Genomic DNA, 72,089 nt, shown 5'->3' on the forward strand with positions numbered 1-72,089 from the left:
TGGAAGTGGCATTTGCAGCTCGCAATAGTGCAGAGTTATCTCAAAGAAAGGGGCCACGGTGTTTCTGTATCTCTATTATGTTGGTGCGACTTCGGAACTTTTAAATATCTCGATATATCTCGAGAACTACGCATCTGATCAAAAAATATCATAGAACATAAAAAGTAGCAAACTTAATTCTCTACAAATAAGGTCTCTTAACATTTTGCCATAGCTCGCTTCGTTTCCGAGATATTTGCAGATTTATCTCAGGGGAAGGGGCCTGACGGACATATTTCGAGATATTTCTTCTTCTTGTTGTTCTTCTTCTGCACAGCTAAGCTGGAAGTGGCATTTAGAGCGCGCAATAGTGCAGAGTTATCTCAAAGAAAGAGGCCACGGTGTTTCTGTATCTCTATTATGTTGGTGCGGCTTCGGAACTTTTAAATTTCTTGATATATCTCGAGAACTAAAGATCTGATCAAAAAATATCATAGAACATAAAAAGTAGAAAACTTAATTCTCTACAAAAAAGGTCTCTTAACATTTTCCCATAGCTGGCATCGTTTCCGAGATATTTGCAGATTTAGCTCAAGGGAAGGGGCCTGACGGACATATTTCGAGATATTTCTTCTTCTTGTTGTTCTTCTTCTTCACAGCTAAGCTGGAAGTGGCATTTGCAGCTCGCAATAGTGCAGAGTTATGTCAAAGAAAGGGGCCACGGTGTTTCTGTATCTCTATTATGTAGGTGCGGCTTCGGCACTTTTAAATATCTCGATATATCTCGAAAACTACGCTTCTGATCAAAAAATATCATAGAACATAAATTGTAGGAAACATAATTCTCTACAAAAAAGGTTTCTTAACGTTTTGCCATAGCTCGCTTCGTTTCCGAGATATTTGCAGATTTATCTCAAGGGAAGGGGCCTGACGGACATATTTCGAGTTATTTCTTCTTCTTGTTGTTCTTCTTCTGCACAGCTAAGCTGGAAGTGGCATTTGCAGCGCGCAATAGTGCAGAGTTATCTCAAAGAAAGAGGCCACGGTGTTTCTGTATCTCTATTATGTTGGTGCGGCTTCGGAACTTTTAAATTTCTTGATATATCTCGAGAACTACAGATCTGATCAAAAAATATCATAGAACATAAAAAGTAGCAAACTTAATTCTCTACAAAAAAGGTCTCTTAACATTTTGCCATAGCTCGCTTCGTTTCCGAGATATTTGCAGATTTATCTCAAGGGAAGGGGCCTGACGGACATATTTCGAGATATTTCTTCTTCTTGTTGTTCTTCTTCTGCACAGCTAAGCTGGAAGTGGCATTTGCAGGTCGCAATAGTGCAGAGTTATCTCAAAGAATGGGGCCACGGTGTTTCTGTATCTCTATTATGTTGCTGCGGCTTCGGAACTTTTAAATATCTTGATATATCTCGAGAACTACGCATCTGATCAAAAAATATCATACAACATAAAAAGTAGGAAACTTAATTCTCTACAAAAAAGGTCTCTTAACATTTTCCCATAGCTGGCATCGTTTCCGAGATATTTGCAGATTAGCTCAAGGGAAGGGGCCTGACGGACATATTCCGAGATATTTCTTCTTCTTGTTGTTCTTCTTCTTCACAGCTAACCTGGAAGTGGCATTTGCAGCTCGCAATAGTGCAGAGTTATCTCAAAGAAAGGGGCCACGGTGTTTCTGTATCTCTATTATGTTGGTGCGACTTCGGAACTTTTAAATATCTCGATATATCTCGAGAACTACGCATCTGATCAAAAAATATCATAGAACATAAAAAGTAGGAAACTTAATTCTCTACAAATAAGGTCTCTTAAAATTTTGCCATAGCTCGCTTCGTTTCCGAGATATTTGCAGATTTATCTCAAGGGAAGGGGCCTGACGGACATATTTCGAGTTATTTCTTCTTCTTGTTGTTCTTCTTCTGCACAGATAAGCTGGAAGTGGCATTTGCAGCTCGCAATAGTGCAGAGTTATGTCAAAGAAAGGGGCCACGGTGTTTCTGTATCTCTATTATGTAGGTGCGGCTTCGGCACTTTTAAATATCTCGATATATCTCGAAAACTACGCTTCTGATCATAAAATATCATAGAACATAAATTGTAGGAAACACAATTCTCTACAAAAAAGGTTTCTTAACGTTTTGCCATAGCTCGCTTCGTTTCCGAGATATTTGCAGATTTATCTCAAGGGAAGGGTCCTGACGGACATATTTCGGGATATTTCTTCTTCTTGTTGTTCTTCTTCTGCACAGCTAAACTGGAAGTGGCATTTCCAGCTCGCAATAGTGCAGAGTTATCCCAAAGAAAGGGGCCACGGTGTTTCTGTATCTCTATTATGTTGGTGCGGCTTCGGAACTTTTAAATATCTCGATATATCTCGAAAACTACGCTTCTGATCAAAAAATATCATAGAACATAAAAAGTAGGAAACCTAATTCTCTACAAAAAAGGTTTCTTAACGTTTTGCCATAGCTCGCTTCGTTTCCGAGATATTTGCAGATTTATCTCAAGGGAAGGGGCCTGACGGACATATTTCGAGATATTTCTTCTTCTTGTTGTTCTTCTTCTGCACAGCTAAGCTGGAAGTGGCATTTGCAGCGCGCAATAGTGCAGAGTTATCTCAAAGAAAGAGGCCACGGTGTTTCTGTATCTCTATTATGTTGGTGCGGCTTCGGAACTTTTAAATATCTTGATATATCTCGAGAACTACGCATCTGATCAAAAAATATCATTGAACATAAAAAGTAGGCAACTTAATTCTCTACAAATAAGGTCTCTTAACATTTTGCCATAGATCGCTTCGTTTCCGAGATATTTGCAGATTTATCTCAAGGGAAGGGGCCTGACGGACATATTTCGAGTTATTTCTTCTTCTTGTTGTTCTTCTTCTGCACAGATAAGCTGGAAGTGGCATTTGCAGCTCGCAATAGTGCAGAGTTATCTCAAAGAAAGAGGCCACGGTGTTTCTGTATCTCTATTATGTTGGTGCGGCTTCGGACCTTTTATATATCTCGATATATCTCGAAAACTACGCTTCTGATCAAAAAATATCAGAGAACCTAAATTGTAGGAAACATAATTCTCTACAAAAAAGGTCTCTTAACATTTTGCCATAGCTCGCTTCGTTTCCGAGATATTTGCAGATTTATCTCAAGGGAAGTGGCCTGACGGACATATTTCGAGATATTTCATCTTCTTGTTGTTCTTCTTCTGCACAGCTAAGCTGGAAGTGGCATTTGCAGCTCGCAATAGTGCCGAGTTATCTCAAAGGAAGAGGCCACGGTGATTCTGTACCTCTATTATGTTGGCGCAGCTTCGGAACTTTTAAATATCTTGATATATCTCGAAAACTACGCTTCTGATCAAAAAATATCATAAAACATAAAAAGTAGGAAACTTAATTCTCTACAAAAAAGGTCTCTTAACATTTTCCCATAGCTGGCATCGTTTCCGAGATATTTGCAGATTTATCTCAAGGGAAGGGGCCTGACGGACATATTCCGAGATATTTCTTCTTCTTGTTGTTCTTCTTCTTCACAGCTAAGCTGGAAGTGGCATTTGCAGCTCGCAATAGTGCAGAGTTATCTCAAAGAAAGGGGCCACGGTGTTTCTGTATCTCTATTATGTTGGTGCGACTTCGGAACTTTTAAATATCTCGATATATCTCGAGAACTACGCATCTGATCAAAAAATATCATAGAACATAAAAAGTAGGAAACTTAATTCTCTACAAATAAGGTCTCTTAACATTTTGCCATAGCTCGCTTCGTTTCCGAGATATTTGCAGATTTATCTCAAGGGAAGGGGCCTGACGGACATATTTCGAGTTATTTCTTCTTCTTGTTGTTCTTCTTCTGCACAGCTAAGCTGGAAGTGGCATTTGCAGCGCGCAATAGTGCAGAGTTATCTCAAAGAAAGAGGCCACGGTGTTTCTGTATCTCTATTATGTTGGTGCGGCTTCGGAACTTTTAAATTTCTTGATATATCTCGAGAACTACAGATCTGATCAAAAAATGTCATAGAACATAAAAAGTAGGAAACTTAATTCTCTACAAAAAAGGTCTCTCAACATTTTGCCATAGCTCGCTTCGTTTCCGAGATATTTGCAGATTTATCTCAAGGGAAGTGGCCTGACGGACATATTTCGAGATATTTCATCTTCTTGTTGTTCTTCTTCTGCACAGCTAAGCTGGAAGTGGCATTTGCAGCTCGCAATAGTGCAGAGTTATCTCAAAGGAAGAGGCCACGGTGTTTCTGTACCTCTATTATGTTGGTGCAGCTTCGGAACTTTTAAATATCTTGATATATCTCGGAAACTACGCTTCTGATCAAAACATATCATAGAACATAAAAAGTAGGAAACTTAATTCTCTACAAAAAAGGTCTCTTAACATTTTCCCATAGCTGGCATCGTTTCCGAGATATTTGCAGATTTATCTCAAGGGAAGGGGCCTGACGGACATATTTCGAGATATTTCTTCTCCTTGTTGTTCTTCTTCTTCACAGCTAAGCTGGAAGTGGCATTTGCAGCTCGCAATAGTGCAGAGTTATCTCAAAGAAAGAGGCCACGGTGTTTCTGTATCTCTAGTATGTTGGTGCGGCTTCGGAACTTTTAAATATCTTGATATATCTCGAGAACTACGCATCTGATCAAAAAATATCATAGAACATAAAAAGTAGAAAACTTAATTCTCTACAAAAAAGGTCTCTTAACATTTTCCCATAGCTGGCATCGTTTCCGAGATATTTGCAGATTAGCTCAAGGGAAGGGGCCTGACGGACATATTCCAAGATATTTCTTCTTCTTGTTGTTCTTCTTCTTCACAGCTAAGCTGGAAGTGGCATTTGCAGCTCGCAATAGTGCAGAGTTATCTCAAAGAAAGGGGCCACGGTGTTTCTGTATCTCTATTATGTTGGTGCGACTTCGGAACTTTTAAATATCTCGATATATCTCGAGAACTACGCATCTGATCAAAAAATATCATAGAACATAAAAAGTAGGAAACTTAATTCTCTACAAATAAGGTCTCTTAACATTTTGCCATAGCTCGCTTCGTTTCCGAGATATTTGCAGATTTATCTCAGGGGAAGGGGCCTGACGGACATATTTCGAGATATTTCTTCTTCTTGTTGTTCTTCTTCTGCACAGCTAAGCTGGAAGTGGCATTTAGAGCGCGCAATAGTGCAGAGTTATCTCAAAGAAAGAGGCCACGGTGTTTCTGTATCTCTATTATGTTGGTGCGGCTTCGGAACTTTTAAATTTCTTGATATATCTCGAGAACTAAAGATCTGATCAAAAAATATCATAGAACATAAAAAGTAGAAAACTTAATTCTCTACAAAAAAGGTCTCTTAACATTTTCCCATAGCTGGCATCGTTTCCGAGATATTTGCAGATTTAGCTCAAGGGAAGGGGCCTGACGGACATATTTCGAGATATTTCTTCTTCTTGTTGTTCTTCTTCTTCACAGCTAAGCTGGAAGTGGCATTTGCAGCTCGCAATAGTGCAGAGTTATGTCAAAGAAAGGGGCCACGGTGTTTCTGTATCTCTAATATGTAGGTGCGGCTTCGGCACTTTTAAATATCTCGATATATCTCGAAAACTACGCTTCTGATCAAAAAATATCATAGAACATAAATTGTAGGAAACATAATTCTCTACAAAAAAGGTTTCTTAACGTTTTGCCATAGCTCGCTTCGTTTCCGAGATATTTGCAGATTTATCTCAAGGGAAGGGGCCTGACGGACATATTTCGAGTTATTTCTTCTTCTTGTTGTTCTTCTTCTGCACAGCTAAGCTGGAAGTGGCATTTGCAGCGCGCAATAGTGCAGAGTTATCTCAAAGAAAGAGGCCACGGTGTTTCTGTATCTCTATTATGTTGGTGCGGCTTCGGAACTTTTAAATTTCTTGATATATCTCGAGAACTACAGATCTGATCAAAAAATATCATAGAACATAAAAAGTAGCAAACTTAATTCTCTACAAAAAAGGTCTCTTAACATTTTGCCATAGCTCGCTTCGTTTCCGAGATATTTGCAGATTTATCTCAAGGGAAGGGGCCTGACGGACATATTTCGAGATATTTCTTCTTCTTGTTGTTCTTCTTCTGCACAGCTAAGCTGGAAGTGGCATTTGCAGGTCGCAATAGTGCAGAGTTATCTCAAAGAATGGGGCCACGGTGTTTCTGTATCTCTATTATGTTGCTGCGGCTTCGGAACTTTTAAATATCTTGATATATCTCGAGAACTACGCATCTGATCAAAAAATATCATACAACATAAAAAGTAGGAAACTTAATTCTCTACAAAAAAGGTCTCTTAACATTTTCCCATAGCTGGCATCGTTTCCGAGATATTTGCAGATTAGCTCAAGGGAAGGGGCCTGACGGACATATTCCGAGATATTTCTTCTTCTTGTTGTTCTTCTTCTTCACAGCTAACCTGGAAGTGGCATTTGCAGCTCGCAATAGTGCAGAGTTATCTCAAAGAAAGGGGCCACGGTGTTTCTGTATCTCTATTATGTTGGTGCGACTTCGGAACTTTTAAATATCTCGATATATCTCGAGAACTACGCATCTGATCAAAAAATATCATAGAACATAAAAAGTAGGAAACTTAATTCTCTACAAATAAGGTCTCTTAAAATTTTGCCATAGCTCGCTTCGTTTCCGAGATATTTGCAGATTTATCTCAAGGGAAGGGGCCTGACGGACATATTTCGAGTTATTTCTTCTTCTTGTTGTTCTTCTTCTGCACAGATAAGCTGGAAGTGGCATTTGCAGCTCGCAATAGTGCAGAGTTATGTCAAAGAAAGGGGCCACGGTGTTTCTGTATCTCTATTATGTAGGTGCGGCTTCGGCACTTTTAAATATCTCGATATATCTCGAAAACTACGCTTCTGATCATAAAATATCATAGAACATAAATTGTAGGAAACACAATTCTCTACAAAGAAGGTTTCTTAACGTTTTGCCATAGCTCGCTTCGTTTCCGAGATATTTGCAGATTTATCTCAAGTGAAGGGTCCTGACGGACATATTTCGGGATATTTCTTCTTCTTGTTGTTCTTCTTCTGCACAGCTAAACTGGAAGTGGCATTTCCAGCTCGCAATAGTGCAGAGTTATCCCAAAGAAAGGGGCCACGGTGTTTCTGTATCTCTATTATGTTGGTGCGGCTTCGGAACTTTTAAATATCTCGATATATCTCGAAAACTACGCTTCTGATCAAAAAATATCATAGAACATAAAAAGTAGGAAACCTAATTCTCTACAAAAAAGGTTTCTTAACGTTTTGCCATAGCTCGCTTCGTTTCCGAGATATTTGCAGATTTATCTCAAGGGAAGGGGCCTGACGGACATATTTCGAGATATTTCTTCTTCTTGTTGTTCTTCTTCTGCACAGCTAAGCTGGAAGTGGCATTTGCAGCGCGCAATAGTGCAGAGTTATCTCAAAGAAAGAGGCCACGGTGTTTCTGTATCTCTATTATGTTGGTGCGGCTTCGGAACTTTTAAATATCTTGATATATCTCGAGAACTACGCATCTGATCAAAAAATATCATTGAACATAAAAAGTAGGCAACTTAATTCTCTACAAATAAGGTCTCTTAACATTTTGCCATAGCTCGCTTCGTTTCCGAGATATTTGCAGATTTATCTCAAGGGAAGGGGCCTGACGGACATATTTCGAGTTATTTCTTCTTCTTGTTGTTCTTCTTCTGCACAGATAAGCTGGAAGTGGCATTTGCAGCTCGCAATAGTGCAGAGTTATCTCAAAGAAAGAGGCCACGGTGTTTCTGTATCTCTATTATGTTGGTGCGGCTTCGGACCTTTTATATATCTCGATATATCTCGAAAACTACGCTTCTGATCAAAAAATATCAGAGAACCTAAATTGTAGGAAACATAATTCTCTACAAAAAAGGTCTCTTAACATTTTGCCATAGCTCGCTTCGTTTCCGAGATATTTGCAGATTTATCTCAAGGGAAGTGGCCTGACGGACATATTTCGAGATATTTCATCTTCTTGTTGTTCTTCTTCTGCACAGCTAAGCTGGAAGTGGCATTTGCAGCTCGCAATAGTGCCGAGTTATCTCAAAGGAAGAGGCCACGGTGATTCTGTACCTCTATTATGTTGGCGCAGCTTCGGAACTTTTAAATATCTTGATATATCTCGAAAACTACGCTTCTGATCAAAAAATATCATAAAACATAAAAAGTAGGAAACTTAATTCTCTACAAAAAAGGTCTCTTAACATTTTCCCATAGCTGGCATCGTTTCCGAGATATTTGCAGATTTATCTCAAGGGAAGGGGCCTGACGGACATATTCCGAGATATTTCTTCTTCTTGTTGTTCTTCTTCTTCACAGCTAAGCGGGAAGTGGCATTTGCAGCTCGCAATAGTGCAGAGTTATCTCAAAGAAAGGGGCCACGGTGTTTCTGTATCTCTATTATGTTGGTGCGACTTCGGAACTTTTAAATATCTCGATATATCTCGAGAACTACGCATCTGATCAAAAAATATCATAGAACATAAAAAGTAGGAAACTTAATTCTCTACAAATAAGGTCTCTTAACATTTTGCCATAGCTCGCTTCGTTTCCGAGATATTTGCAGATTTATCTCAAGGGAAGGGGCCTGACGGACATATTTCGAGTTATTTCTTCTTCTTGTTGTTCTTCTTCTGCACAGCTAAGCTGGAAGTGGCATTTGCAGCGCGCAATAGTGCAGAGTTATCTCAAAGAAAGAGGCCACGGTGTTTCTGTATCTCTATTATGTTGGTGCGGCTTCGGAACTTTTAAATTTCTTGATATATCTCGAGAACTACAGATCTGATCAAAAAATGTCATAGAACATAAAAAGTAGGAAACTTAATTCTCTACAAAAAAGGTCTCTTAACATTTTGCCATAGCTCGCTTCGTTTCCGAGATATTTGCAGATTTATCTCAAGGGAAGTGGCCTGACGGACATATTTCGAGATATTTCATCTTCTTGTTGTTCTTCTTCTGCACAGCTAAGCTGGAAGTGGCATTTGCAGCTCGCAATAGTGCAGAGTTATCTCAAAGGAAGAGGCCACGGTGTTTCTGTACCTCTATTATGTTGGTGCAGCTTCGGAACTTTTAAATATCTTGATATATCTCGGAAACTACGCTTCTGATCAAAACATATCATAGAACATAAAAAGTAGGAAACTTAATTCTCTACAAAAAAGGTCTCTTAACATTTTCCCATAGCTGGCATCGTTTCCGAGATATTTGCAGATTTATCTCAAGGGAAGGGGCCTGACGGACATATTTCGAGATATTTCTTCTTCTTGTTGTTCTTCTTCTTCACAGCTAAGCTGGAAGTGGCATTTGCAGCTCGCAATAGTGCAGAGTTATCTCAAAGAAAGAGGCCACGGTGTTTCTGTATCTCTATTATGTTGGTGCGGCTTCGGAACTTTTAAATATCTTGATATATCTCGAGAACTACGCATCTGATCAAAAAATATCATAGAACATAAAAAGTAGAAAACTTAATTCTCTACAAAAAAGGTCTCTTAACATTTTCCCATAGCTGGCATCGTTTCCGAGATATTTGCAGATTAGCTCAAGGGAAGGGGCCTGACGGACATATTCCAAGATATTTCTTCTTCTTGTTGTTCTTCTTCTTCACAGCTAAGCTGGAAGTGGCATTTGCAGCTCGCAATAGTGCAGAGTTATCTCAAAGAAAGGGGCCACGGTGTTTCTGTATCTCTATTATGTTGGTGCGACTTCGGAACTTTTAAATATCTCGATATATCTCGAGAACTACGCATCTGATCAAAAAATATCATAGAACATAAAAAGTAGGAAACTTAATTCTCTACAAATAAGGTCTCTTAACATTTTGCCATAGCTCGCTTCGTTTCCGAGATATTTGCAGATTTATCTCAGGGGAAGGGGCCTGACGGACATATTTCGAGATATTTCTTCTTCTTGTTGTTCTTCTTCTTCACAGCTAAGCTGGAAGTGGCATTTGCAGCTCGCAATAGTGCAGAGTTATCTCAAAGAAAGGGGCCACGGTGTTTCTGTATCTCTATTATGTTGGTGCGACTTCGGAACTTTTAAATATCTCGATATATCTCGAGAACTACGCATCTGATCAAAAAATATCATAGAACATAAAAAGTAGGAAACTTAATTCTCTACAAATAAGGTCTCTTAACATTTTGCCATAGCTCGCTTCGTTTCCGAGATATTTGCAGATTTATCTCAGGGGAAGGGGCCTGACGGACATATTTCGAGATATTTCTTCTTCTTGTTGTTCTTCTTCTGCACAGCTAAGCTGGAAGTGGCATTTAGAGCGCGCAATAGTGCAGAGTTATCTCAAAGAAAGAGGCCACGGTGTTTCTGTATCTCTATTATGTTGGTGCGGCTTCGGAACTTTTAAATTTCTTGATATATCTCGAGAACTAAAGATCTGATCAAAAAATATCATAGAACATAAAAAGTAGAAAACTTAATTCTCTACAAAAAAGGTCTCTTAACATTTTCCCATAGCTGGCATCGTTTCCGAGATATTTGCAGATTTAGCTCAAGGGAAGGGGCCTGACGGACATATTTCGAGATATTTCTTCTTCTTGTTGTTCTTCTTCTTCACAGCTAAGCTGGAAGTGGCATTTGCAGCTCGCAATAGTGCAGAGTTATGTCAAAGAAAGGGGCCACGGTGTTTCTGTATCTCTATTATGTAGGTGCGGCTTCGGCACTTTTAAATATCTCGATATATCTCGAAAACTACGCTTCTGATCAAAAAATATCATAGAACATAAAAAGTAGGAAACTTAATTCTCTACAAAAAAGGTCTCTTAACATTTTCCCATAGCTGGCATCGTTTCCGAGATATTTGCAGATTTATCTCAAGGGAAGGGGCCTGACGGACATATTCCAAGATGTTTCTTCTTCTTGTTGCTCTTCTTCTTCACAGCTAAGCTGGAAGTGGCATTTGCAGCTCGCAATAGTGCAGAGTTATCTCAAAGAAAGGGGCCACGGTGTTTCTGTATCTCTATTATGTTGGTGCGACTTCGGAACTTTTAAATATCTCGATATATCTCGAGAACTACGCATCTGATCAAAAAATATCATAGAACATAAAAAGTAGAAAACTTAATTCTCTACAAAAAAGGTCTCTTAACATTTTCCCATAGCTGGCATCGTTTCCGAGATATTTGCAGATTTAGCTCAAGGGAAGGGGCCTGACGGACATATTCCGAGATATTTCTTCTTCTTGTTGTTCTTCTTCTTCACAGCTAAGCTGGAAGTGGCATTTGCAGCTCGCAATAGTGCAGAGTTATCTCAAAGAAAGGGGCCACGGTGTTTCTGTATCTCTATTATGTTGGTGCGACTTCGGAACTTTTAAATATCTCGATATATCTCGAGAACTACGCATCTGATCAAAAAATATCATAGAACATAAAAAGTAGGAAACTTAATTCTCTACAAATAAGGTCTCTTAACATTTTGCCATAGCCCGCTTCGTTTCCGAGATATTTGCAGATTTATCTCAAGGGAAGGGGCCTGACGGACATATTTCGAGTTATTTCTTCTTCTTGTTGTTCTTCTTCTGCACAGCTAAGCTGGAAGTGGCATTTGCAGCGCGCAATAGTGCAGAGTTATCTCAAAGAAAGAGGCCACGGTGTTTCTGTATCTCTATTATGTTGGTGCGGCTTCGGAACTTTTAAATTTCTTGATATATCTCGAGAACTACAGATCTGATCAAAAAATATCATAGAACATAAAAAGTAGGAAACTTAATTCTCTACAAAAAAGGTCTCTTAACATTTTGCCATAGCTCGCTTCGTTTCCGAGATATTTGCAGATTTATCTCAAGGGAAGTGGCCTGACGGACATATTTCGAGATATTTCATCTTCTTGTTGTTCTTCTTCTGCACAGCTAAGCTGGAAGTGGCATTTGCAGCTCGCAATAGTGCAGAGTTATCTCAAAGGAAGAGGCCACGGTGTTTCTGTACCTCTATTATGTTGGTGCAGCTTCGGAACTTTTAAATATCTTGATATATCTCGAAAACTACGCTTCTGATCAAAAAATATCATAGAACATAAAAAGTAGGAAACTTAATTCTCTACAAAAAAGGTCTCTTAACATTTTCCCATAGCTGGCATCGTTTCCGAGATATTTGCAGATTTATCTCAAGGGAAGGGGCCTGACGGACATATTTCGAGATATTTCTTCTTCTTGTTGTTCTTCTTCTTCACAGCTAAGCTGGAAGTGGCATTTGCAGCTCGCAATAGTGCAGAGTTATCTCAAAGAAAGAGGCCACGGTGTTTCTGTATCTCTATTATGTTGGTGCGGCTTCGGAACTTTTAAATATCTTGATATATCTCGAGAACTACGCATCTGATCAAAAAATATCATAGAACATAAAAAGTAGGAAACTTAATTCTCTACAAAAAAGGTCTCTTAACATTTTCCCATAGCTGGCATCGTTTCCGAGATATTTGCAGATTAGCTCAAGGGAAGGGGCCTGACGGACATATTCCAAGATATTTCTTCTTCTTGTTGTTCTTCTTCTTCACAGCTAAGCTGGAAGTGGCATTTGCAGCTCGCAATAGTGCAGAGTTATCTCAAAGAAAGGGGCCACGGTGTTTCTGTATCTCTATTATGTTGGTGCGACTTCGGAACTTTTAAATATCTCGATATATCTCGAGAACTACGCATCTGATCAAAAAATATCATAGAACATAAAAAGTAGAAAACTTAATTCTCTACAAAAAAGGTCTCTAAACATTTTCCCATAGCTGGCATCGTTTCCGAGATATTTGCAGATTTAGCTCAAGGGAAGGGGCCTGACGGACATATTTCGAGATATTTCTTCTTCTTGTTGTTCTTCTTCTTCACAGCTAAGCTGGAAGTGGCATTTGCAGCTCGCAATAGTGCAGAGTTATGTCAAAGAAAGGGGCCACGGTGTTTCTGTATCTCTATTATGTAGGTGCGGCTTCGGCACTTTTAAATATCTCGATATATCTCGAAAACTACGCTTCTGATCAAAAAATATCATAGAACATAAACTGTAGGAAACATAATTCTCTACAAAAAAGGTTTCTTAACGTTTTGCCATAGCTCGCTTCGTTTCCGAGATATTTGCAGATTTATCTCAAGGGAAGGGTCCTGACGGACATATTTCGGGATATTTCTTCTTCTTGTTGTTCTTCTTCTGCACAGCTAAACTGGAAGTGGCATTTCCAGCTCGCAATAGTGCAGAGTTATCTCAAAGAAAGAGGCCACGGTGTTTCTGTATCTCTATTATGTTGGTGCGGCTTCGGAACTTTTAAATATCTTGATATATCTCGAGAACTACGCATCTGATCAAAAAATATCATAGAACATAAAAAGTAGGAACCTTAATTCTCTACAAAAAAGGTCTCTTAACATTTTGCCATAGCTCGCTTCGTTTCCGAGATATTTGCAGATATATCTCAAGGGAAGTGGCCTGACGGACATATTTCGAGATATTTCATCTTCTTGTTGTTCTTCTTCTGCACAGCTAAGCTGGAAGTGGCATTTGCAGCTCGCAATAGTGCAGAGTTATCTCAAAGAAAGGGGCCGCGGTGTTTCTGTATCTCTATTATGTTGGTGCGGCTTCGGAACTTTTAAATATCTTGATATATCTCGAGAACTACGCATCTGATCAAAAAATATCATAGAACATAAAAAGTAGGAAACTTAATTCTCTACAAAAAAGGTCTCTTAACATTTTCCCATAGCTGGCATCGTTTCCGAGATATTTGCAGATTTAGCTCAAGGGAAGGGGCCTGCCGGACATATTCCGAGATATTTCTTCTTCTTGTTGTTCCTCTTCTGCACAGCTAAGCTGGAAGTGGCATTTGCAGCTCGCAATAGTGCAGAGTTATCTCAAAGAAAGGGGCCACGGTGTTTCTGTATCTCTATTATGTTGGTGCGGGTTCGGAACTTTTAAATATCTTGATATATCTCGAGAACTACGCCTCTGATCGAAAAATATCATAGAACATAAAAAGTAGGAAACATAAGTCTCTACAAAAAAGGTCTCTAAACATTTTGCCATAGCTCGCTTCGTTTCCCAGATATTTGCAGATTTATCTCAAGGGAAGGGGCCTGACGGACATATTCCGAGATATTTCTTCTTCTTGTTCTTCCTCTTCTGCACAGCTAAGATGGAAGTGGCATTTGCAGCTCGCAATAGTGCAGAGTTATCTCAAAGAAAGAGGCCACGGTGTTTCTGTATCTCTATTATGTTGGTGCGGCTTCGGACCTTTTATATATCTCGATATATCTCGAAAACTACGCTTCTGATCAAAAAATATCAGAGAACGTAAATTGTAGGAAACATAATTCTCTACAAAAAAGGTCTCTTAACATTTTGCCATAGCTCGCTTCGTTTCCGAGATATTTGCAGATTTACCTCAAGGGAAGGGGCCTGACGGACATATTTCGAGATATTTCTTCTTCTTGTTGTTCTTCTTCTGCACAGCTAAGCTGGAAGTGGCATTTGCAGCGCGCAATAGTGCAGAGTTATCTCAAAGAAAGAGGCCACGGTGTTTCTGTATCTCTATTATGTTCGTGCGGCTTCGGAACTTTTAAATTTCTTATATCTCGAGAACTAAAGATCTGATCAAAAAATATCATAGAACATAAAAAGTAGGAAACTTAATTCTCTACAAAAAAGGTCTCTTAACATTTTGCCATAGCTCGCTTCGTTTCCGAGATATTTGCAGATTTATCTCAAGGGAAGTGGCCTGACGGACATATTTCGAGATATTTCATCTTCTTGTTGTTCTTCTTCTGCACAGCTAAGCTGGAAGTGGCATTTGCAGCTCGCAATAGTGCAGAGTTATCTCAAAGGAAGAGGCCACGGTGTTTCTGTACCTCTATTATGTTGGTGCAGCTTCGGAACTTTTAAATATCTTGATATATCTCGAAAACTACGCTTCTGATCAAAAAATATCATAGAACATAAAAAGTAGAAAACTTAATTCTCTACAAAAAAGGTCTCTTAACATTTTCCCATAGCTGGCATCGTTTCCGAGATATTTGCAGATTTAGCTCAAGGGAAGGGGCCTGACGGACATATTTCGAGATATTTCTTCTTCTTGTTGTTCTTCTTCTTCACAGCTAAGCTGGAAGTGGCATTTGCAGCTCGCAATAGTGCAGAGTTATGTCAAAGAAAGGGGCCACGGTGTTTCTGTATCTCTATTATGTAGGTGCGGCTTCGGCACTTTTAAATATCTCGATATATCTCGAAAACTACGCTTCTGATCAAAAAATATCATAGAACATAAATTATAGGAAACATAATTCTCTACAAAAAAGGTTTCTTAACGTTTTGCCATAGCTCGCTTCGTTTCCGAGATATTTGCAGATTTATCTCAAGGGAAGGGTCCTGACGGACATATTTCGGGATATTTCTTCTTCTTGTTGTTCTTCTTCTGCACAGCTAAACTGGAAGTGGCATTTCCAGCTCGCAATAGTGCAGAGTTATCCCAAAGAAAGGGGCCACGGTGTTTCTGTATCTCTATTATGTTGGTGCGGCTTCGGAACTTTTAAATATCTCGATATATCTCGAAAACTACGCTTCTGATCAAAAAATATCATAGAACATAAAAAGTAGGAAACTTAATTCTCTACAAAAAAGGTCTCTTAACATTTTCCCATAGCTGGCATCGTTTCCGAGATATTTGCAGATTTAGCTCAAGGGAAGGGGCCTGACGGACATATTCCGAGATATTTCTTCTTCTTGTTGTTCTTCTTCTTCACAGCTAAGCTGGAAGCGGCATTTGCAGCTCGCAATAGTGCAGAGTTATCTCAAAGAAAGGGGCCACGGTGTTTCTGTATCTCTATTATGTTGGTGCGGCTTCGGAACTTTTAAATATCTCGATATATCTCGAAAACTACGCTTCTGATCAAAAAATATCATAGAACATAAATTGTAGGAAACATAATTCTCTACAAAAAAGGTTTCTTAACGTTTTGCCATAGCTCGCTTCGTTTCCGAGATATTTGCAGATTTATCTCAAGGGAAGGGGCCTGACGGACATATTTCGAGATATTTCTTCTTCTTGTTGTTCTTCTTCTGCACAGCTAAGCTGGAAGTGGCATTTGCAGCGCGCAATAGTGCAGAGTTATCTCAAAGAAAGAGGCCACGGTGTTTCTGTATCTCTATTATGTTGGTGCGGCTTCGGAACTTTTAAATTTCTTGATATATCTCGAGAACTAAAGATCTGATCAAAAAATATCATAGAACATAAAAAGTAGAAAACTTAATTCTCTACAAAAAAGGTCTCTTAACATTTTCCCATAGCTGGCATCGTTTCCGAGATATTTGCAGATTTAGCTCAAGGGAAGGGGCCTGACGGACATATTTCGAGATATTTCTTCTTCTTGTTGTTCTTCTTCTTCACAGCTAAGCTGGAAGTGGCATTTGCAGCTCGCAATAGTGCAGAGTTATGTCAAAGAAAGGGGCCACGGTGTTTCTGTATCTCTATTATGTAGGTGCGGCTTCGGCACTTTTAAATATCTCGATATATCTCGAAAACTACGCTTCTGATCAAAAAATATCATAGAACATAAATTGTAGGAAACATAATTCTCTACAAAAAAGGTTTCTTAACGTTTTGCCATAGCTCGCTTCGTTTCCGAGATATTTGCAGATTTATCTCAAGGGAAGGGTCCTGACGGACATATTTCGGGATATTTCTTCTTCTTGTTGTTCTTCTTCTGCACAGCTAAACTGGAAGTGGCATTTCCAGCTCGCAATAGTGCAGAGTTATCCCAAAGAAAGGGGCCACGGTGTTTCTGTATCTCTATTATGTTGGTGCGGCTTCGGAACTTTTAAATATCTCGATATATCTCGAAAACTACGCTTCTGATCAAAAAATATCATAGAACATAAAAAGTAGGAAACTTAATTCTCTACAAAAAAGGTCTCTTAACATTTTCCCATAGCTGGCATCGTTTCCGAGATATTTGCAGATTTAGCTCAAGGGAAGGGGCCTGACGGACATATTCCGAGATATTTCTTCTTCTTGTTGTTCTTCTTCTTCACAGCTAAGCTGGAAGCGGCATTTGCAGCTCGCAATAGTGCAGAGTTATCTCAAAGAAAGGGGCCACGGTGTTTCTGTATCTCTATTATGTTGGTGCGGCTTCGGAACTTTTAAATATCTTGATATATCTCGAAAACTACGCTTCTGATCAAAAAATATCAGAGAACGTAAATTGTAGGAAACATAATTCTCTACAAAAAAGGTCTCTTAACATTTTGCCATAGCTCGCTTCGTTTCCGAGATATTTGCAGATTTACCTCAAGGGAAGGGGCCTGACGGACATATTTCGAGATATTTCTTCTTCTTGTTGTTCTTCTTCTGCACAGCTAAGCTGGAAGTGGCATTTGCAGCTGGCAATAGTGCAGAGTTATCTCAAAGAAAGGGGCCACGGTGTTTCTGTATCTCTATTATGTTGGTGCGACTTCGGAACTTTTAAATATCTCGATATATCTCGAGAACTACGCATCTGATCAAAAAATATCATAGAACATAAAAAGTAGGAAACTTAATTCTCTACAAATAAGGTCTCTTAACATTTTGCCATAGCTCGCTTCGTTTCCGAGATATTTGCAGATTTATCTCAAGGGAAGGGGCCTGACGGACATATTCCGAGATATTTCTTCTTCTTGTTGTTCTTCTTCTTCACAGCTAACCTGGAAGTGGCATTTGCAGCTGGCAATAGTGCAGAGTTATCTCAAAGAAAGGGGCCACGGTGTTTCTGTATCTCTATTATGTTGGTGCGACTTTGGAACTTTTAAATATCTCGATATATCTCGAGAACTACGCATCTGATCAAAAAATATCATAGAACATAAAAAGTAGGAAACTTAATTCTCTACAAATAAGGTCTCTTAACATTTTGCCATAGCTCGCTTCGTTTCCGAGATATTTGCAGATTTATCTCAAGGGAAGGGGCCTGACGGACATATTTCGAGTTATTTCTTCTTCTTGTTGTTCTCCTTCTGCACAGCTAAGCTGGAAGTGGCATTTGCAGCTCGCAATAGTGCAGAGTTATCTCAAAGAAAGAGGCCACGGTGTTTCTGTATCTCTATTATGTTGGTGCGGCTTCGGACCTTTTATATATCTCGATATATCTCGAAAACTACGCTTCTGATCAAAAAATATCAGAGAACGTAAATTGTAGGAAACATAGTTCTCTACAAAAAAGGTCTCTTAACATTTTGCCATAGCTCGCTTCGTTTCCGAGATATTTGCAGATTTATCTCAAGGGAAGTGGCCTGACGGACATATTTCGAGATATTTCATCTTCTTGTTGTTCTTCTTCTGCACAGCTAAGCTGGAAGTGGCATTTGCAGCTCGCAATAGTGCAGAGTTATCTCAAAGAAAGGGGCCACGGTGTTTCTGTATCTCTATTATGTTGGTGCGACTTCGGAACTTTTAAATATCTCGATATATCTCGAGAACTACGCATCTGATCAAAAAATATCATAGAACATAAAAAGTAGGAAACTTAATTCTCTACAAATAAGGTCTCTTAACATTTTGCCATAGCTCGCTTCGTTTCCGAGATATTTGCAGATTTATCTCAAGGGAAGTGGCCTGACGGACATATTTCGAGATATTTCATCTTCTTGTTGTTCTTCTTCTGCACAGCTAAGCTGGAAGTGGCATTTGCAGCTCGCAATAGTGCAGAGTTATCTCAAAGGAAGAGGCCACGGTGTTTCTGTACCTCTATTATGTTGGTGCAGCTTCGGAACTTTTAAATATCTTGATATATCTCGAAAACTACGCTTCTGATCAAAAAATATCATAGAACATAAAAAGTTGAAAACTTAATTCTCTACAAAAAAGGTCTCTTAACATTTTCCCATAGCTGGCATCGTTTCCGAGATATTTGCAGATTTAGCTCAAGGGAAGGGGCCTGACGGACATATTTCGGGATATTTCTTCTTCTTGTTGTTCTTCTTCTGCACAGCTAAACTGGAAGTGGCATTTCCAGCTCGCAATAGTGCAGAGTTATCCCAAAGAAAGGGGCCACGGTGTTTCTGTATCTCTATTATGTTGGTGCGGCTTCGGAACTTTTAAATATCTCGATATATCTCGAAAACTACGCTTCTGATCAAAAAATATCATAGAACATAAAAAGTAGGAAACTTAATTCTCTACAAAAAAGGTCTCTTAACATTTTCCCATAGCTGGCATCGTTTCCGAGATATTTGCAGATTTAGCTCAAGGGAAGGGGCCTGACGGACATATTCCGAGATATTTCTTCTTCTTGTTGTTCTTCTTCTTCACAGCTAAGCTGGAAGCGGCATTTGCAGCTCGCAATAGTGCAGAGTTATCTCAAAGAAAGGGGCCACGGTGTTTCTGTATCTCTATTATGTTGGTGCGGCTTCGGAACTTTTAAATATCTCGATATATCTCGAAAACTACGCTTCTGATCAAAAAATATCATAGAACATAAATTGTAGGAAACATAATTCTCTACAAAAAAGGTTTCTTAACGTTTTGCCATAGCTCGCTTCGTTTCCGAGATATTTGCAGATTTATCTCAAGGGAAGGGGCCTGACGGACATATTTCGAGATATTTCTTCTTCTTGTTGTTCTTCTTCTGCACAGCTAAGCTGGAAGTGGCATTTGCAGCGCGCAATAGTGCAGAGTTATCTCAAAGAAAGAGGCCACGGTGTTTCTGTATCTCTATTATGTTGGTGCGGCTTCGGAACTTTTAAATATCTTGATATATCTCGAGAACTACGCATCTGATCAAAAAATATCATTGAACATAAAAAGTAGGAAACTTAATTCTCTACAAAAAAGGTCTCTTAACATTTTCCCATAGCTGGCATCGTTTCCGAGATATTTGCAGATTTAGCTCAAGGGAAGGGACCTGACGGACATATTGCGAGATATTTCTTCTTCTTGTTGTTCCTCTTCTGCACAGCTAAGATGGAAGTGGCATTTGCAGCTCGCAATAGTGCAGAGTTATCTCAAAGAAAGAGGCCACGGTGTTTCTGTATCTCTATTATGTTGGTGCGGCTTCGGACCTTTTATATATCTCGATATATCTCGAAAACTACGCTTCTGATCAAAAAATATCAGAGAACGTAAATTGTAGGAAACATAATTCTCTACAAAAAAGGTCTCTTAACATTTTGCCATAGCTCGCTTCGTTTCCGAGATATTTGCAGATGTATCTCAAGGGAAGGGGCCTGACGGACATATTTCGAGATATTTCTTCTTCTTGTTGTTCTTCTTCTGCACAGCTAAGCTGGAAGTGGCATTTGCAGGTCGCAATAGTGCAGAGTTATCTCAAAGAATGGGGCCACGGTGTTTCTGTATCTCTATTATGTTGCTGCGGCTTCGGAACTTTTAAATATCTTGATATATCTCGAGAACTACGCATCTGATCAAAAAATATCATACAACATAAAAAGTAGGAAACTTAATTCTCTACAAAAAAGGTCTCTTAACATTTTGTCGTAGCTCGCTTCGTTTCCGAGATATTTGCAGATTTATCTCAAGGGAAGGGGCCTGACGGACATATTTCGAGATATTTCTTCTTCTTGTTGTTCTTCTTCTGCACAGCTAAGCTGGAAGTGGCATTTGCAGCTCGCAATAGTGCAGAGTTATCTCAAAGAAAGGGGTCCCGGTGTTTCTGTATCTCTATTATGTTGGTGCGGCTTCGGAACTTTTAAATATCTTGATATATCTCGAGAACTACGCATCTGATCAAAAAATATCATAGAACATAAAAAGTAGGAAACTTAATTCTCTACAAAAAAGGTCTCTTAACATTTTCCCATAGCTGGCATCGTTTCCGAGATATTTGCAGATTTAACTCAAGGGAAGGGGCCTGCCGGACATATTCCGAGATATTTCTTCTTCTTGTTGTTCCTCTTCTGCACAGCTAAGCTGGAAGTGGCATTTGCAGCTCGCAATAGTGCAGAGTTATCTCAAAGAAAGGGGCCACGGTGTTTCTGTATCTCTATTATGTTGGTGCGGGTTCGGAACTTTTAAATATCTTGATATATCTCGAGAACTACGCCTCTGATCGAAAAATATCATAGAACATGAAAAGTAGGAAACATAATTCTCTACAAAAAAGGTCTCTAAACATTTTGCCATAGCTCGCTTCGTTTCCGAGATATTTGCAGATTTATCTCAAGGGAAGGGGCCTGACGGACATATTCCGAGATATTTCTTCTTCTTGTTCTTCCTCTTCTGCACAGCTAAGATGGAAGTGGCATTTGCAGCTCGCAATAGTGCAGAGTTATCTCAAAGAAAGAGGCCACGGTGTTTCTGTATCTCTATTATGTTGGTGCGGCTTCGGACCTTTTATATATCTCGATATATCTCGAAAACTACGCTTCTGATCAAAAAATATCAGAGAACGTAAATTGTAGGAAACATAATTCTCTACAAAAAAGGTCTCTTAACATTTTGCCATAGCTCGCTTCGTTTCCGAGATATTTGCAGATTTACCTCAAGGGAAGGGGCCTGACGGACATATTTCGAGATATTTCTTCTTCTTGTTGTTCTTCTTCTGCACAGCTAAGCTGGAAGTGGCATTTGCAGGTCGCAATAGTGCAGAGTTATCTCAAAGAATGGGGCCACGGTGTTTCTGTATCTCTATTATGTTGCTGCGGCTTCGGAACTTTTAAATATCTTGATATATCTCGAGAACTACGCATCTGATCAAAAAATATCATAGAACATAAAAAGTAGGAAACTTAATTCTCTACAAATAAGGTCTCTTAACATTTTGCCATAGCTCGCTTCGTTTCCGAGATATTTGCAGATTTATCTCAAGGGAAGGGGCCTGACGGACATATTTCGAGTTATTTCTTCTTCTTGTTGTTCTTCTTCTGCACAGCTAAGCTGGAAGTGGCATTTGCAGCGCGCAATAGTGCAGAGTTATCTCAAAGAAAGAGGCCACGCTGTTTCTGTATCTCTATTATGTTGGTGCGGCTTCGGAACTTTTAAATTTCTTGATATATCTCGAGAACTACAGATCTGATCAAAAAATATCATAGAACATAAAAAGTAGGAAACTTAATGCTCTACAAAAAAGGTCTCTTAACATTTTGCCATAGCTCGCTTCGTTTCCGAGATGTTTGCAGATTTATCTCAAGGGAAGTGGCCTGACGGACATATTTCGAGATATTTCATCTTCTTGTTGTTCTTCTTCTGCACAGCTAAGCTGGAAGTGGCATTTGCAGGTCGCAATAGTGCAGAGTTATCTCAAAGAAAGGGGCCACGGTGTTTCTGTATCTCTATTATGTTGGTGCGGCTTCGGAACTTTTAAATATCTCGATATATCTCGAAAACTACGCTTCTGATCAAAAAATATCGTAGAACATAAATTATAGGAAACATAATTCTCTACAAAAAAGGTCTCTTAACATTTTGCCATAGCTCGTTTCGTTTCCGAGATATTTGCAGATATATCTCAAGGGAAGGGGCCTGACGGACATATTTCGAGATATTTCTTCTTCTTGTTGTTCTTCTTCTGCACAGCTAAGCTGGAAGTGGCATTTGCAGATCGCAATAGTGCAGAGTTATCTCAAAGAAAGAGGCCACGGTGTTTCTGTACCTCTATTATGTTGGTGCAGCTTCGGAACTTTTAAATATCTTGATATATCTCGAGAACTACGCATCTGATCAAAAAATATCATAGAACATAAAAAGTAGGAAACTTAATTCTCTACAAAGAAAGTCTCTTAACATTTTGCCATAGCTCGCTTCGTTTCCGAGATATTTGCAGATTTATCTGGAGGGAAAGGGCCTGACGGACATATTTCGAGATATTTCTTCTTCTTGTTGTTCTTCTTCTGCACAGCTAAGCTGGAAGTGGCTTTTGCGGCTAGCACTAGTGCAGAGTTATCTCAAAGAAAGGGGCCACGGTGTTTCTGTATCTCTATTATGTTGGTGCGGCTTCGGAACTTTTAAATATCTCGATATATCTCGAAAACTACGCTTCTGATCAAAAAATATCATAGAACATAAATTGTAGGAAACATAATTCTCTACAAAAAAGGTCTCTTAAGATTTTGCCATAGCTCGTTTCGTTTCCGAGATATTTGCAGATATATCTCAAGGGAAGGGGCCTGACGGACATATTTCGAGATATTTCTTCTTCTTGTTGTTCTCCTTCTGCACAGCTAAACTGGAAGTGGCATTTCCAGCTCGCAATAATGCAGAGTTATCTCAAAGAAAGGGGCCACGGTGTTCCTGTATCTCTATTATGTTGGTGCGGCTTCGGAACTTTTAAATATCTTGATATATCTCGAGAACCACGCATCTGATCAAAAAATATCATAGAACATAAAAAGTAGGAAACTTAATTCTCTACAAAAAAGGTCTCTTAACATTTTGCCATAGCTCGCTTCGTTTCCGAGATATTTGCAGATTTATCTCAAGGGAAGGGGCCTGACGGACATATTTCGAGATATTTCTTCTTCTTGTTGTTCTTCTTCTGCACAGCTAAACTGGAAGTGGCATTTCCAGCTCGCAATAGTGCAGAGTTATCTCAAAGAAAGGAGCCACGGTGTTTCTGTATCTCTATTATGTTGGTGCGGCTTCGGAACTTTTAAATATCTTGATATATCTCGAGAACTACGCATCTGATCAAAAAATATCATAGAACATGAAAAGTAGGAAACTTAATTCTCTACAAAAAAGGTCTCTTAACATTTTGCCATAGCTCGCTTCGTTTCCGAGATATATGCAGATTTATCTCAAGGGAAGGGGCCTGACGGACATATTTCGAGATATTTCTTCTTCTTGTTGTTCTTCTTCTGCACAGCTAAGCTGGAAGTGGCATTTGCAGCTCGCAATAGTGCAGAGTTATCTCAAAGAAAGAGGCCACGGTGTTTCTGTACCTCTACTATGTTGGTGCAGCTTCGGAACTTTTAAATATCTTGATATATCTCGAGAACAGCGCATCTGATCAAAAAATATCATACAACATAAAAAGTAGAAAACTTAATTCTCTACAAAAAAGGTCTCTTAACATTTTGCCATAGCTCGCTTCGTTTCCGAAATATATGCAGATTTATCTCAAGGGAAGGGGCCTGACGGACATATTTCGAGATATTTCTTCTTCTTGTTGTTCTTCTTCTGCACAGCTAAGCTGGAAGTGGCATTTGCGGCCCGCACTAGTGCAGAGTTATCTCAAAGAAAGGGGCCACGGTGTTTCTGTATCTCTATTATGTTGGTGCGGCTTCGGAACTTTTAAATATCTCGATATATCTCGAAAACTACGCTTCTGATCAAGAAATATCATAGAACATGAATTGTAGGAAACATAATTCTCTACAAAAAAGGTTTCTTAAGATTTTGCCATAGCTCGTTTCGTTTCCGAGATATTTGCAGATATATCTCAAGGGAAGGGGCCTGACGGACATATTTCGAGATATTTCTTCTTCTTGTTGTTCTTCTTCTGCACAGCTAAACTGGAAGTGGCATTTGCAGCTCGCAATAGTGCAGAGTTATCTCAAAGAAAGGGGCCACGGTGTTTCTGTATCTCTATTATGTTGGTGCGGCTTCGGAACTTTTAAATATCTTGATATATCTCGAGAACTACGCATCTGATCAAAAAATATCATAGAGCATAAAAAGTAGGAAACTTAATTCTCTACAAAAAAGGTCTCTTAACATTTTGCCATAGCTCGCTTCGTTTCCGAGATATATGCAGATTTATCTCAAGGGAAGGGGCCTGACGGACATATTTCGAGATATTTCTTCTTCTTGTTGTTCTTCTTCTGCACAGCTAAGCTGGAAGTGGCATTTGCAGCTCGCAATAGTGCAGAGTTATCTCAAAGAAAGAGGCCACGGTGTTTCTGTACCTCTATTATGTTGGTGCAGCTTCGGAACTTTTAAATATCTTGATATATTTCGAGAACAGCGCATCTGATCAAAAAATATCATACAACATAAAAAGTAGAAAACTTAATTCTCTACAAAAAAGGTCTCTTAACATTTTGCCATAGCTCGCTTCGTTTCCGAGATATATGCAGATTTATCTCAAGGGAAGGGGCCTGACGGACATATTTCGAGATATTTCTTCTTCTTGTTGTTCTTCTTCTGCACAGCTAAGCTGGAAGTAGCATTTGCAGCTCGCAATAGTGCAGAGTTATCTCAAAGAAAGGGGCCACGGTGTTTCTGTATCTCTATTATGTTGGTGCGGCTTCGGAACTTTTAAATATCTCGATATATCTCGAAAACTACGCTTCTGATCAAAAAATATCATAGAACATAACTTGTAGGAGACATAATTCTCTACAAAAAAGGTTTCTTAACATTTTGCCATAGCTCGCTTCATTTCCGAGATATTTGCAGATATATCTCAAGGGAAGGGGCCTGACGGACATATTTCGAGATATTTCTTCTTCTTGTTGTTCTTCTTCTGCACAGCTAAACTGGAAGTGGCATTTCCAGCTCGCAATAGTGCAGAGTTATCTGAAAGAAAGGGGCCACGGTGTTTCTGTATCTCTATTATGTTGGTGCGGCTTCGGAACTTTTAAATATCTCGATATATCTCGAAAACTACGCTTCTGATCAAAAAATATCATAGAACATAAATTGTAGGAAACATAATTCTCTACAAAAAAGGTCTCTTAAGATTTTGCCATAGCTCGTTTCGTTTCCGAGATATTTGCAGATATATCTCAAGGGAAGGGGCCTGACGGACATATTTCGAGATATTTCTTCTTCTTGTTGTTCTCCTTCTGCACAGCTAAACTGGAAGTGGCATTTCCAGCTCGCAATAGTGCAGAGTTATCTCAAAGAAAGGGGCCACGGTGTTCCTGTATCTCTATTATGTTGGTGCGGCTTCGGAACTTTTAAATATCTTGATATATCTCGAGAACCACGCATCTGATCAAAAAATATCATAGAACATAAAAAGTAGGAAACTTAATTCTCTACAAAAAAGGTCTCTTAACATTTTGCCATAGCTCGCTTCGTTTCCGAGATATTTGCAGATTTATCTCAAGGGAAGGGGCCTGACGGACATATTTCGAGATATTTCTTCTTCTTGTTGTTCTTCTTCTGCACAGCTAAACTGGAAGTGGCATTTCCAGCTCGCAATAGTGCAGAGTTATCTCAAAGAAAGGAGCCACGGTGTTTCTGTATCTCTATTATGTTGGTGCGGCTTCGGAACTTTTAAATATCTTGATATATCTCGAGAACTACGCATCTGATCAAAAAATATCATAGAACATAAAAAGTAGGAAACTTAATTCTCTACAAAAAAGGTCTCTTAACATTTTGCCATAGCTCGCTTCGTTTCCGAGATATATGCAGATTTATCTCAAGGGAAGGGGCCTGACGGACATATTTCGAGATATTTCTTCTTCTTGTTGTTCTTCTTCTGCACAGCTAAGCTGGAAGTGGCATTTGCAGCTCGCAATAGTGCAGAGTTATCTCAAAGAAAGAGGCCACGGTGTTTCTGTACCTCTATTATGTTGGTGCAGCTTCGGAACTTTTAAATATCTTGATATATTTCGAGAACAGCGCATCTGATCAAAAAATATCATACAACATAAAAAGTAGAAAACTTAATTCTCTACAAAAAAGGTCTCTTAACATTTTGCCATAGCTCGCTTCGTTTCCGAGATATATGCAGATTTATCTCAAGGGAAGGGGCCTGACGGACATATTTCGAGATATTTCTTCTTCTTGTTGTTCTTCTTCTGCACAGCTAAGCTGGAAGTAGCATTTGCAGCTCGCAATAGTGCAGAGTTATCTCAAAGAAAGGGGCCACGGTGTTTCTGTATCTCTATTATGTTGGTGCGGCTTCGGAACTTTTAAATATCTCGATATATCTCGAAAACTACGCTTCTGATCAAAAAATATCATAGAACATAACTTGTAGGAGACATAATTCTCTACAAAAAAGGTTTCTTAACATTTTGCCATAGCTCGCTTCGTTTCCGAGATATTTGCAGATATATCTCAAGGGAAGGGGCCTGACGGACATATTTCGAGATATTTCTTCTTCTTGTTGTTCTTCTTCTGCACAGCTAAGCTGGAAGTAGCATTTGCAGCTCGCAATAGTGCAGAGTTATCTCAAAGAAAGGGGCCACGGTGTTTCTGTATCTCTATTATGTTGGTGCGGCTTCGGAACTTTTAAATATCTCGATATATCTCGAAAACTACGCTTCTGATCAAAAAATATCATAGAACATAACTTGTAGGAGACATAATTCTCTACAAAAAAGGTTTCTTAACATTTTGCCATAGCTCGCTTCATTTCCGAGATATTTGCAGATATATCTCAAGGGAAGGGGCCTGACGGACATATTTCGAGATATTTCTTCTTCTTGTTGTTCTCCTTCTGCACAGCTAAACTGGAAGTGGCATTTCCAGCTCGCAATAGTGCAGAGTTATCTGAAAGAAAGGGGCCACGGTGTTTCTGTATCTCTATTATGTTGGTGCGGCTTCGGAACTTTTAAATATCTCGATATATCTCGAAAACTACGCTTCTGATCAAAAAATATCATAGAACATAAATTGTAGGAAACATAATTCTCTACAAAAAAGGTCTCTTAAGATTTTGCCATAGCTCGTTTCGTTTCCGAGATATTTGCAGATATATCTCAAGGGAAGGGGCCTGACGGACATATTTCGAGATATTTCTTCTTCTTGTTGTTCTCCTTCTGCACAGCTAAACTGGAAGTGGCATTTCCAGCTCGCAATAGTGCAGAGTTATCTCAAAGAAAGGGGCCACGGTGTTCCTGTATCTCTATTATGTTGGTGCGGCTTCGGAACTTTTAAATATCTTGATATATCTCGAGAACCACGCATCTGATCAAAAAATATCATAGAACATAAAAAGTAGGAAACTTAATTCTCTACAAAAAAGGTCTCTTAACATTTTGCCATAGCTCGCTTCGTTTCCGAGATATTTGCAGATTTATCTCAAGGGAAGGGGCCTGACGGACATATTTCGAGATATTTCTTCTTCTTGTTGTTCTTCTTCTGCACAGCTAAACTGGAAGTGGCATTTCCAGCTCGCAATAGTGCAGAGTTATCTCAAAGAAAGGAGCCACGGTGTTTCTGTATCTCTATTATGTTGGTGCGGCTTCGGAACTTTTAAATATCTTGATATATCTCGAGAACTACGCATCTGATCAAAAAATATCATAGAACATAAAAAGTAGGAAACTTAATTCTCTACAAAAAAGGTCTCTTAACATTTTGCCATAGCTCGCTTCGTTTCCGAGATATATGCAGATTTATCTCAAGGGAAGGGGCCTGACGGACATATTTCGAGATATTTCTTCTTCTTGTTGTTCTTCTTCTGCACAGCTAAGCTGGAAGTGGCATTTGCTGCTCGCAATAGTGCAGAGTTATCTCAAAGAAAGAGGCCACGGTGTTTCTGTACCTCTATTATGTTGGTGCAGCTTCGGAACTTTTAAATATCTTGATATATTTCGAGAACAGCGCATCTGATCAAAAAATATCATACAACATAAAAAGTAGAAAACTTAATTCTCTACAAAAAAGGTCTCTTAACATTTTGCCATAGCTCGCTTCGTTTCCGAGATATATGCAGATTTATCTCAAGGGAAGGGGCCTGACGGACATATTTCGAGATATTTCTTCTTCTTGTTGTTCTTCTTCTGCACAGCTAAGCTGGAAGTAGCATTTGCAGCTCGCAATAGTGCAGAGTTATCTCAAAGAAAGGGGCCACGGTGTTTCTGTATCTCTATTATGTTGGTGCGGCTTCGGAACTTTTAAATATCTCGATATATCTCGAAAACTACGCTTCTGATCAAAAAATATCATAGAACATAACTTGTAGGAGACATAATTCTCTACAAAAAAGGTTTCTTAACATTTTGCCATAGCTCGCTTCGTTTCCGAGATATTTGCAGATATATCTCAAGGGAAGGGGCCTGACGGACATATTTCGAGATATTTCTTCTTCTTGTTGTTCTTCTTCTGCACAGCTAAACTGGAAGTGGCATTTCCAGCTCGCAATAGTGCAGAGTTATCTGAAAGAAAGGGGCCACGGTGTTTCTGTATCTCTATTATGTTGGTGCGGCTTCGGAACTTTTAAATATCTCGATATATCTCGAAAACTACGCTTCTGATAAAAAAATATCATAGAACATAAATTGTAGGAAACATAATTCTCTACAAAAAAGGTCTCTTAAGATTTTGCCATAGCTCGTTTCGTTTCCGAGATATTTGCAGATATATCTCAAGGGAAGGGGCCTGACGGACATATTTCGAGATATTTCTTCTTCTTGTTGTTCTCCTTCTGCACAGCTAAACTGGAAGTGGCATTTCCAGCTCGCAATAGTGCAGAGTTATCTCAAAGAAAGGGGCCACGGTGTTCCTGTATCTCTATTATGTTGGTGCGGCTTCGGAACTTTTAAATATCTTGATATATCTCGAGAACCACGCATCTGATCAAAAAATATCATGGAACATAAAAAGTAGGAAACTTAATTCTCTACAAATAAAGTCTCTAAACATGTTGCCATAGCTCGCTTCGTTTCCGAGATATTTGCAGATTTATCTCAAGGGAAGGGGCCTGACGGACATATTTCGAGATATTTCTTCTTCTTGTTGTTCTTCTTCTGCACAGCTAAGCTGGAAGTGGCATTTGCAGCTCGCAATAGTGCAGAGTTATCTCAAAGAAAGGGGCCACGGTGTTTCTGTATCTCTATTATGTTGTTGCGGCTTCGGAACTTTTAGATATCTTGATATATCTCGAGAACAACGCATCTGATCAAAAAATATCATAGAACATAAAAAGTAGGAAACTTAATTCTCTACAAAAAAGGTCTCTTACCATTTTGCCATAGCTCGCTTCGTTTCCGAGATATGTGCAGATTTATCTCAAGGGAAGGGGCCTGACGGACATATTTCGAAATATTTCTTCTTCTTGTTGTTCTTCTTCTGCACAGCTAAGCTGGAAGTGGCATTTGCGGCTCGCACTAGTGCAGAGTTATCTCAAAGAAAGGGGCCACGGTGTTTCTGTATCTCTATTATGTTGGTGCGGCTTCGGAACTTTTAAATATCTCCATATATCTCGAAAACTACGCTTCTGATCAAAAAATATCATAGAACATAAATTGTAGGAAACATAATTCTCTACAAAAAAGGTCTCTTAACATTTTGCCATAGCTCGTTTCGTTTCCGAGATATTTGCAGATATATCTCAAGGGAAGGGGCCTGACGGACATATTTCGAGATATTTCTTCTTCTTGTTGTTCTTCTTCTGCACAGCTAAACTGGAAGTGGCGTTTCCAGCTCGCAATAGCGCAGAGTTATCTCAAAGAAAGGGGCCACGGTGTTTCTGTATCTCTATTATGTTGGTGCGGCTTCGGAACTTTTAAATATCTTGATATATCTCGAGAACTACGCATCTGATCAAAAAATATCATAGAACATAAATTGTAGGAAACATAATTCTCTACAAAAAAGGTCTCTTAAGATTTTGCCATAGCTCGTTTCGTTTCCGAGATATTTGCAGATATATCTCAAGGGAAGGGGCCTGACGGACATATTTCGAGATATTTCTTCTTCTTGTTGTTCTTCTTCTGCACAGCTAAACTGGAAGTGGCATTTCCAGCTCGCAATAGTGCAGAGTTATCTCAAAGAAAGGGGCCGCGGTGTTTCTGTATCTCTATTATGTTGGTGCGGCTTCGGAACTTTTAAATATCTTGATATATCTCGAGAACTACCCATCTGATCAAAAAATATCATAGAACATAAAAAGTAGGAAACTTAACTCTCTACAAAAAAGGTCTCTTAACATTTTGCCATAGCTCGCTTCGTTTCCGAGATATTTGCAGATTTATCTCAAGGGAAGGGGCCTAACGGACATATTTCGAGATATTTCTTCTTCTTGTTGTTCTTCTTCTGCACAGCTAAACTGGAAGTGGCATTTCCAGCTCGCAATAGTGCAGAGTTATCTCAAAGAGAGGGGCCACGGTGTTTCTGTATCTCTATTATGTTGGTGCGCCTTCGGAACTTTTAAATATCTTGATATATCTCGAGAACTACGCATCTGATCAAAAAATATCATAGAAGATAAAAAGTAGGAAACTTAATTCTCTACAAAAAAGGTCTCTTAACATTTTGCCATAGCTCGCTTCGTTTCCGAGATATTTGCAGATTTATCTCAAGGGAAGGGGCCTGACGGACATATTTCGAGATATTTCTTCTTCTTGTTGTTCTTCTTCTGCACAGCTAAGCTGGAAGTGGCATTTGCGGCTCGCACTAGTGCAGAGTTATCTCAAAGAAAGGGGCCACGGTGTTTCTGTATCTCTATTATGTTGGTGCGGCTTCGGAACTTTTAAATATCTCGATATATCTCGAAAACTACGCTTCTGGTCAAAAAATATCATAGAACATGAAAAGTAGGAAACTTAATTCTCTACAAAAAAGGTCTCTTAACATTTTGCCATAGCTCTCTTCGTTTCCGAGATATTTGCAGATTTATCTCAAGGGAAGGGGCCTGACGGACATATTTCGAGATATTTCTTCTTCTTGTTGTTCTTCTTCTGCACAGCTAAACTGGAAGTGGCATTTCAGCTCGCAATAGTGCAGAGTTATCTCAAAGAAAGGGGCCACGAGGTTTCTGTATCTCTATTATGTTGGTGCGGCTTCGGAACTTTTAAATATCTTGATATATCTCGAGAACTACCCATCTGATCAAAAAATATCATAGAACATAAAAGTAGGAAACTTAACTCTCTACAAAAAAGGTCTCTTAACATTTTGCCATAGCTCGCTTCGTTTCCGAGATATTTGCAGATTTATCTCAAGGGAAGGGGCCTAACGGACATATTTCGAGATATTTCTTCTTCTTGTTGTTCTTCTTCTGCACAGCTAAACTGGAAGTGGCATTTCCAGCTCGCAATAGTGCAGAGTTATCTCAAAGAGAGGGGCCACGGTGTTTCTGTATCTCTATTATGTTGGTGCGCCTTCGGAACTTTTAAATATCTTGATATATCTCGAGAACTACGCATCTGATCAAAAAATATCATAGAAGATAAAAAGTAGGAAACTTAATTCTCTACAAAAAAGGTCTCTTAACATTTTGCCATAGCTCTCTTCGTTTCCGAGATATTTGCAGATTTATCTCAAGGGAAGGGGCCTGACGGACATATTTCGAGATATTTCTTCTTCTTGTTGTTCTTCTTCTGCACAGCTAAACTGGAAGTGGCATTTCAGCTCGCAATAGTGCAGAGTTATCTCAAAGAGAGGGGCCACGGTGTTTCTGTATCTCTATTATGTTGGTGCGGCTTCGGAACTTTTAAATATCTCGATATATCTCGAAAACTACGCTTCTGATCAAAAAATATCATAGAACATAAATTGTAGGAAACATAATTCTCTACAAAAAACGTCTCTTAACATTTTGCCATAGCTCGCTTCGTTTCCGAGATATTTGCAGATTCAGCTCAAAGGAACTTGCCTGACGGACATATTTCGAGATATTTCTTCTTCTTGTTGTTCTTCCTCTGCACAGCTAAGCTGGAAGTGGCATTTGCAGCTCGCAATAGTGCAGAGTTATCTCAAAGAAAGGGGCCACGGTGTTTCTGCATCTCTATTATGTTGGTGCGGCTTCGGAACTTTTAAATATCTTGATATATCTCGAGAACTACGCATCTGATCAAAAAATATCATAGAACATAAAAAGTAGGAAACTTAATTCTCTACAAAAAAGGTCTCTTAACATTTTGCCATAGCTCGCTTCGTTTCCGAGATATTTGCAGATTTATCTCAAGGGAAGGGGCCTAACGGACATATTTCGAGATATTTTTGCTTCTTGTTGTTCTTCTTCTGCACAGCTAAACTGGAAGTGGCATTTCCAGCTCGCAATAGTGCAGAGTTATCTCAAAGAGAGGGGCCACGGTGTTTCTGTATCTCTATTATGTTGGTGCGGCTTCGGAACTTTTAAATATCTTGATATATCTCGAGAACTACGCATCTGATCAAAAAATATCATAGAAGATAAAAAGTAGGAAACTTAATTCTCTACAAAAAAGGTCTCTTAACATTTTGCCATAGCTCGCTTCGTTTCCGAGATATTTGCACATTTATCTCAAGGGAAGGGGCCTGACGGACATATTTCGAGATATTTCTTCTTCTTGTTGTTCTTCTTCTGCACAGCTAAGCTGGAAGTGGCATTTGCGGCTCGCACTAGTGCAGAGTTATCTCAAAGAAAGGGGCCACGGTGTTTCTGTATCTCTATTATGTTGGTGCGGCTTCGGAACTTTTAAATATCTCGATATATCTCGAAAACTACGCTTCTGGTCAAAAAATATCATAGAACATGAAAAGTAGGAAACTTAATTCTCTACAAAAAAGGTCTCTTAACATTTTGCCATAGCTCTCTTCGTTTCCGAGATATTTGCAGATTTATCTCAAGGGAAGGGGCCTGACGGACATATTTCGAGATATTTCTTCTTCTTGTTGTTCTTCTTCTGCACAGCTAAACTGGAAGTGGCATTTCAGCTCACAATAGTGCAGAGTTATCTCAAAGAAAGGGGCCACGGTGTTTCTGTATCTCTATTATGTTGGTGTGGCTTCGGAACTTTTAAATATCTTGATATATCTCGAGAACTACGCATCTGATCAAAAAATATCATAGAACATAAAAAGTAGGAAACTTAAGTCTCTACAGAATAGGTCTCTTAACATTTTGCCATAGCTCGCTTCGTTTCCGAGATATTTGCAGATTTATCTCAAGGGAAGGGGCCTAACGGACATATTTCGAGATATTTCTTCTTCTTGTTGTTCTTCTTCTACACAGCTAAACTGGAAGTGGCATTTCCAGCTCGCAATAGTGCAGAGTTATCTCAAAGAGAGGGGCCACGGTGTTTCTGTATCTCTATTATGTTGGTGCGTCTTCGGAACTTTTAAATATCTTGATATATCTCGAGAACTACGCATCTGATCAAAAAATATCATAGAAGATAAAAAGTAGGAAACTTAATTCTCTACAAAAAAGGTCTCTTAACATTTTGCCATAGCTCGCTTCGTTTCCGAGATATTTGCAGATTTATCTCAAGGGAAGGGGCCTGACGGACATATTTCGAGATACTTCTTCTTCTTGTTGTTCTTCTTCTGCACAGCTAAGCTGGAAGTGGCATTTGCGGCTCGCACTAGTGCAGAGTTATCTCAAAGAAAGGGGCCACGGTGTTTCTGTATCTCTATTATGTTGGTGCGGCTTCGGAACTTTTAAATATCTCGATGTATCTCGAAAACTACGCTTCTGATCAAAAAATATCATAGAACATAAATTGTAGGAAACATAATTCTCTACAAAAAAGGTCTCTTAACATTTTGCCATAGCTCGCTTCGTTTCCGAGATATTTGCAGATATATCTCAAGGGAAGGGGCCTGACGGACATATTTCGAGATATTTCTTCTTCTTGTTGTTCTTCTTCTGCACAGCTAAGCTGGAAGTGGCATTTACAGCTCGCAATAGTGCAGAGTTATCTCAAAGAAAGGGGCCACGGTGTTTCTGTATCTCTATTATGTTGGTGCGGCTTCGGAACTTTTAAATATCTTGATATATCTCGAGAACTACCCATCTGATCAAAAAATATCGTAGAACATAAAAAGTAGGAAACTTAACTCTCTACAAAAAAGGTCTCTTAACATTTTGCCATAGCTCGCTTCGTTTCCGAGATATTTGCAGATTCAGCTCAAAGGAACTGGCCTGACGGACATATTTCGAGATATTTCTTCTTCTTGTTGTTCTTCCTCTGCACAGCTAAGCTGGAAGTGGCATTTGCAGCTCGCAATAGTGCAGAGTTATCTCAAAGAAAGGGGCCACGGTGTTTCTGCATCTCTATTATGTTGGTGCGGCTTCGGAACTTTTAAATATCTTGATATATCTCGAGAACTACGCATCTGATCAAAAAATATCATAGAAGATAAAAAGTAGGAAACTTAATTCTCTACAAAAAAGGTCTCTTAACATTTTGCCATAGCTCGCTTCGTTTCCGAGATATTTGCACATTTATCTCAAGGGAAGGGGCCTGACGGACATATTTCGAGATATTTCTTCTTCTTGTTGTTCTTCTTCTGCACAGCTAAGCTGGAAGTGGCATTTGCGGCTCGCACTAGTGCAGAGTTATCTCAAAGAAAGGGGCCACGGTGTTTCTGTATCTCTATTATGTTGGTGCGGCTTCGGAACTTTTAAATATCTCGATATATCTCGAAAACTACGCTTCTGGTCAAAAAATATCATAGAACATGAAAAGTAGGAAACTTAATTCTCTACAAAAAAGGTCTCTTAACATTTTGCCATAGCTCTCTTCGTTTCCGAGATATTTGCAGATTTATCTCAAGGGAAGGGGCCTGACGGACATATTTCGAGATATTTCTTCTTCTTGTTGTTCTTCTTCTGCACAGCTAAACTGGAAGTGGCATTTCAGCTCGCAATAGTGCAGAGTTATCTCAAAGAAAGGGGCCACGGTGTTTCTGTATCTCTATTATGTTGGTGTGGCTTCGGAACTTTTAAATATCTTGATATATCTCGAGAACTACGCATCTGATCAAAAAATATCATAGAACATAAAAAGTAGGAAACTTAACTCTCTACAAAATAGGTCTCTTAACATTTTGCCATAGCTCGCTTCGTTTCCGAGATATTTGCAGATTTATCTCAAGGGAAGGGGCCTAACGGACATATTTCGAGATATTTCCTCTTCTTGTTGTTCTTCTTCTACACAGCTAAACTGGAAGTGGCATTTCCAGCTCGCAATAGTGCAGAGTTATCTCAAAGAGAGGGGCCACGGTGTTTCTGTATCTCTATTATGTTGGTGCGCCTTCGGAACTTTTAAATATCTTGATATATCTCGAGAACTACGCATCTGATCAAAAAATATCATAGAAGATAAAAAGTAGGAAACTTAATTCTCTACAAAAAAGGTCTCTTAACATTTTGCCATAGCTCGCTTCGTTTCCGAGATATTTGCAGATTTATCTCAAGGGAAGGGGCCTGACGGACATATTTCGAGATACTTCTTCTTCTTGTTGTTCTTCTTCTGCACAGCTAAGCTGGAAGTGGCATTTGCGGCTCGCACTAGTGCAGAGTTATCTCAAAGAAAGGGGCCACGGTGTTTCTGTATCTCTATTATATTGGTGCGGCTTCGGAACTTTTAAATATCTTGATATATCTCGAGAACTACCCATCTGATCAAAAAATATCGTAGAACATAAAAAGTAGGAAACTTAACTCTCTACAAAAAAGGTCTCTTAACATTTTACCATAGCTCGCTTCGTTTCCGAGATATTTGCAGATTTATCTCAAGGGAAGGGGCCTAACGGACATATTTCGAGATATTTCTTCTTCTTGTTGTTCTTCTTCTGCACAGCTAAACTGGAAGTGGCATTTCCAGCTCGCAATAGTGCAGAGTTATCTCAAAGAGAGGGGCCACGGTGTTTCTGTATCTCTATTATGTTGGTGCGCCTTCGGAACTTTTAAATATCTTAATATATCTCGAGAACTACGCATCTGATCAAAAAATATCATAGAAGATAAAAAGTAGGAAACTTAATTCTCTACAAAAAAGGTCTCTTAACATTTTGCCATAGCTCGCTTCGTTTCCGAGATATTTGCAGATTTATCTCAAGGGAAGGGGCCTGACGGACATATTTCGAGATATTTCTTCTTCTTGTTGTTCTTCCTCTGCACAGCTAAGCTGGAAGTGGCATTTGCGGCTCGCACTAGTGCAGAGTTATCTCAAAGAAAGGGGCCACGGTGTTTCTGTATCTCTATTATGTTGGTGCGGCTTCGGAGCTTTTAAATATCTCGATATATCTCGAAAACTACGCTTCTGATCAAAAAATATCATAGAACATGAAAAGTAGGAAACTTAATTCTCTACAAAAAAGGTCTCTTAACATTTTGCCATAGCTCTCTTCGTTTCCGAGATATTTGCAGATTTATCTCAAGCGAAGGGGCCTGACGGACATATTTCGAGATATTTCTTCTTCTTGTTGTTCTTCTTCTGCACAGCTAAACTGGAAGTGGCAATTCAGCTCGCAATAGTGCAGAGTTATCTCAAAGAGAGGGGCCACGGTGTTTCTGTATCTCTATTATGTTGGTGCGGCTTCGGAACTTTTAAATATCTCGATATATCTCGAAAACTACGCTTCTGATCAAAAAATATCATAGAACATAAATTGTAGGAAACATAATTCTCTACAAAAAACGTCTCTTAACATTTTGCCATAGCTCGCTTCGTTTCCGAGATATTTGCAGATTCAGCTCAAAGGAACTGGCCTGACGGACATATTTCGAGATATTTCTTCTTCTTGTTGTTCTTCCTCTGCACAGCTAAGCTGGAAGTGGCATTTGCAGCTCGCAATAGTGCAGAGTTATCTCAAAGAAAGGGGCCACGGTGTTTCTGCATCTCTATTATGTTGGTGCGGCTTCGGAACTTTTAAATATCTTGATATATCTCGAGAACTACGCATCTGATCAAAAAATATCATAGACCATAAAAAGTAGGAAACTTAATTCTCTACAAAAAAGGTCTCTTAACATTTTGCCATAGCTCGCTTCGTTTCCGAGATATTTGCAGATTTATCTCAAGGGAAGGGGCCTAACGGACATATTTCGAGATATTTTTGCTTCTTGTTGTTCTTCTTCTGCACAGCTAAACTGGAAGTGGCATTTCCAGCTCGCAATAGTGCAGAGTTATCTCAAAGAGAGGGGCCACGGTGTTTCTGTATCTCTATTATGTTGGTGCGGCTTCGGAACTTTTAAATATCTTGATATATCTCGAGAACTACGCATCTGATCAAAAAATATCATAGAAGATAAAAAGTAGGAAACTTAATTCTCTACAAAAAAGGTCTCTTAACATTTTGCCATAGCTCGCTTCGTTTCCGAGATATTTGCACATTTATCTCAAGGGAAGGGGCCTGACGGACATATTTCGAGATATTTCTTCTTCTTGTTGTTCTTCTTCTGCACAGCTAAGCTGGAAGTGGCATTTGCGGCTCGCACTAGTGCAGAGTTATCTCAAAGAAAGGGGCCACGGTGTTTCTGTATCTCTATTATGTTGGTGCGGCTTCGGAACTTTTAAATATCTCGATATATCTCGAAAACTACGCTTCTGGTCAAAAAATATCATAGAACATGAAAAGTAGGAAACTTAATTCTCTACAAAAAAGGTCTCTTATCATTTTGCCATAGCTCTCTTCGTTTCCGAGATATTTGCAGATTTATCTCAAGGGAAGGGGCCTGACGGACATATTTCGAGATATTTCTTCTTCTTGTTGTTCTTCTTCTGCACAGCTAAACTGGAAGTGGCATTTCAGCTCGCAATAGTGCAGAGTTATCTCAAAGAAAGGGGCCACGGTGTTTCTGTATCTCTATTATGTTGGTGTGGCTTCGGAACTTTTAAATATCTTGATATATCTCGAGAACTACGCATCTGATCAAAAAATATCATAGAACATAAAAAGTAGGAAACTTAACTCTCTACAAAATAGGTCTCTTAACATTTTGCCATAGTTCGCTTCGTTTCCGAGATATTTGCAGATTTATCTCAAGGGAAGGGGCCTAACGGACATATTTCGAGATATTTCTTCTTCTTGTTGTTCTTCTTCTACACAGCTAAACTGGAAGTGGCATTTCCAGCTCGCAATAGTGCAGAGTTATCTCAAAGAGAGGGGCCACGGTGTTTCTGTATCTCTATTATGTTGGTGCGCCTTCGGAACTTTTAAATATCTTGATATATCTCGAGAACTACGCATCTGATCAAAAAATATCATAGAAGATAAAAAGTAGGAAACTTAATTCTCTACAAAAAAGGTCTCTTAACATTTTGCCATAGCTCGCTTCGTTTCCGAGATATTTGCAGATTTATCTCAAGGGAAGGGGCCTGACGGACATATTTCGAGATACTTCTTCTTCTTGTTGTTCTTCTTCTGCACAGCTAAGCTGGAAGTGGCATTTGCGGCTCGCACTAGTGCAGAGTTATCTCAAAGAAAGGGGCCACGGTGTTTCTGTATCTCTATTATGTTGGTGCGGCTTCGGAACTTTTAAATATCTCGATGTATCTCGAAAACTACGCTTCTGATCAAAAAATATCATAGAACATAAATTGTAGGAAACATAATTCTCTACAAAAAAGGTCTCTTAACATTTTGCCATAGCTCGCTTCGTTTCCGAGATATTTGCAGATATATCTCAAGGGAAGGGGCCTGACGGACATATTTCGAGATATTTCTTCTTCTTGTTGTTCTTCTTCTGCACAGCTAAGCTGGAAGTGGCATTTACAGCTCGCAATAGTGCAGAGTTATCTCAAAGAAAGGGGCCACGGTGTTTCTGTATCTCTATTATGTTGGTGCGGCTTCGGAACTTTTAAATATCTTGATATATCTCGAGAACTACGCATCTGATCAAAAAATATCATAGAACATAAAAAGTAGGAAACTTAATTCTCTACAAAAAAGGTCTCTTAACATTTTGCCATAGCTCTCTTCGTTTCCGAGATATTTGCAGATTTATCTCAAAGGAACTGGCCTGACGGACATATTTCGAGATATTTCTTCTTGTTGTTGTTCTTCCTCTGCACAGCTAAGCTGGAAGTGGCATTTGCAGCTCGCAATAGTGCAGAGTTATCTCAAAGAAAGGGGCCACGGTGTTTCTGTATCTCTATTATGTTGGTGCGGCTTCGGAACTTTTAAATATCTTGATATATCTCGAGAACTACGCATCTGATCAAAAAACATTATAGAACATAAAAAGTAGGAAACTTAATTCTCTACAAAAACGGTCTCGTAACATTTTGCCATAGCTCGCTTCGTTTCCGAGATATTTGCAGATTTATCTCAAGGGAAGGGGCCTGACGGACATATTTCGAGATATTTCTTCTTCTTGTTGTTCTTCTTCTGCACAGCTAAGCTGGAAGTGGCATTTGCGGCTCGCACTAGTGCACAGTTATCTCAAAGAAACGGGCCACGCTGTTTCTGTATCTCTATTATGTTGGTGCGGCTTCGGAACTTTTAAATATCTCGATATATCTCGAAAACTACGCTTCTGATCAAAAAATATCATAGAACATAAATTGTAGGAAACATAATTCTCTACAAATAAAGTCTCTTAACATTTCGCCATAGCTCGCTTCGTTTCCGAGATATTTGCAGATTTATCTCAAGGGAAGGGGCCTAACGGACATATTTCGAGATATTTCTTCTTCTTGTTGTTCTTCTTCTGCACAGCTAAGCTGGAAGTGGCATTTGCAGCTCGCAATAGTGCAGAGTTATCTCAAAGAAAGGGGCCACGGTGTTTCTGTATCTCTATTATGTTTGTGCGGCTTCGGAACTTTTAAATATCTTGATATATCTCGAGAACTACGCATCTGATCAAAAAATATCATAGAACATAAAAAGTAGGAAACCTAATTTTCTACAAAAAAGGTCTCTTAACATTTTGCCGTAGCTCGCTTCGTTTCCGAGATAGTTGCAGATTTATCTCAAGGGAAGGGGCCTGACGGACATATTTCGAGATATTTCTTCTTCTTGTTGTTCTTCTTCTGCACAGCTAAGCTGGAAGTGGCATTTGCAGCTCGCAATAGTGCAGAGTTATCTCAAAGAAAGGGGCCACGGTGTTTCTGTACCTCTATTATGTTGGTGCGGCTTCGGAACTTTTAAATATCTCGATATATCTCGAGAACTACGCATCTGATCAAAAAATATCATAGAACATAAAAAGTAGGAAACTTAATTCTCTACAAATAAGGTCTCTTAACATTTTGCCATAGCTCGCTTCGTTTCCGAGATATTTGCAGATTTATCTCAAGGGAAGGGGCCTGACGGACATATTCCGAGATATTTCTTCTTCTTGTTGTTCCTCTTCTGCACAGCTAAGCTGGAACTGGCATTTGCAGGTCGCAATAGTGCAGAGTTATCTCAAAGAAAGGGGCCACGGTGTTTCTGTATCTCTATTATGTTGGTGCGGCTACGGAACTTTTAAATATCTCGATATATCTCGAAAACTACGCTTCTGATCAAAAAATATCAGAGAACGTAAATTGTAGGAAACATAATTCTCTACAAAAAAGGTCTCTTAACATTTTGCCATAGCTCGCTTCGTTTCCGAGATATTTGCAGATTTATCTCAAGGAAAGGGGCCTGACGGACATATTTCGAGATATTTCTTCTTCTTGTTGTTCTTCTTCTGCACAGCTAAGCTGGAAGTGGCATTTGCAGCTCGCAATATTGCAGAGTTATCTCAAAGAAAGGGGCCACGGTGTTTCTGTATCTCTATTATGTTGGTGCAGCTTCGGAACTTTTAAATATCTTGATATATCTCGAGAACTACGCATCTCATCAAAAAATATCATAGAACATAAAAAGTAGGAAACCTAATTTTCTACAAAAAAGGTCTCTTAAGATTTTGCCGTAGCTCGCTTCGTTTCCGAGATATTTGCAGATTTATCTCAAGGGAAGGGGCCTGACGGACATATTTCGAAATATTTCTTCTTCTTGTTGTTCTTCTTCTGCACAGCTAAGCTGGAAGTGGCATTTGCAGCTCGCAATAGTGCAGAGTTATCTCAAAGAAAGGGGCCACGGTGTTTCTGTATCTCTATTATGTTGGTGCGGCTTCGGAACTTTTAAATATCTTGATATATCTCGAGAACTACGCATCTGATCAAAAATTATCATAGAACATGAAAAGTAGGAAACTTAATCCTCTACAAAAAAGGTCTCTTAACATTTTGCCATAGCTCGCTTCGTTTCCGCGATATTTGCAGATTTATCTCAAGGGAAGGGGCCTGACGGACATATTTCGAGATATTCCTTCTTCTTGTTGTTCTTCTTCTGCACAGCTAAGCTGGAAGTGGCATTTACAGCTCGCAATAGTGCAGAGTTATCTCAAAGAAAGGGGCGACGGTGTTTCTGTATCTCTATTATGTTGGTGCGGCTTCGGAACTTTTAAATATCTTGATATATCTCGAGAACTACGCATCTGATCAAAAAATATCATAGAACGTAAAAAGTAGGAAACTTAATTCTCTACAAATAAAGTCTCTTAACATTTTGCCATAGCTCGCTTCGTTTCCGAGATATTTGCAGATTTATCTCAAGGGAAGGGTCCTGATGGACATATTTCGAGATATTTCTTCTTCTTGTTGTTCTTCTTCTGCACAGCTAAACTGGAAGTGGCATTTCCAGCTCGCAATAGTTCAGAGTTATCTCACAGAAAGGGGCCACGGTGTTTCCGTATCTCTATTATGTTGGTGCGGCTTCGGAACTTTTAAATATCTTGATATATCTCGAAAACTACGCATCTGATCAAAAAATATCATACAACATAAAAAGTAGGAAACTTAATTCTCTACAAAAAAGGTCTCTTAACATTTTGCCATAGCTCGCTTCGTTTCCGAGATATTTGCAGATTTATCTCAAGGGAAGGGGCCTAACGGACATATTTCGAGATATTTCTTCTTCTTGTTGTTCTTCTTCTGCAGAGCTAAGCTGGAAGTGGCATTTGCAGCTCGCAATAGTGCAGAGTTATCTCAAAGAAAGGGGCCACGGTGTTTCTGTATCTCTATTATGTTTGTGCAGCTTCGGAACTTTTAAATATCTTGATATATCTCGAGAACTACGCATCTGATCAAAAAATATCATAGAACATAAAAAGTAGGAAACCTAATTTTCTACAAAAAAGGTCTCTTAACATTTTGCCGTAGCTCGCTTTGTTTCCGAGATAGTTGCAGATTTATCTCAAGGGAAGGGGCCTGACGGACATATTTCGAGATATTTCTTCTTCTTGTTGTTCTTCTTCTGCACAGCTAAGCTGGAAGTGGCATTTGCAGCTCGCAATAGTGCAGAGTTATCTCAAAGAAAGGGGCCACGGTGTTTCTGTACCTCTATTATGTTGGTGCGGCTTCGGAACTTTTAAATATCTCGATATATCTCGAGAACTACCTATCTGATCAAAAAATATCATAGAACATAAAAAGTAGGAAACTTAATTCTCTACAAATAAGGTCTCTTAACATTTTGCCATAGCTCGCTTCGTTTCCGAGATATTTGCAGATTTATCTCAAGGGAAGGGGCCTGACGGACATATTCCGAGATATTCCTTCTTCTTGTTGTTCCTCTTCTGCACAGCTAAGCTGGAACTGGCATTTGCAGGTCGCAATAGTGCAGAGTTATCTCAAAGAAAGGGGCCACGGTGTTTCTGTATCTCTATTATGTTGGTGCGGCTTCGGAACTTTTAAATATCTCGATATATCTCGAAAACTACGCTTCTGATCAAAAAATATCAGACAACGTAAATTGTAGGAAACATAATTCTCTACAAAAAAGGTCTCTTAACATTTTGCCATAGCTCGCTTCGTTTCCGAGATATTTGCAGATTTATCTCAAGGGAAGGGGCCTGACGGACATATTTCGAGATATTTCTTCTTCTTGTTGTTCTTCTTCTGCACAGCTAAGCTGGAAGTGGCATTTGCAGCTCGCAATAGTGCAGAGTTATCTCAAAGAAAGGGGCCACGGTGTTTCTCTATCTCTATTATGTTGGTGCGGCTTCGGAACTTTTAAATATCTTGATATATCTCGAGAACTACGCATCTGATCAAAAAATATCATAGAACATAAATTGTAGGAAACATAATTCTCTACAAAAAAGGTCTCTTAACGTTTTGCCATAGCTCGCTACGTTTCCGAGATATTTGCAGATTTATCGCAAGGGAAGGGTCCTGACGGACATATTTCGAGATATTCCTTCTTCTTGTTGTTCTTGTTCTGCACAGCTAAACTGGAAGTGGCATTTCCAGCTCGCAATAGTGCAGAGTTATCCCAAAGAAAGGGGCCACGGTGTTTCTGTATCTCTATTATGTTGGTGCGGCTTCGGAACTTTTAAATATCTTGATATATCTCGAAAACTACGCTTCTGATCAAAAAATATCATAGAACATAAATTGTAGGAAACATAATTCTCTACAAAAAAGGTCTCTTAACATTTTGCCATAGCTCGCTTCGTTTCCGAGATATTTGCAGATTTATCTCAAGGGAAGGGTCCTGATGGACATATTTCGAGATATTTCTTCTTCTTGTTGTTGTTCTTCTGCACAGCTAAACTGGAAGTGGCATTTCCAGCTCGCAATCGTGCAGAGTTATCTCAAAGAAAGGGGCCACGGTGTTTCTGTATCTCTATTATGTTGGTGCGGCTTCGGAACTTTTAAATATCTTGATATATCTCGAGAACTACGCATCTGATCAAAAAATATCATAGAACATAAAAAGTAGGAAACTTAATTCTCTACAAAAAAGGTCTCTTAACATTTTGCCATAGCGCGCTTCGTTTCCGAGATATTTGCAGATTTATCTCAAGGGAAGGGGCCTGACGGACATATTTCGAAATATTTCTTCTTCTTGTTGTTCTTCTTCTGCACAGCTAAGCTGGAAGTGGCATTTGCAGCTCGCAATAGTGCAGAGTTATCTCAAAGAAAGGGGCCACGGTGTTTCTGTACCTCTATTATGTTGGTGCAGCTTCGAAGCTTTTAAATATCTTGACATATCTCGAGAACTACGCATCTGATCAAAAAATATCATAGAACATAAATTGTAGGAAACTTAATTCTCTACAAAAAAGGTGTCTTAACATTTTGCCATAGCTCTCTTCGGTTCCGAGATATTTGCACATTTATCTCAAGGGAAGGGGCATGACGGACATATTTCGAGCTATTTCTTCTTCTTGTTGTTCTTCTTCTGCACAGCTAAGCTGGAAGTGGCATTTGCGGCTCGCACTAGTGCAGAGTTATCTCAAAGAAAGGGGCCACGGTGTTTCTGTATCTCTATTATGTTGGTGCGGCTTCGGAACTTTTAAATATCTCGATATATCTCGAAAACTACGCTTCTGATCAAAAAATATCATAGAACATAAAAAGTAGGAAACCTAATTCTCTACAAAAAAGGTCTCTTAACACTTTGCCATAGCTCTCTTCGTTTCCTAGATATTTGCAGATTTATCTCAAGGGAAGGGGCCTGACGGACATATTTCGAGATATTTCTTCTTCTTGTTGTTCTTCTTCTGCACAGCTAAGCTGGAAGTGGCATTTGCGGCTCGCACTAGTGCAGAGTTATCTCAAAGAAAGGGGCCACGGTGTTTCTGTATCTCTATTATGTTGGTGCGGCTTCGGAACTTTTAAATATCTCGATATATCTCGAGAACTACCTATCTGATCAAAAAATATCATAGAACATAAAAAGTAGGAAACTTAATTCTTTACAAATAAGGTCTCTTAACATTTTGCCATAGCTCGCTTCGTTTCCGAGATATTTGCAGATTTATCTCAAGGGAAGGGGCCTGACGGACATATTCCGAGATATTCCTTCTTCTTGTTGTTCCTCTTCTGCACAGCTAAGCTGGAACTGGCATTTGCAGGTCGCAATAGTGCAGAGTTATCTCAAAGAAAGGGGCCACGGTGTTTCTGTATCTCTATTATGTTGGTGCGGCTTCGGAACTTTTAAATATCTCGATATATCTCGAAAACTACGCTTCTGATCAAAAAATATCAGACAACGTAAATTGTAGGAAACATAATTCTCTACAAAAAAGGTCTCTTAACATTTTGCCATAGCTCGCTTCGTTTCCGAGATATTTGCAGATTTATCTCAAGGGAAGGGGCCTGACGGACATATTTCGAGATATTTCTTCTTCTTGTTGTTCTTCTTCTGCACAGCTAAGCTGGAAGTGGCATTTGCAGCTCGCAATAGTGCAGAGTTATCTCAAAGAAAGGGGCCACGGTGTTTCTCTATCTCTATTATGTTGGTGCGGCTTCGGAACTTTTAAATATCTTGATATATCTCGAGAACTACGCATCTGATCAAAAAATATCATAGAACATAAATTGTAGGAAACATAATTCTCTACAAAAAAGGTCTCTTAACGTTTTGCCATAGCTCGCTACGTTTCCGAGATATTTGCAGATTTATCGCAAGGGAAGGGTCCTGACGGACATATTTCGAGATATTCCTTCTTCTTGTTGTTCTTGTTCTGCACAGCTAAACTGGAAGTGGCATTTCCAGCTCGCAATAGTGCAGAGTTATCCCAAAGAAAGGGGCCACGGTGTTTCTGTATCTCTATTATGTTGGTGCGGCTTCGGAACTTTTAAATATCTTGATATATCTCGAAAACTACGCTTCTGATCAAAAAATATCATAGAACATAAATTGTAGGAAACATAATTCTCTACAAAAAAGGTCTCTTAACATTTTGCCATAGCTCGCTTCGTTTCCGAGATATTTGCAGATTTATCTCAAGGGAAGGGTCCTGATGGACATATTTCGAGATATTTCTTCTTCTTGTTGTTGTTCTTCTGCACAGCTAAACTGGAAGTGGCATTTCCAGCTCGCAATCGTGCAGAGTTATCTCAAAGAAAGGGGCCACGGTGTTTCTGTATCTCTATTATGTTGGTGCGGCTTCGGAACTTTTAAATATCTTGATATATCTCGAGAACTACGCATCTGATCAAAAAATATCATAGAACATAAAAAGTAGGAAACTTAATTCTCTACAAAAAAGGTCTCTTAACATTTTGCCATAGCGCGCTTCGTTTCCGAGATATTTGCAGATTTATCTCAAGGGAAGGGGCCTGACGGACATATTTCGAAATATTTCTTCTTCTTGTTGTTCTTCTTCTGCACAGCTAAGCTGGAAGTGGCATTTGCAGCTCGCAATAGTGCAGAGTTATCTCAAAGAAAGGGGCCACGGTGTTTCTGTACCTCTATTATGTTGGTGCAGCTTCGAAGCTTTTAAATATCTTGACATATCTCGAGAACTACGCATCTGATCAAAAAATATCATAGAACATAAATTGTAGGAAACTTAATTCTCTACAAAAAAGGTGTCTTAACATTTTGCCATAGCTCTCTTCGGTTCCGAGATATTTGCACATTTATCTCAAGGGAAGGGGCATGACGGACATATTTCGAGCTATTTCTTCTTCTTGTTGTTCTTCTTCTGCACAGCTAAGCTGGAAGTGGCATTTGCGGCTCGCACTAGTGCAGAGTTATCTCAAAGAAAGGGGCCACGGTGTTTCTGTATCTCTATTATGTTGGTGCGGCTTCGGAACTTTTAAATATCTCGATATATCTCGAAAACTACGCTTCTGATCAAAAAATATCATAGAACATAAAAAGTAGGAAACCTAATTCTCTACAAAAAAGGTCTCTTAACACTTTGCCATAGCTCTCTTCGTTTCCTAGATATTTGCAGATTTATCTCAAGGGAAGGGGCCTGACGGACATATTTCGAGATATTTCTTCTTCTTGTTGTTCTTCTTCTGCACAGCTAAGCTGGAAGTGGCATTTGCGGCTCGCACTAGTGCAGAGTTATCTCAAAGAAAGGGGCCACGGTGTTTCTGTATCTCTATTATGTTGGTGCGGCTTCGGAACTTTTAAATATCTCGATATATCTCGAAAACTACGCTTCTGATCAAAAAATATCATAGAACATAAATTGTAGGAAACATAATTCTCTACAAAAAAGGTCTCTTAACATTTTGCCATAGCTCGCTTCGTTTCCGAGATATTTGCAGATATATCTCAAGGGAAGGGGCCTGACGGACATATTTCGAGATATTTCTTCTTCTTGTTGTTCTTCTTCTGCACAGCTAAGCTGGAAGTGGCATTTGCAGCTCGCAATAGTGCAGAGTTATCTCAAAGAAAGGAGCCACGGTGTTTCTGTATCTCTATTCTGTTGGTGCGGCTTCGGAACTTTTAAATATCTTGATATATCTCGAGAACTACGCATCTGATCAAAAAATATCATAGAACATAAAAAGTAGGAAACTTAATTCTCTACAAATAAGGTCTCTTAACATTTTGCCATAGCTCGCTTCGTTTCCGAGATATTTGCAGATTTATCTCAAGGGAAGGGGCCTGACGGACATATTCCGAGATATTTCTTCTTCTTGTTGTTCCTCTTCTGCACAGCTAAGCTGGAACTGGCATTTGCAGGTCGCAATAGTGCAGAGTTATCTCAAAGAAAGGGGCCACGGTGTTTCTGTATCTCTATTATGTTGGTGCGGCTTCGGAACTTTTAAATATCTCGAATATCTCGAAAACTACGCTTCTGATCACAAAATATCAGAGAACGTAAATTGTAGGAAACATAATTCTCTACAAAAAAGGTCGCTTAACATTTTGCCATAGCTCGCTTCGTTTCCGAGATATTTGCAGATTTATCTCAAGGGAAGGGGCCTGACGGACATATTTCGAGATATTTCTTCTTCTTGTTGTTCTTCTTCTGCACAGCTAAGCTGGAAGTGGCATTTGCAGCTCGCAATAGTGCAGAGTTATCTCAAAGAAAGGGGCCACGGTGTTTCTGAATCTCTATTATGTTGGTGCGGCTTCGGAACTTTTAAATATCTCGAATATCTCGAAAACTACGCTTCTGATCACAAAATATCAGAGAACGTAAATTGTAGGAAACATAATTCTCTACAAAAAAGGTCGCTTAACATTTTGCCATAGCTCGCTTCGTTTCCGAGATATTTGCAGATTTATCTCAAGGGAAGGGGCCTGACGGACATATTTCGAGATATTTCTTCTTCTTGTTGTTCTTCTTCTGCACAGCTAAGCTGGAAGTGGCATTTGCAGCTCGCAATAGTGCAGAGTTATCTCAAAGAAAGGGGCCACGGTGTTTCTCTATCCCTATTATGTTGGTGCGGCTTCGGAACTTTTAAATATCTTGATATATCTCGAGAACTACGCATCTGATCAAAAAATATCATAGAACATAAATTGTAGGAAACATAATTCTCTACAAAAAAGGTCTCTTAACATTTTGCCATAGCTCGCTTCGTTTCCGAGATATTTGCAGATATATCTCAAGGGAAGGGGCCTGACGGACATATTTCGAGATATTTCTTCTTCTTGTTGTTCTTCTTCTGCACAGCTAAGCTGGAAGTGGCATTTGCAGCTCGCAATAGTGCAGAGTTATCTCAAAGAAAGGAGCCACGGTGTTTCTGTATCTCTATTCTGTTGGTGCGGCTTCGGAACTTTTAAATATCTTGATATATCTCGAGAACTACGCATCTGATCAAAAAATATCATAGAACATAAAAAGTAGGAAACTTAATTCTCTACAAATAAGGTCTCTTAACATTTTGCCATAGCTCGCTTCGTTTCCGAGATATTTGCAGATTTATCTCAAGGGAAGGGGCCTGACGGACATATTCCGAGATATTTCTTCTTCTTGTTGTTCCTCTTCTGCACAGCTAAGCTGGAACTGGCATTTGCAGGTCGCAATAGTGCAGAGTTATCTCAAAGAAAGGGGCCACGGTGTTTCTGTATCTCTATTATGTTGGTGCGGCTTCGGAACTTTTAAATATCTCGAATATCTCGAAAACTACGCTTCTGATCACAAAATATCAGAGAACGTAAATTGTAGGAAACATAATTCTCTACAAAAAAGGTCGCTTAACATTTTGCCATAGCTCGCTTCGTTTCCGAGATATTTGCAGATTTATCTCAAGGGAAGGGGCCTGACGGACATATTTCGAGATATTTCTTCTTCTTGTTGTTCTTCTTCTGCACAGCTAAGCTGGAAGTGGCATTTGCAGCTCGCAATAGTGCAGAGTTATCTCAAAGAAAGGGGCCACGGTGTTTCTGAATCTCTATTATGTTGGTGCGGCTTCGGAACTTTTAAATATCTCGAATATCTCGAAAACTACGCTTCTGATCACAAAATATCAGAGAACGTAAATTGTAGGAAACATAATTCTCTACAAAAAAGGTCGCTTAACATTTTGCCATAGCTCGCTTCGTTTCCGAGATATTTGCAGATTTATCTCAAGGGAAGGGGCCTGACGGACATATTTCGAGATATTTCTTCTTCTTGTTGTTCTTCTTCTGCACAGCTAAGCTGGAAGTGGCATTTGCAGCTCGCAATAGTGCAGAGTTATCTCAAAGAAAGGGGCCACGGTGTTTCTCTATCCCTATTATGTTGGTGCGGCTTCGGAACTTTTAAATATCTTGATATATCTCGAGAACTACGCATCTGATCAAAAAATATCATAGAACATAAATTGTAGGAAACATAATTCTCTACAAAAAAGGTCTCTTAACATTTTGCCATAGCTCGCTTCGTTTCCGAGATATTTGCAGATTTATCTCAAGGGAAGGGTCCTGATGGACATATTTCGAGATATTTCTTCTTCTTGTTGTTGTTCTTCTGCACAGCTAAACTGGAAGTGGCATTTCCAGCTCGCAATCGTGCAGAGTTATCTCAAAGAAAGGGGCCACGGTGTTTCTGTATCTCTATTATGTTGGTGCGGCTTCGGAACTTTTAAATATCTTGATATATCTCGAGAACTACGCATCTGATCAAAAAATATCATAGAACATAAAAAGTAGGAAACTTACTTCTCTACAAAAAAGGTCTCTTAACATTTTGCCATAGCTCGCTTCGTTTCCGAGATATTTGCAGATTTATCTCAAGGGAAGGGGCCTGACGGACATATTTCGAGATATTTCTTCTTCTTGTTGTTCTTCTTCTGCACAGCTAAGCTGGAAGTGGCATTTGCGGCTCGCACTAGTGCAGAGTTATCTCAAAGAAAGGGGCCACGGTGTTTCTGTATCTCTATTATGTTGGTGCGGTTTCGGAACTTTTAAATATCTTGATATATCTCGAGAACTACGCATCTGATCAAAAAATATTATAGAACATAAAAAGTAGGAAACTTAATTCTCTACAAATAAAGTCTCTCAACATTTTGCCATAGCTCGCTTCGTTTCCGAGATATTTGCAGATATATCTGAAGGGAAAGGGCCTGACGGACATATTTCGAGATATTTCTTCTTCTTGTTGTTCTTCTTCTGCACAGCTAAGCTGGAAGTGGCATTTGCAGCTCGCAATAGTGCAGAGTTATCTCAAAGAAAGGGGCCACGGTGTTTCTGTATCTCTATTATGTTGGTGCGGCTTCGGAACTTTTAAATATCTTGATATATCTCGAGAACTGCGCATCTGATCAAAAAATATCATAGAACATAAAAAGTAGGAAACTTAATTCTCTACAAAAAAGGTCTCTTAACATTTTGCCATAGCTCGCTTCGTTTCCGAGATATTTGCAGATTTATCTGAAGGGAAGGGGCCTAACGGACATATTTCGAGATATTTCTTCTTCTTGTTGTTCTTCTTCTGCACAGCTAAACTGGAAGTGGCATTTCCAGCTCGCAATAGTGCAGAGTTATCTCAAAGAAAGGAGCCACGGTGTTTCTGTATCTCTATTCTGTTGGTGCGGCTTCGGAACTTTTAAATATCTTGATATATCTCGAGAACTACGCATCTGATCAAAAAATATCATAGAACATAAAAAGTAGGAAACTTAATTCTCTACAAAAAAGGTGTCTTAACATTTTGCCATAGCTCTCTTCGGTTCCGAGATATTTGCACATTTATCTCAAGGGAAGGGGCATGACGGACATATTTCGAGCTATTTCTTCTTCTTGTTGTTCTTCTTCTGCACAGCTAAGCTGGAAGTGGCATTTGCGGCTCGCACTAGTGCAGAGTTATCTCAAAGAAAGGGGCCACGGTGTTTCTGTATCTCTATTATGTTGGTGCGGCTTCGGAACTTTTAAATATCTCGATATATCTCGAAAACGACGCTTCTGATCAAAAAATATCATAGAACATAAATTGTAGGAAACATAATTCTCTACAAAAAAGGTCTGTTAACATTTTGCCATAGCTCTCTTCGTTTCCGAGATATTTGCAGATTTATCTCAAGGGAAGGGGCCTGACGGACATATTTCGAGATATTTCTTCTTCTTGTTGTTCTTCTTCTGCACAGCTAAGCTGGAAGTGGCATTTGCAGCTCGCAATAGTGCAGAGTTATCTCAAAGAAAGGGGCCACGGTGTTTCTCTATCCCTATTATGTTGGTGCGGCTTCGGAACTTTTAAATATCTTGATATATCTCGAGAACTACGCATCTGATCAAAAAATATCATAGAACATAAATTGTAGGAAACATAATTCTCTACAAAAAAGGTCTCTTAACATTTTGCCATAGCTCGCTTCGTTTCCGAGATATTTGCAGATTTATCTCAAGGGAAGGGTCCTGATGGACATATTTCGAGATATTTCTTCTTCTTGTTGTTGTTCTTCTGCACAGCTAAACTGGAAGTGGCATTTCCAGCTCGCAATCGTGCAGAGTTATCTCAAAGAAAGGGGCCACGGTGTTTCTGTATCTCTATTATGTTGGTGCGGCTTCGGAACTTTTAAATATCTTGATATATCTCGAGAACTACGCATCTGATCAAAAAATATCATAGAACATAAAAAGTAGGAAACTTACTTCTCTACAAAAAAGGTCTCTTAACATTTTGCCATAGCTCGCTTCGTTTCCGAGATATTTGCAGATTTATCTCAAGGGAAGGGGCCTGACGGACATATTTCGAGATATTTCTTCTTCTTGTTGTTCTTCTTCTGCACAGCTAAGCTGGAAGTGGCATTTGCGGCTCGCACTAGTGCAGAGTTATCTCAAAGAAAGGGGCCACGGTGTTTCTGTATCTCTATTATGTTGGTGCGGCTTGGGAACTTTTAAATATCTCGATATATCTCGAAAACTACGCTTCTGATCAAAAAATATCATAGAACATAAATTGTAGGAAACATAATTCTCTACAAAAAAGGGCTCTTAACATTTTGCCATAGCTCGCTTCGTTTCCGAGATATTTGCAGATATATCTCAAGGGAAGGGGCCTGACGGACATATTTCGAGATATTTCTTCTTCTTGTTGTTCTTCTTCTGTACACCTAACCTGGAAGTGGCATTTGCAGCTCGCAATAGTGCAGAGTTATCTCAAAGAAAGGGGCCACGGTGTTTCTGTATCTCTATTCTGTTGGTGCGGCTTCGGAACTTTTAAATATCTTGATATATCTCGAGAACTACGCATCTGATCAAAAAATATCATAGAACATAAAAAGTAGGAAACTTAATTCTCTACAAAAAAGGTCTCTTAACATTTTGCCATAGCTCGCTTCGTTTCCGAGATATTTGCAGATTTATCTCAAGGGAAGGGGCCTGACGGACATATTTCGAGATATTTCTTCTTCTTGTTGTTCTTCTTCTGCACAGCTAAGCTGGAAGTGGCATTTGCAGCTCGCAATAGTGCAGAGTTATCTCAAAGAAGGGGGCCACGGTGTTTCTGTATCTCTATTATGTTGGTGCGGCTTCGGAACTTTTAAATATCTTGATATATCTCGAGAACTACGCATCTGGTCAAAAAGTATCATAGAACATAAAAAGTAGGAAACTTAATTCTCTACAGGAAAGGTCTCCTAACATTTTGCCATAGCTCGCTTCGTTTCCGAGATATTTGCAGATTTATCTCAAGGGAAGGGGCCTGACGCACATATTTCGAGATATTTCTTCTTCTTGTTGTTCTTCTTCTGCACAGCTAAGCTGGAAGTGGCATTTGCGGCTCGCACTAGTGCACAGTTATCTCAAAGAAAGGGGCCACGGTGTTTCTGTATCTCTATTCTGTTGGTGCGGCTTCGGAACTTTTAAATATCTTGATATATCTCGAGAACTACGCATCTGATCAAAAAATATCATAGAACATAAAAAGTAGGAAACTTAATTCTCTACAAAAAAGGTCTCTTAACATTTTGCCATAGCTCGCTTCGTTTCCGAGATATTTGCAGATTTATCTCAAGGGAAGGGGCCTGACGGACATATTTCGAGATATTTCTTCTTCTTGTTGTTCTTCTTCTGCACAGCTAAGCTGGAAGTGGCATTTGCAGCTCGCAATAGTGCAGAGTTATCTCAAAGAAAGGGGCCACGGTGTTTCTCTATCCCTATTATGTTGGTGCGGCTTCGGAACTTTTAAATATCTTGATATATCTCGAGAACTACGCATCTGATCAAAAAATATCATAGAACATAAATTGTAGGAAACATAATTCTCTACAAAAAAGGTCTCTTAACATTTTGCCATAGCTCGCTTCGTTTCCGAGATATTTGCAGATTTATCTCAAGGGAAGGGTCCTGATGGACATATTTCGAGATATTTCTTCTTCTTGTTGTTGTTCTTCTGCACAGCTAAACTGGAAGTGGCATTTCCAGCTCGCAATCGTGCAGAGTTATCTCAAAGAAAGGGGCCACGGTGTTTCTGTATCTCTATTATGTTGGTGCGGCTTCGGAACTTTTAAATATCTTGATATATCTCGAGAACTACGCATCTGATCAAAAAATATCATAGAACATAAAAAGTAGGAAACTTACTTCTCTACAAAAAAGGTCTCTTAACATTTTGCCATAGCTCGCTTCGTTTCCGAGATATTTGCAGATTTATCTCAAGGGAAGGGGCCTGACGGACATATTTCGAGATATTTCTTCTTCTTGTTGTTCTTCTTCTGCACAGCTAAGCTGGAAGTGGCATTTGCGGCTCGCACTAGTGCAGAGTTATCTCAAAGAAAGGGGCCACGGTGTTTCTGTATCTCTATTATGTTGGTGCGGCTTGGGAACTTTTAAATATCTCGATATATCTCGAAAACTACGCTTCTGATCAAAAAATATCATAGAACATAAATTGTAGGAAACATAATTCTCTACAAAAAAGGGCTCTTAACATTTTGCCATAGCTCGCTTCGTTTCCGAGATATTTGCAGATATATCTCAAGGGAAGGGGCCTGACGGACATATTTCGAGATATTTCTTCTTCTTGTTGTTCTTCTTCTGTACACCTAACCTGGAAGTGGCATTTGCAGCTCGCAATAGTGCAGAGTTATCTCAAAGAAAGGGGCCACGGTGTTTCTGTATCTCTATTCTGTTGGTGCGGCTTCGGAACTTTTAAATATCTTGATATATCTCGAGAACTACGCATCTGATCAAAAAATATCATAGAACATAAAAAGTAGGAAACTTAATTCTCTACAAAAAAGGTCTCTTAACATTTTGCCATAGCTCGCTTCGTTTCCGAGATATTTGCAGATTTATCTCAAGGGAAGGGGCCTGACGGACATATTTCGAGATATTTCTTCTTCTTGTTGTTCTTCTTCTGCACAGCTAAGCTGGAAGTGGCATTTGCAGCTCGCAATAGTGCAGAGTTATCTCAAAGAAGGGGGCCACGGTGTTTCTGTATCTCTATTATGTTGGTGCGGCTTCGGAACTTTTAAATATCTTGATATATCTCGAGAACTACGCATCTGGTCAAAAAGTATCATAGAACATAAAAAGTAGGAAACTTAATTCTCTACAGGAAAGGTCTCCTAACATTTTGCCATAGCTCGCTTCGTTTCCGAGATATTTGCAGATTTATCTCAAGGGAAGGGGCCTGACGCACATATTTCGAGATATTTCTTCTTCTTGTTGTTCTTCTTCTGCACAGCTAAGCTGGAAGTGGCATTTGCGGCTCGCACTAGTGCACAGTTATCTCAAAGAAAGGGGCCACGGTGTTTCTGTATCTCTATTCTGTTGGTGCGGCTTCGGAACTTTTAAATATCTTGATATATCTCGAGAACTACGCATCTGATCAAAAAATATCATAGAACATAAAAAGTAGGAAACTTAATTCTCTACAAAAAAGGTCTCTTAACATTTTGCCATAGCTCGCTTCGTTTCCGAGATATTTGCAGATTTATCTCAAGGGAAGGGGCCTGACGGACATATTTCGAGATATTTCTTCTTCTTGTTGTTCTTCTTCTGCACAGCTAAGCTGGAAGTGGCATTTGCAGCTCGCAATAGTGCAGAGTTATCTCAAAGAAGGGGGCCACGGTGTTTCTGTATCTCTATTATGTTGGTGCGGCTTCGGAACTTTTAAATATCTTGATATATCTCGAGAACTACGCATCTGATCAAAAAATATCATAGAACATAAAAAGTAGGAAACTTAATTCTCTACAAAAAAGGTCTCTTAACATTTTGCCATAGCTCGCTTCGTTTCCGAGATATTTGCAGGTTTATCTCAAGGGAAGGGGCCTAACGGACATATTTCGAGATATTTCTTCTTCTTGTTGTTCTTCTTCTGCACAGCTAAGCTGGAAGTGGCATTTGCGGCTCGCACTAGTGCAGAGTTATCTCAAAGAAAGGGGCCACGGTGTTTCTGTATCTCTATTATGTTGGTGCGGCTTCGGAACTTTTAAATATCTTGATATATCTCGAGAACTACGCATCTGATCAAAAAATATCATAGAAAATAAAAAGTAGGAAACTTAATTCTCTACAAAAAAGGTCTCTTAACATTTTGCCATAGCTCGCTTCGTTTCCGAGATATTTGCAGATTTATCTCAAGGGAAGGGGCCTGACGGACATATTTCGAGATATTTCTTCTTCTTGTTGTTCTTCTTCTGCACAGCTAAGCTGGAAGTGGCATTTGCAGCTCGCAATAGTGCAGAGTTATCTCAAAGAAAGGGGCCACGGTGTTTCTGTATCTCTATTATGTTGGTGCGGCTTCGGAACTTTTAAATATCTTGATATATCTCGAGAACTACGCATCTGATCAAAAAATATCATAGAACATAAAAAGTAGGCTACTTAATTCTCTACAAAAAAGGTCTCTTAACATTTTGCCATAGCTCGCTTCGTTTCCGAGATATTTGCAGGTTTATCTCAAGGGAAGGGGCCTAACGGACATATTTCGAGATATTTCTTCTTCTTGTTGTTCTTCTTCTGCACAGCTAAGCTGGAAGTGGCATCTGCGGCTCGCACTAGTGCAGAGTTATCTCAAAGAAAGGGGCCACGGTGTTTCTGTATCTCTATTATGTTGGTGCGGCTTCGGAACTTTTAAATATCTTGATATATCTCGAGAACTACGCATCTGATCAAAAAATATCATAGAAAATAAAAAGTAGGAAACTTAATTCTCTACAAAAAAGGTCTCTTAACATTTTGCCATAGCTCGCTTCGTTTCCGAGATATTTGCAGATTTATCTCAAGGGAAGGGGCCTGACGGACATATTTCGAGATATTTCTTCTTCTTGTTGTTCTTCTTCTGCACAGCTAAGCTGGAAGTGGCATTTGCGGCTCGCACTAGTGCAGCGTTATCTCAAAGAAAGGGGCCACGGTGTCTCTGTATCTCTATTATGTTGGTGCGGCTTCGGAACTTTTAAATATCTTGATATATCTCGAGAACTACGCATCTGATCAAAAATTATCATAGAAGATAAAAAGTAGGAAACTTAATTCTCTACAAAAAAGGTCTCTTAACATTTTGCCATAGCTCGCTTCGTTTCCGAGATATTTGCAGATTTATCTCAAGGGAAGGGGCATGACGGACATATTTCGAGATATTTCTTCTTCTTGTTGTTCTTCTTCTGCACAGCTAAGCTGGAACTGGCATTTGCGGCTCGCATTAGTGCAGCGTTATCTCAAAGAAAGGGGCCACGGTGTTTCTGTATCTCTATTATGTTGGTGCGGCTTCGGAACTTTTAAATATCTTGATATATCTCGAGAACTACGCATCTGATCAAAAATTATCATAGAACATAAAAAGTAGGAAACTTAATTCTCTACAAAAAAGGTCTCTTAACATTTTGCCATAGCTCGCTTCGTTTCCGAGATATTTGCAGATTTATCTCAAGGGAAGGGGCATGACGGACATATTTCGAGATATTTCTTCTTCTTGTTGTTCTTCTTCTGCACAGCTAAGCTGGAAGTGGCATTTGCGGCTCGCACTAGTGCAGAGTTATCTCAAAGAAAGGGGCCACGGTGTTTCTGTATCTCTATTATGTTGGTGCGGCTTCGGAACTTTTAAATATCTCGATATATCTCGAAAACTACGCTTCTGATCAAAAAATATCATAGAACATAAATTGTAGGAAACATAATTCTCTACAAAAAAGGTCTCTTAACATTTTGCCATAGCTCGCTTCGTTTCCGAGATATTTGCAGATATATCTCAACGGAAGGGGCCTGACGGACATATTTCGAGATATTTCTTCTTCTTGTTGTTCTTCTTCTGTACACCTAACCTGGAAGTGGCATTTGCAGCTCGCAACAGTGCAGAGTTATCTCAAAGAAAGGGGCCACGGTGTTTCTGTATCTCTATTCTGTTGGTGCGGCTTCGGAACTTTTAAATATCTTGATATATCTCGAGAACTACGCATCTGATCAAAAAATATCATAGAACATAAAAAGTAGGAAACTTAATTCTCTACAAAAAAGGTCTCTTAACATTTTGCCATAGCTCTCTTCGTTTCCGAGATATTCGCAGATTTATCTCAAGGGAAGGGGCATGACGGACATATTTCGAGATATTTCTTCTTCTTGTTGTTCTTCTTCTGCACAGCTAAGCTGGAAGTGGCATTTGCGGCTCGCACTAGTGCAGAGTTATCTCAAAGAAAGGGGCCACGGTGTTTCTGTATCTCTATTATGTTGGTGCGGCTTCGGAACTTTTAAATATCTCGATATATCTCGAGAACTACGCATCTGATCAAAAAATATCATAGAACATAAAAAGTAGGAAACTTAATTCTCTACAAAAAAGGTCTCTTAACATTTTGCCATAGCTCGCTTCGTTTCCGAGATATTTGCAGATTTATCTCAAGGGAAGGGGCATGACGGACATATTTCGAGATATTTCTTCTTCTTGTTGTTCTTCTTCTGCACAGCTAAGCTGGAAGTGGCATTTGCGGCTCGCACTAGTGCAGAGTTATCTCAAAGAAAGGGGCCACGGTGTTTCTGTATCTCTATTATGTTGGTGCGGCTTGGGAACTTTTAAATATCTCGATATATCTCGAAAACTACGCTTCTGATCAAAAAATATCATAGAACATAAATTGTAGGAAACATAATTCTCTACAAAAAAGGTCTCCTAACATTTTGCCATAGCTCGCTTCGTTTCCGAGATATTTGCAGATATATCTCAAGGGAAGGGGCCTGACGGACATATTTCGAGATATTTCTTCTTCTTGTTGTTCTTCTTCTGCACACCTAACCTGGAAGTGGCATTTGCAGCTCGCAATAGTGCAGAGTTATCTCAAAGAAAGGTTCCGCGGTGTTTCTGTATCTCTATTATGTTGGTACGGCTTCGGAACTTTTAAATATCTTGATATATCTCGAGAACTACGCATCTGATCAAAAAATATCATAGAACATAAAAAGTGGGAAACTTAATTCTCTACAAAAAAGGTCTCTTAACATTTTGCCATAGCTCGCTTCGTTTCCGAGATATTTGCAGATTTATCTCAAGGGAAGGGGCCTGACGGACATATTTCGAGATATTTCTTCTTCTTGTTGTTCTTCTTCTGCACAGCTAAGCTGGAAGTGGCATTTGCAGCTCGCAATAGTGCAGAGTTATCTCAAAGAAGGGGGCCACGGTGTTTCTGCATCTCTATTATGTTGGTGCGGCTTCGGAACTTTTAAATATCTTGATATATCTCGAGAACTACGCATCTGGTCAAAAAATATCATAGAACATAAAAAGTAGGAAACTTAATTCTCTAGAGAAAAGGTCTCTTAACATTTTGCCATAGCTCTCTTCGTTTCCGAGATATTTGCAGATTTATCTCAAGGGAAGGGGCCTGACGGACATATCTCGAGATATTTCTTATTCTTGTTGTTCTTCTTCTGCACAGCTAAGCTGGAAGTGGCATTTGCAGCTCGCAATAGTGCAGAGTTATCTCAAAGAAAGGGGCCACGGTGTTTCTGTATCTCTATTATGTTGGTGCCGCTTCGGAACTTTTAAAAATCTCGATATATCTCGAAAACTACGCTTCTGATCAAAAAATATCATAGAACATAAATTGTAGGAAACTTAATTCTCTACAAAAAAGGTCTCTTAACATTTTGCCATAGCTCTCTTCGTTTCCGAGATATTTGCAGATTTATCCCAAGGGAAGGGGCCTGACGGACACATTTCGAGATATTTCTTCTTTTTGTTGTTCTTCTTCTGCACAGCTAAGCTGGAAGTGGCATTTGCAGCTCGCAATAGTGCAGAGTTATCTCAAAGAAAGGGGCCACGGTGTTTCTGTATCTCTATTACGTTGGTGCGGCTTCGGAACTTTTAAATATCTTGATATATCTCGAGAACTACGCATCTGATCAAAAAATATCATAGAGCATAAAAAGTAGGAAACTTAATTCTCTACAAAAAAGGTCTCTCAACATTTTGCCTTAGCTCGCTTCGTTTCCGAGATATTTGCAGATTTATCTCAAGGGAAGGGGCCTGACGGACATATTTCGAGATATTTCTTCTTCTTGTTGTTCTTCTTCTGCACAGCTAAGCTGGAAGTGGCATTTGCAGCTCGCAATAGTGCAGAGTTATCTCAAAGAAAGGGGCCACGGTGTTTCTGTATCTCTATTATGTTGGTGCGGCTTCGGAACTTTTAAATATCTTGATATATGTCGAGAACTACGCATCTGATCAAAAAATATCATAGAACATAAAAAGTAGGAAACTTAATTCTCTACAGAAAAGGTCTCTTAACATTTTGCCATAGCTCTCTTCGTTTCCGAGATATTTGCAGATTTATCTCAAGGGAAGGGGCCTGGCGGACATATTTCGAGATATTTCTTATTCTTGTTGTTCTTCTTCTGCACAGCTAAGCTGGAAGTGGCATTTGCAGCTCGCAATAGTGCAGAGTTATCTCAAAGAAAGGGGCCACGGTGTTTCTGTATCTCTATTATGTTGGTGCGGCTTCGGAACTTTTAAATATCTCGATATATCTCGAAAACTACGCTTCTGATCAAAAAATATCATAGAACATAAATTGTAGGAAACTTAATTCTCTACAAAAAAGGTCTCTTAACATTTTGCCATAGCTCTCTTCGTTTCCGAGATATTTGCAGATTTATCTCAAGGGAAGGGGCCTGACGGACATATTTCGAGATATTTCTTCTTTTTGTTGTTCTTCTTCTGCACAGCTAAGCTGGAAGTGGCATTTGCAGCTCGCAATAGTGCAGAGTTATCTCAAAGAAAGGGGCCACGGTGTTTCTGTATCTCCATTATGTTGGTGCGGCTTCGGAACTTTTAAATATCTTGATATATCTCGAGAACTACGCATCTGATCAAAAAATATCATAGAACATAAAAAGTAGGAAACTTAATTCTCTACAAAAAAGGTCTCTTAACATTTTGCCATAGCTCGCTTCGTTTCCGAGATATTTGCAGGTTTATCTCAAGGGAAGGGGCCTAACGGACATATTTCGAGATATTTCTTCTTCTTGTTGTTCTTCTTCTGCACAGCTAAGCTGGAAGTGGCATTTGCGGCTCGCACTAGTGCAGAGTTATCTCAAAGAAAGGGGCCACGGTGTTTCTGTATCTCTATTATGTTGGTGCGGCTTCGGAACTTTTAAATATCTTGATATATCTCGAGAACTACGCATCTGATCAAAAAATATCATAGAAAATAAAAAGTAGGAAACTTAATTCTCTACAAAAAAGGTCTCTTAACATTTTGCCATAGCTCGCTTCGTTTCCGAGATATTTGCAGATATATCTCAACGGAAGGGGCCTGACGGACATATTTCGAGATATTTCTTCTTCTTGTTGTTCTTCTTCTGTACACCTAACCTGGAAGTGGCATTTGCAGCTCGCAATAGTGCAGAGTTATCTCAAAGAAAGGGGCCACGGTGTTTCTGTATCTCTATTCTGTTGGTGCGGCTTCGGAACTTTTAAATATCTTGATATATCTCGAGAACTACGCATCTGATCAAAAAATATCATAGAACATAAAAAGTAGGAAACTTAATTCTCTACAAAAAAGGTCTCTTAACATTTTGCCATAGCTCTCTTCGTTTCCGAGATATTTGCAGATATATCTCAAGGGAAGGGGCCTGACGGACATATTTCGAGATATTTCTTCTTCTTGTTGTTCTTCTTCTGCACAGCTAAGCTGGAAGTGGCATTTGCAGCTCGCAATAGTGCAGAGTTATCTCAAAGAAAGGGGCCACGGTGTTTCTGTATCTCTATTATGTTGGTGCGGCTTCGGAACTTTTAAATATCTTGATATATCTCGAGAACTACGCATCTGATCAAAAAATATCATAGAACATAAAAAGTAGGAAACTTAATTCTCTACAAAAAAGGTCTCTTAACATTTTGCCATTGCTCGCTTCGTTTCCGAGATATTTGCAGGTTTATCTCAAGGGAAGGGGCCTAACGGACATATTTCGAGATATTTCTTCTTCTTGTTGTTCTTCTTCTGCACAGCTAAGCTGGAAGTGGCATTTGCGGCTCGCACTAGTGCAGAGTTATCTCAAAGAAAGGGGCCACGGTGTTTCTGTATCTCTATTATGTTGGTGCGGCTTCGGAACTTTTAAATATCTTGATATATCTCGAGAACTACGCATCTGATCAAAAAATATCATAGAAAATAAAAAGTAGGAAACTTAATTCTCTACAAAAAAGGTCTCTTAACATTTTGCAATAGCTCGCTTCGTTTCCGAGATATTTGCAGATTTATCTCAAGGGAAGGGGCCTGACGGACATATTTCGAGATATTTCTTCTTCTTGTTGTTCTTCTTCTGCACAGCTAAGCTGGAAGTGGCATTTGCGGCTCGCACTAGTGCAGAGTTATCTCAAAGAAAGGGGCCACGGTGTTTCTGTATCTCTATTATGTTGGTGCGGCTTGGGAACTTTTAAATATCTCGATATATCTCGAAAACTACGCTTCTGATCAAAAAATATCATAGAACATAAATTGTAGGAAACATAATTCTCTACAAAAAAGGTCTCCTAACATTTTGCCATAGCTCGCTTCGTTTCCGAGATATTTGCAGATATATCTCAAGGGAAGGGGCCTGACGGACATATTTCGAGATATTTCTTCTTCTTGTTGTTCTTCTTCTGCACACCTAACCTGGAAGTGGCATTTGCAGCTCGCAATAGTGCAGAGTTATCTCAAAGAAAGGGGCCACGGTGTTTCTGTATCTCTATTATGTTGGTACGGCTTCGGAACTTTTAAATATCTTGATATATCTCGAGAACTACGCATCTGATCAAAAAATATCATAGAACATAAAAAGTGGGAAACTTAATTCTCTACAAAAAAGGTCTCTTAACATTTTGCCATAGCTCGCTTCGTTTCCGAGATATTTGCAGATTTATCTCAAGGGAAGGGGCCTGACGGACATATTTCGAGATATTTCTTCTTCTTGTTGTTCTTCTTCTGTACAGCTAAGCTGGAAGTGGCATTTGCAGCTCGCAATAGTGCAGAGTTATCTCAAAGAAGGGGGCCACGGTGTTTCTGTATCTCTATTATGTTGGTGCGGCTTCGGAACTTTTAAATATCTTGATATATCTCGAGAACTACGCATCTGGTCAAAAAATATCATAGAACATAAAAAGTAGGAAACTTAATTCTCTACAGAAAAGGTCTCTTAACATTTTGCCATAGCTCTCTTCGTTTCCGAGATATTTGCAGATTTATCTCAAGGGAAGGGGCCTGACGGACATATTTCGAGATATTTCTTATTCTTGTTGTTCTTCTTCTGCACAGCTAAGCTGGAAGTGGCATTTGAAGCTCGCAATAGTGCAGAGTTATCTCAAAGAAAGGGGCCACGGTGTTTCTGTATCTCTATTATGTTGGTGCGGCTTCGGAACTTTTAAATATCTCGATATATCTCGAAAACTACGCTTCTGATCAAAAAATATCATAGAACATAAATTGTAGGAAACTTAATTCTCTACAAAAAAGGTCTCTTAACATTTTGCCATAGCTCTCTTCGTTTCCGAGATATTTGCAGATTTATCTCAAGGGAAGGGGCCTGACGGACATATTTCGAGATATTTCTTCTTTTTGTTGTTCTTCTTCTGCACAGCTAAGCTGGAAGTGGCATTTGCAGCTCGCAATAGTGCAGAGTTATCTCAAAGAAAGGGGCCACGGTGTTTCTGTATCTCTATTATGTTGGTGCGGCTTCGGAACTTTTAAATATCTTGATATATCTCGAGAACTACGCATCTGATCAAAAAATATCATAGAACATAAAAAGTAGGAAACTTAATTCTCTACAAAAAAGGTCTCTTAACATTTTGCCATAGCTCGCTTCGTTTCCGAGATATTTGCAGGTTTATCTCAAGGGAAGGGGCCTAACGGACATATTTCGAGATATTTCTTCTTCTTGTTGTTCTTCTTCTGCACAGCTAAGCTGGAAGTGGCATTTGCGGCTCGCACTAGTGCAGAGTTATCTCAAAGAAAGGGGCCACGGTGTTTCTGTATCTCTATTATGTTGGTGCGGCTTCGGAACTTTTAAATATCTCGATATATCTCGAGAACTACGCATCTGATCAAAAAATATCATAGAAAATAAAAAGTAGGAAACTTAATTCTCTACAAAAAAGGTCTCTTAACATTTTGCCATAGCTCGCTTCGTTTCCGAGATATTTGCAGATTTATCTCAAGGGAAGGGGCTTGACGGACATATTTCGAGATATTTCTTCTTCTTGTTGTTCTTCTTCTGCACAGCTAAGCTGGAAGTGGCATTTGCGGCTCGCACTAGTGCAGCGTTATCTCAAAGAAAGGGGCCACGGTGTTTCTGTATCTCTATTATGTTGGTGCGGCTTCGGAACTTTTAAATATCTTGATATATCTCCAGAACTACGCATCTGATCAAAAATTATCATAGAACATAAAAAGTAGGAAACTTAATTCTCTACAAAAAAGGTCTCTTAACATTTTGCCATAGCTCGCTTCGTTTCCGAGATATTTGCAGATTTATCTCAAGGGAAGGGGCATGACGGACATATTTCGAGATATTTCTTCTTCTTGTTGTTCTTCTTCTGCACAGCTAAGCTGGAAGTGGCATTTGCGGCTCGCACTAGTGCAGAGTTATCTCAAAGAAAGGGGCCACGGTGTTTCTGTATCTCTATTATGTTGGTGCGGCTTCGGAACTTTTAAATATCTCGATATATCTCGAAAACTACGCTTCTGATCAAAAAATATCATAGAACATAAATTGTAGGAAACATAATTCTCTACAAAAAAGGTCTCTTAACATTTTGCCATAGCTCTCTTCGTTTCCGAGATATTTGCAGATTTATCTCAAGGGAAGGGGCCTGACGGACATATTTCGAGATATTTCTTCTTCTTGTTGTTCTTCTTCTGCACAGCTAAGCTGGAAGTGGCATTTGCAGCTCGCAATAGTGCAGAGTTATCTCAAAGAAAGGGGCCACGGTGTTTCTGTATCTCTATTATGTTGGTGCGGCTTCGGAACTTTTAAATATCTTGATATATCTCGAGAACTACGCATCTGATCAAAAAATATCATAGAACATAAAAAGTAGGAAACTTAATTCTCTACAAAAAAGGTCTCTTAACATTTTGCCATAGCTCGCTTCGTTTCCGAGATATTTGCAGATTTATCTCAAGGGAAGGGGCATGACGGACATATTTCGAGATATTTCTTCTTCTTGTTGTTCTTCTTCTGCACAGCTAAGCTGGAAGTGGCATTTGCGGCTCGCACTAGTGCAGAGTTATCTCAAAGAACGGGGCCACGGTGTTTCTGTATCTCTATTATGTTGGTGCGGCTTCGGAACTTTTAAATATCTCGATATATCTCGAAAACTACGCTTCTGATCAAAAAATATCATAGAACATAAAAAGTAGGAAACTTAATTCTCTACAAAAAAGGTCTCTTAACATTTTGCCATAGCTCTCTTCGTTTCCGAGATATTTGCAGATTTATCTCAAGGGAAGGGGCCTGACGGACATATTTCGAGATATTTCTTCTTCTTGTTGTTCTTCTTCTGCACAGCTAAGCTGGAAGTGGCATTTGCAGCTCGCAATAGTGCAGAGTTATCTCAAAGAAAGGGGCCACGGTGTTTCTGTATCTCTATTATGTTGGTGCGGCTTCGGAACTTTTAAATATCTTGATATATCTCGAGAACTACGCATCTGATCAAAAAATATCATAGAACATAAAAAGTAGGAAACTTAATTCTCTACAAAAAAGGTCTCTTAACATTTTGCCATAGCTCGCTTCGTTTCCGAGATATTTGCAGATTTATCTCAAGGGAAGGGGCATGACGGACATATTTCGAGATATTTCTTCTTCTTGTTGTTCTTCTTCTGCACAGCTAAGCTGGAAGTGGCATTTGCGGCTCGCACTAGTGCAGAGTTATCTCAAAGAACGGGGCCACGGTGTTTCTGTATCTCTATTATGTTGGTGCGGCTTCGGAACTTTTAAATATCTCGATATATCTCGAAAACTACGCTTCTGATCAAAAAATATCATAGAACATAAAAAGTAGGAAACTTAATTCTCTACAAAAAAGGTCTCTTAACATTTTGCCATAGCTCGCTTCGTTTCCGAGATATTTGCAGATTTATCTCAAGGGAAGGGGCATGACGGACATATTTCGAGATATTTCTTCTTCTTGTTGTTCTTCTTCTGCACAGCTAAGCTGGAAGTGGCATTTGCGGCTCGCACTAGTGCAGAGTTATCTCAAAGAAAGGGGCCACGGTGTTTCTGTATCTCTATTATGTTGGTGCGGCTTGGGAACTTTTAAATATCTCGATATATCTCGAAAACTACGCTTCTGATCAAAAAATATCATAGAACATAAATTGTAGGAAACATAATTCTCTACAAAAAAGGTCTCCTAACATTTTGCCATAGCTCGCTTCGTTTCCGAGATATTTGCAGATATATCTCAAGGGAAGGGGCCTGACGGACATATTTCGAGATATTTCTTCTTCTTGTTGTTCTTCTTCTGCACACCTAACCTGGAAGTGGCATTTGCAGCTCGCAATAGTGCAGAGTTATCTCAAAGAAAGGGGCCACGGTGTTTCTGTATCTCTATTATGTTGGTACGGCTTCGGAACTTTTAAATATCTTGATATATCTCGAGAACTACGCATCTGATCAAAAAATATCATAGAACATAAAAAGTGGGAAACTTAATTCTCTACAAAAAAGGTCTCTTAACATTTTGCCATAGCTCGCTTCGTTTCCGAGATATTTGCAGATTTATCTCAAGGGAAGGGGCCTGACGGACATATTTCGAGATATTTCTTCTTCTTGTTGTTCTTCTTCTGCACAGCTAAGCTGGAAGTGGCATTTGCAGCTCGCAATAGTGCAGAGTTATCTCAAAGAAGGGGGCCACGGTGTTTCTGTATCTCTATTATGTTGGTGCGGCTTCGGAACTTTTAAATATCTTGATATATCTCGAGAACTACGCATCTGGTCAAAAAATATCATAGAACATAAAAAGTAGGAAACTTAATTCTCTACAGAAAAGGTCTCTTAACATTTTGCCATAGCTCTCTTCGTTTCCGAGATATTTGCAGATTTATCTCAAGGGAAGGGGCCTGACGGACATATTTCGAGATATTTCTTATTCTTGTTGTTCTTCTTCTGCACAGCTAAGCTGGAAGTGGCATTTGAAGCTCGCAATAGTGCAGAGTTATCTCAAAGAAAGGGGCCACGGTGTTTCTGTATCTCTATTATGTTGGTGCGGCTTCGGAACTTTTAAATATCTCGATATATCTCGAAAACTACGCTTCTGATCAAAAAATATCATAGAACATAAATTGTAGGAAACTTAATTCTCTACAAAAAAGGTCTCTTAACATTTTGCCATAGCTCTCTTCGTTTCCGAGATATTTGCAGATTTATCTCAAGGGAAGGGGCCTGACGGACATATTTCGAGATATTTCTTCTTTTTGTTGTTCTTCTTCTGCACAGCTAAGCTGGAAGTGGCATTTGCAGCTCGCAATAGTGCAGAGTTATCTCAAAGAAAGGGGCCACGGTGTTTCTGTATCTCTATTATGTTGGTGCGGCTTCGGAACTTTTAAATATCTTGATATATCTCGAGAACTACGCATCTGATCAAAAAATATCATAGAACATAAAAAGTAGGAAACTTAATTCTCTACAAAAAAGGTCTCTTAACATTTTGCCATAGCTCGCTTCGTTTCCGAGATATTTGCAGGTTTATCTCAAGGGAAGGGGCCTAACGGACATATTTCGAGATATTTCTTCTTCTTGTTGTTCTTCTTCTGCACAGCTAAGCTGGAAGTGGCATTTGCGGCTCGCACTAGTGCAGAGTTATCTCAAAGAAAGGGGCCACGGTGTTTCTGTATCTCTATTATGTTGGTGCGGCTTCGGAACTTTTAAATATCTCGATATATCTCGAGAACTACGCATCTGATCAAAAAATATCATAGAAAATAAAAAGTAGGAAACTTAATTCTCTACAAAAAAGGTCTCTTAACATTTTGCCATAGCTCGCTTCGTTTCCGAGATATTTGCAGATTTATCTCAAGGGAAGGGGCTTGACGGACATATTTCGAGATATTTCTTCTTCTTGTTGTTCTTCTTCTGCACAGCTAAGCTGGAAGTGGCATTTGCGGCTCGCACTAGTGCAGCGTTATCTCAAAGAAAGGGGCCACGGTGTTTCTGTATCTCTATTATGTTGGTGCGGCTTCGGAACTTTTAAATATCTTGATATATCTCCAGAACTACGCATCTGATCAAAAATTATCATAGAACATAAAAAGTAGGAAACTTAATTCTCTACAAAAAAGGTCTCTTAACATTTTGCCATAGCTCGCTTCGTTTCCGAGATATTTGCAGATTTATCTCAAGGGAAGGGGCATGACGGACATATTTCGAGATATTTCTTCTTCTTGTTGTTCTTCTTCTGCACAGCTAAGCTGGAAGTGGCATTTGCGGCTCGCACTAGTGCAGAGTTATCTCAAAGAAAGGGGCCACGGTGTTTCTGTATCTCTATTATGTTGGTGCGGCTTCGGAACTTTTAAATATCTCGATATATCTCGAAAACTACGCTTCTGATCAAAAAATATCATAGAACATAAATTGTAGGAAACATAATTCTCTACAAAAAAGGTCTCTTAACATTTTGCCATAGCTCTCTTCGTTTCCGAGATATTTGCAGATTTATCTCAAGGGAAGGGGCCTGACGGACATATTTCGAGATATTTCTTCTTCTTGTTGTTCTTCTTCTGCACAGCTAAGCTGGAAGTGGCATTTGCAGCTCGCAATAGTGCAGAGTTATCTCAAAGAAAGGGGCCACGGTGTTTCTGTATCTCTATTATGTTGGTGCGGCTTCGGAACTTTTAAATATCTTGATATATCTCGAGAACTACGCATCTGATCAAAAAATATCATAGAACATAAAAAGTAGGAAACTTAATTCTCTACAAAAAAGGTCTCTTAACATTTTGCCATAGCTCGCTTCGTTTCCGAGATATTTGCAGATTTATCTCAAGGGAAGGGGCATGACGGACATATTTCGAGATATTTCTTCTTCTTGTTGTTCTTCTTCTGCACAGCTAAGCTGGAAGTGGCATTTGCGGCTCGCACTAGTGCAGAGTTATCTCAAAGAACGGGGCCACGGTGTTTCTGTATCTCTATTATGTTGGTGCGGCTTCGGAACTTTTAAATATCTCGATATATCTCGAAAACTACGCTTCTGATCAAAAAATATCATAGAACATAAAAAGTAGGAAACTTAATTCTCTACAAAAAAGGTCTCTTAACATTTTGCCATAGCTCGCTTCGTTTCCGAGATATTTGCAGATTTATCTCAAGGGAAGGGGCATGACGGACATATTTCGAGATATTTCTTCTTCTTGTTGTTCTTCTTCTGCACAGCTAAGCTGGAAGTGGCATTTGCGGCTCGCACTAGTGCAGAGTTATCTCAAAGAAAGGGGCCACGGTGTTTCTGTATCTCTATTATGTTGGTGCGGCTTGGGAACTTTTAAATATCTCGATATATCTCGAAAACTACGCTTCTGATCAAAAAATATCATAGAACATAAATTGTAGGAAACATAATTCTCTACAAAAAAGGTCTCCTAACATTTTGCCATAGCTCGCTTCGTTTCCGAGATATTTGCAGATATATCTCAAGGGAAGGGGCCTGACGGACATATTTCGAGATATTTCTTCTTCTTGTTGTTCTTCTTCTGCACACCTAACCTGGAAGTGGCATTTGCAGCTCGCAATAGTGCAGAGTTATCTCAAAGAAAGGGGCCACGGTGTTTCTGTATCTCTATTATGTTGGTACGGCTTCGGAACTTTTAAATATCTTGATATATCTCGAGAACTACGCATCTGATCAAAAAATATCATAGAACATAAAAAGTGGGAAACTTAATTCTCTACAAAAAAGGTCTCTTAACATTTTGCCATAGCTCGCTTCGTTTCCGAGATATTTGCAGATTTATCTCAAGGGAAGGGGCCTGACGGACATATTTCGAGATATTTCTTCTTCTTGTTGTTCTTCTTCTGCACAGCTAAGCTGGAAGTGGCATTTGCAGCTCGCAATAGTGCAGAGTTATCTCAAAGAAGGGGGCCACGGTGTTTCTGTATCTCTATTATGTTGGTGCGGCTTCGGAACTTTTAAATATCTTGATATATCTCGAGAACTACGCATCTGGTCAAAAAATATCATAGAACATAAAAAGTAGGAAACTTAATTCTCTACAGAAAAGGTCTCTTAACATTTTGCCATAGCTCTCTTCGTTTCCGAGATATTTGCAGATTTATCTCAAGGGAAGGGGCCTGACGGACATATTTCGAGATATTTCTTCTTTTTGTTGTTCTTCTTCTGCACAGCTAAGCTGGAAGTGGCATTTGCAGCTCGCAATAGTGCAGAGTTATCTCAAAGAAAGGGGCCACGGTGTTTCTGTATCTCTATTATGTTGGTGCGGCTTCGGAACTTTTAAATATCTTGATATATCTCGAGAACTACGCATCTGATCAAAAAATATCATAGAACATAAAAAGTAGGAAACTTAATTCTCTACAAAAAAGGTCTCTTAACATTTTGCCATAGCTCGCTTCGTTTCCGAGATATTTGCAGGTTTATCTCAAGGGAAGGGGCCTAACTGACATATTTCGAGATATTTCTTCTTCTTGTTGTTCTTCTTCTGCACAGCTAAGCTGGAAGTGGCATTTGCGGCTCGCACTAGTGCAGAGTTATCTCAAAGAAAGGGGCCACAGTGTTTCTGTATCTCTATTATGTTGGTGCGGCTTCGGAACTTTTAAATATCTTGATATATCTCGAGAACTACGCATCTGATCAAAAAATATCATAGAAAATAAAAAGTAGGAAACTTAATTTTCTACAAAAAAGGTCTCTTAACATTTTGCCATAGCTCGCTTCGTTTCCGAGATATTTGCAGATTTATCTCAAGGGAAGGGGCCTGACGGACATATTTCGAGATATTTCTTCTTCTTGTTGTTCTTCTTCTGCACAGCTAAGCTGGAAGTGGCATTTGCGGCTCGCACTAGTGCAGCGTTATCTCAAAGAAAGGGGCCACGGTGTTTCTGTATCTCTATTATGTTGGTGCGGCTTCGGAACTTTTAAATATCTTGATATATCTCGAGAACTACGCATCTGATCAAAAATTATCATAGAACATAAAAAGTAGGAAACTTAATTCTCTACAAAAAAGGTCTCTTAACATTTTGCCATAGCTCGCTTCGTTTCCGAGATATTTGCAGATTTATCTCAAGGGAAGGGGCATGACGGACATATTTCGAGATATTTCTTCTTCTTGTTGTTCTTCTTCTGCACAGCTAAGCTGGAAGTGGCATTTGCGGCTCGCACTAGTGCAGAGTTATCTCAAAGAAAGGGGCCACGGTGTTTCTGTATCTCTATTATGTTGGTGCGGCTTGGGAACTTTTAAATATCTCGATATATCTCGAAAACTACGCTTCTGATCAAAAAATATCATAGAACATAAATTGTAGGAAACATAATTCTCTACAAAAAAGGTCTCTTAACATTTTGCCATAGCTCGCTTCGTTTCCGAGATATTTGCAGATATATCTCAAGGGAAGGGGCCTGACGGACATATTTCGAGATATTTCTTCTTCTTGTTGTTCTTCTTCTGCACAGCTAAGCTGAAAGTGGCATTTACAGCTCGCAATAGTGCAAAGTTATCTCAAAGAAAGGGGCCACGGTGTTTCTGTATCTCTATTATGTTGGTGCGGCTTCGGAACTTTTAAATATCTCGATATATCTCGAAAACTACGCTTCTGATCAAAAAATATCATACAACATAAATTGTAGGAAACTTAATTCTCTACAAAAAAGGTCTCTTAACATTTTGCCATAGCTCTCTTCGTTTCCGAGATATTTGCAGATTTATCTCAAGGGAAGGGGCCTGACGGACATATTTCGAGATATTTCTTCTTCTTGTTGTT

This window comes from Osmia lignaria, unplaced genomic scaffold, assembly GCF_051020975.1.
Source record: "Osmia lignaria lignaria isolate PbOS001 unplaced genomic scaffold, iyOsmLign1 scaffold0002, whole genome shotgun sequence".
In the NCBI taxonomy this organism is placed as follows: Eukaryota; Metazoa; Arthropoda; class Insecta; order Hymenoptera; family Megachilidae; genus Osmia; species Osmia lignaria.